The sequence below is a fragment of the Neopsephotus bourkii genome, unplaced genomic scaffold, assembly GCF_033783945.1.
Source record: "Neopsephotus bourkii isolate Nb327-2 ecotype Australia unplaced genomic scaffold, CSIRO-AGI_Nbou_v1 NB_107, whole genome shotgun sequence".
Classification (NCBI taxonomy): Eukaryota; Metazoa; Chordata; class Aves; order Psittaciformes; family Psittacidae; genus Neopsephotus; species Neopsephotus bourkii.
The window spans coordinates 6,996,061-7,068,149 of NW_026900624.1; the positions used below are offsets into that span (position 1 = coordinate 6,996,061).

The following is a 72,089-nucleotide window of genomic DNA, read 5'->3' on the forward strand; positions in this document are numbered from 1 at the left end:
TAGGCTTCGTTCCTCTCTGTACTTGCCTTTTTGTGTGTGTTCTGAAACAGTTATTTGAGGATTATTATTAGTCAGGTATTTTTCCTGTAGATTACTGGTCACATCTATCTCCCCAGATGGTGTTTAGAACCTTAAAGCAGAAATTTAGAAGAAGGGATACCGTACCAGGCAGAGCTAAAAATCACTATCTGTCCATGAGTTAGTGATGAGTGAGGTATCCAGTGGTCTCTGAACTGAACCCTGTTATGTGATTCATAGTCTATATTTTAGTTGTTTCACTTTTTGCATGGAGTTTCTAACCCCACCATTGCTGCCAGATGGCTGATATTCCAAGTTTGCCTTTACTGCTCATTTACATTGCTTTAATCAGCAGTACCTGAAAGACAAGGCCTTCCACCAGCGGAAAGATCACGTGAAAGATTCATGAGATTACTCAAAAACTGTGCTGGATCAATGTCCATGGAGCAAGTGGCACAGGCCTCGGGGCATTTTCAGATCTCTTTCTCCTCTCAGATTCGTGAAGGTGTCAACTTTGAAGGTTGAAGGTAGAAATATTTTGAAGCTGACAAAGGTCATATGACAGGAAATCAAAAACAGGATTTGTAGCTTAAACTTGCTAATGAGGGTTACTTTCTTCTGCTGGGCAATTTTTTCTGGAGAATTTTTATGTCTACCACTTTGGTCTGAGATTGTTTCTTTAGAAATTGAAGGCCTTTTCATGATTTTTTTTTTCACTTGGTTACTGGGGAGCTGTAAACCAACGCAGGCAAGCATGAAGTCCTGAATAATATCAGCAATCAGCAGAAATCTGAGAGTTCAATATTTTCTCAGTGCAGATGGATATATCTACCTTTGCCAAATGCATAGATATGAACTAGTTTTAAATCAGTTCCTTTATTTACCTTGAAAGGTCGTGAATTAGGATCTGTGCTCAGGTCCCAGGCTGGTGGAAGTGCAAATTCAGATCTCAGGGCAGCACTATGAATTAACATAGTACTCAGACTAATTAGGCTTGTCTCAAAGAGCACACACATACTAGAAAAATTCCCTCATCTAGCAATGACTGCTCAAGTTCCCCATGTGGAGCATCCAGATCCTGCCATTCTTCCAGTCTTTTTAACTGAGACATGACACAGCCAAAATGTAGCCAGACTGCCTTCATCACTGCTTGTGATACTTATGTGTGGCTCTGCACTGTACCATGAGGAGGTGTTGGTACGGTATGTACCAGGGACAGGGGTGTCCCTGTGCCCTCCTGCCTCTGCATAGCTGTGCCTTCAGCAGGGCTGGTTAGCCTAAGCACAGCCCCATGCTGATTAATTGTGAATTCTCTACAGCAAATGACCTCAAAATCATACAGTAATAGGTGTTATTTTCACTAACATCTTTATATAGCTTTGGTTTTTGAGCCCAGTATACAGCAGAGACACCAGCAAAATAAGGTAATGTATGTGCATCCACAACACACATTTCTGCATTTAACTTTGCCTGCATGCTTCAAACTCAAGCGGAGAGACAGAAGAGACCATCCCTACTGAGGTTCACAACAAAAGCACCAGGGGTATCTGCTGGCATTTTCTGGTGTCAGGATGTGTTCAATGGGATCCACTGACATAATTTCATACTTTTCAGGAGGTTTGTTATTTTGTGTTTAGGCTGAAGTTGCAGAGACAGAAATGAAGTCAATGTTCCCATTTGATTGTAGTTTACTTCTTGGAACATTTGGTACTTCTTGGTACATTTCTTTCACTTATTTGCTGGAAAGGTAAAACAATCAAGGATCGTTTGGGAATTTTTTGATCTGTTTTTGTAGTTATTAGGGGCTTTCTTGATGGTAAGACATTGATTTGTGTGACATGAAGTGATAGCTTGCTGCAAAGAAACAGAACAATTCTTTCAATGAAAAAGCTAATTTAATATTGACACTCCACTTACAAAATGCAAGGATAATTCTTTTAGTAAAAACACCTTGCATTAGGGCTCCTGTGGCTTTCCCAATTCAATCTGAATTTCTAAGTACTAAAGAAGTCTCATTATTGAGAAGTAACATAGCAGCTCCCTCAGCAAAAAGGTCATGGAAGTGTGAAATAGCCTTTGTACTGTATTCAGCACCAGCTCTTGAATATACACATTACTCATCCACGAGGCTCATGTTGTTTAAATGCCATCTCCAGCAGTGCTCCTTTTCTTTTTCCCCTTTTTGCTTTTAATAAAGAAAAGATTTAATGGTTTGCAAGAGCTATTACTTTAAAAGTCACATTTTCTCCACGTGTCACTTGCAGTTCCGTAGGGGTATGTCTTCTATTAGAATACTTAGCTCAGTAGGTTTGGATGTTTAGGTTTCAGCAAGCCCAAAAATGTTTAAACACATTTCTGAACTTTGAGATTTTCTCCCTGATACCATGCCAGTCATCTTAGATTTCCGTCTATCCCCACCTCCCTTTCAGCCCAACACACTCCTTTGATTTTTCTTCTGTTCTGCCATTTCTTTCTCTCAGTTTCCCCTGATTGCATTTTGACCTGTCTCACTAGCCTCATGAGATCTTACTTTTTTTAACTCACTCCAGCAACATCCCACATTTAGTCTGATCATTAAAATCAGAGGGGTTTAAAAATGCTTCTTTGATTTCTCTTTCAGTATAATTTGGTTTAAGATTGTTTTTAAATAAGGATTTGGTAGGATGGGTATAAATGGCATTAAACAAGTTTCCTCCAAGGCCTTTAGGTGTTTCCTTTTTCCCCTTCAGAAAAAGAAAGTGAGTGTTACATAAGCAGTCTAGCATAAGGAGGATTAGAAAATAAACGTATGGGGAATTCCTGAAAACAGTAGAATGAAGATATTTAAGGGGAGGTTACTTCAAAGGAAACTGGGAAAAAGAGAAAAACCATGGGGACCTAGGGAGTCATACCTTGCACAATTTATTTTTACATGCTTGCAGTTCTAGACAAAAAGGATTCCAGATGAAGTACACACATGGGGAGACCCTCTAGCTACTTCATTCAGAGATTCCTGATTGGGAATGAGGAGCATGTTATCAAAGTGAGTCAATATTTGTGCACTGTGCAGAAACTATCTATTTTAAATATTGGAAAATACCCATTGTATTGGAGGCAGGGCTCAGTGAAAGAGATGGCATTAGTAAAACTAAAAGAAATTATGGAAATAATGATATGGGGTTCACTGATAATAAATGTGAGTGAAGCTCAGAAATTATGGTCAAAAGTTTCATCTTTAGAGATGAAGGAGCAGTGGCAAAAGCCTTCACCTTTAGAATGTGGCAGCTTTGTGTTCTTCTCTACACTACCTAAGTGTGATGGGAAAAAAAAGCACTGAGAAATAATATGTAATCAATACGTAAAATCTATACTGAACCTGTAATAGCAGAATGTGATTACACCATTGTGCAATCAATACTGCAGGCTAAAGCTCTGTAATCAGACAAGCTGAATTTATTACAGAAAGAGAGCCCAAAGTTTCTTCCTTTGGCTTCCAGCTCCCAGGAGTTTGCTCTTATTTTCTGTGTTGGTCTGAAATGCCTTTTAAGCCATGCATCCTTCACCTGTTAAAAACCACCTCTTACAGACATGTCCACACTAGTTGCTGATGCCTGTTTCAACCCAGCCATCAGAACAGGCTGGAGCAGCAGCTGCCTCTAATGGGTATACACAGGTCGTCCTTCTGTTGTATGTGTCTTGCTTTTTGATGCCATGGAAATCATTAATTTATTCTTTGCAGCTACATCCCAGATGATCATGGTTGTATTTTTAGACAAACAAAATTAAAGGGGGAGGGTATGTCTTGAAGGGTTCTGTATTTTCGCAGTTGGTAAAAGGAATTGGAAAAAGCTCTTTGTTCTGCGCAGTTACAAGCGTAAAAGCTATGGTGATATACATTTAACGGGAGCCTTACCTAGGTCCTGCATGCCAAATGCAGCTTCTGTTTCTGTCAGAGATGTCTGCATGCTCTTCCCAGCTCTCTATTCCCCCGCACCCATGTGAACATATACGCACATACTTACTCTGCCCCTCTTCCAGGCTCCCACAGATCTTTGAAGGCCTGTGTTTACCTATGGTGGACAAAGCCATCACACACAACTGAAAGTAAAACAGTTCTGCAAACATGTTCAGTATGTTGCCTCACAGTTTTTACTTCTTGCTGATTACCACTTCTTGCTGATTACCGCTATTCACTCAAGTGTGCACAAGCACTTACCCTTTAAAAAGTGTATCTGTGCTAAGGATGCAAACATATTCAGGGGAAAATGTTTAGCTGTTAGTGATCTCTTATAGGTTTCCCCATCAATTTTTTCTGTCAGGAGATGATGCAGTGACACCCCTGTCTGCATACTCCTTTCCTGAAAAGTCTGTGTGGAGATTATGTCTTTGTGCTCGGGAAAAGTGTTGGCACGCTTTGAGATCATGAATGAGGTCACAGCAGTTTTCCCTGCGGGTCAGTGAGGCTCAACTGGGAGATGACATGCAGATGTCATACTAGGAAAAGGAAAAAAGAGTGCCTTGAGAGTGACATTCGAATCCAGTGTCTCCAAACAGGATTAAGGAAACAGTTTGTTCTCTGGTTTGATAAGGACAAAAAAAAAAAAAAAAAAAAAAAAAGGGTTTTTAGCTCTGGGTAAAATTTGCCTGTTGTGCTTTGTTTGCTTTTCTGGTTTAGAGTATCAAGCAAGGTCTTGTACGATGCACCATTAGCGGAAAGATGAACTAGACAATCTTGTAAAATTTTTTTAGCTCTATTAGGTTCCTGTTGTAAATACCATATTTAGAATTTTACAGCAAAAGTCCTTATCTACATACGGGAAAAAAGCTTTGCATGTTTTCAGCTTTCTTATTTTTGTATGGTAGTGAAATCACAGCTTTTTTCCTATGGCATGAAAAGGTGATATATTAAGTAGCAAGAATGAAGTTCCTGGATTATGCTAGTCTCCCTAAAGAGGGTATATATGTCTTCTGCCCTTTATAGTAGCTGATAGGGAATATACATGTCAAAAGGAATGCAAAACCTGAGTTGTGCAGTTGCTGACATGAAGTTCAAATCCCAGTGGACAAACTCCATTTCCTCATTCATCAGCAATCTCTGACAGGTTTCACAAGCTGGATGGTAACAAAAGGGAAAAAAAAGAAGCCTGGCAATTTCTCCCACAGTTGCCACCTGCAATCCCAGAGAGAGGAGGAGGAATAAAGCCATAAACAGCAAGAAAAATTTGTCAGGCTGTGCAAGATCAGAGCGTTGATTCAGCCTTGATTGGACTTCCTACCGATGTCCTTTCGTTATTTATGTCAGGTTAATGTCTCACTTTCAGCAATGGCGTCTGTTCACCACTATTTATTTCAGGGAACTTACTGTGGTTTCCATTTTATCAGCTGGTTTTCTGTCTTCTGATTACTTTGGAGAAAAGCTACTGAGTGGTTTGTATTTAAATAATGCCTAATTCAAAATGAATGTGCTGGCTTTGAGATAGGACATGATAAAATGTGTTACCTTTCATAAAACATGCCAACAACGTTCAAGATGAAATGGTAACTATGAGGACCTAATGAAAGGGTTTACGGAAGACAAAGGCAGAGGAAAGAACAGGTGAAGCGCAATGGAAACTCCCATATCTGTGGGCAAGTGTGTTTCATATCAGGAAAATGTAATCCTCAAATACCCCGCACACAATAGGCATGAGAAGTATCACCAAAGAGATCTCTAACCTCAGGTATGTGAGCAGATGCGTACAACCATCAGTTGCTTCTATTCCATCAGTTAGTCCAATAAAGTCTGATATCTTTGTTTCTGAATTTAAACTGGTTGTTTTCAGTTTGAACAGTGTATGTTTTCAAAGGAAATCTTGGTAAAACAGTTTCAGGAATTTTCTTCTTTCCTCTCCTTTGCATGTTGTTTGTACAGCGCTTCCCCTTTGCTTGTATGCAGCAACTCCTGCACAAACCCCTCCACACTTCTTGAGCAATACTGGCAGGGAAGGAGCCTTACTGTGCTGCAAACTGTGCTCACAGGAAAGCACTGTATATCTTCTATTAGAGATATTTCTTAGCTTATCTCTATGTTTATTTACTAAATAAATTGTTCTGCTGGGACAACATAGAGGCATATCCTTGACTCAGATGCCTTCTTTTGCCTCTTTTGTCTCTGTTCCTTTCTCTGTTGCTAAATTGTAATGACTGACTAGAGCTTCATGCAGAAATTATAAGCTTGATGCAAGAGTCATTTTGTGAAAATCAGTGATTATGAATTATGCAGGAGTCTAGCTGGTATCAAATACTACATTTCTTTAAAAATGCTTGAATCTACAGTTTTAATCTTGAATTCTTACATGGGATTATCGTTTCTGAGGGAAAAAAAATTAAAAGGTAGTATTTTAAATACTTTCTGACATACAATGCTTTCAGTGCTCTAAATTTAATACTAGTGTTGATTCTGTCTAAGGTCACTTTACCTCTTTATCCTGGCATCCCCCAAGGCAGGTATTTCATTGCACTTTGTGCATAATTTATGTAGTCTACCTATTCAAATTCCTAGCTGCATAGAACGGTGTGTCTCATCTCCTGCCAAGTATATTGTTAGTACTTAAAGAACAATAATAATGATTCTACCTTGAAGGAGAAAAGAGTCATACAAGCAAGGTAAGAGACTTAATAATCAGGAAAATCTTATCTCTGAAAAAATACGAAGTTGCTTCATTGCCCAGAGAGATCCATAAAAAGAAAGAAAATCTGAAGTAGGCAACTGATATGATCGCCATACAAACTGTTTTAGCAACCTCTCTCTCCTCTGCCCTGCTCCGAGTTCCTTTGCTGGTGGTGTTTGCCTCTACATTTTATTCTAGGTTTTCTCCTGCTAGAAGTCATTGATGCTTAAGGAGATCATCATTAGGAAAGCAAAGACTAAGAAACTTTGTGGAATTTCTCTAACTTTTATCTTAAGACAGGAAGATATTAAAAACAATTGCTGCTATCCCATTTTATGTTGTTAAATCAACCAGGCAACATGACTAACTCCCAGACTGAAGGCCTTTAAAATAATCCCTACCATTTCATATGGAAGCTTGTCTACAAAGTATTCAAACTTTAATCAATCTTCACAACTTCCTTCACAGATGTGTTTTAACTCTTGTTCAAATATAGGGAGACTATGGTGCAGAGCAGCAGTTTGCTGAAAGTCAAACAGATGGAGTCAAAGCTATGCCCGTGACCAGCAGTGCTGCTCTCTGTGGCTGATCATTGGGGCACATTTGCCAGCAGTTGTTTTCAACATGAAAAAGAGATTTAGGAATGCCCCACTTCTCCCCCATTTCTGGGATGCTGTATTATTCTGACCATCTTTAATCTTCAGCTTGGTCTCATGTGCTCCCTGGTTTCACTATTGTTTTTGCACTGTTTTCCAAAATTAGAACAAGCCGGACACTCGGGGCTTGAAAAGATTTATTCCCCCTCCCCCACATTATAAAGAATTAAGAAAAAAGTCATGCTATTAGATCAATGTTAGTACTACTGTAACTCAAATTAGCTTCAACCCTGTATGGTACACCAATTAGCAAAGACAAAAAGGGAAGCAATAACTAGGTATGCCATTATTCTGCCAATCTTTCCAATCTCTTTTATGTTGAATTCTACTTCAAAGCGCCTTTCTTGTTTGTTACAAGATCAGTTACATAAGCAACTGGCAGACAGGACTAAAAATAAGCATTTTGTTATTCCTTCATGTCTGTGTCCTCATCTGCTATGAATCTCTTATTCCTATTGGCCCTGGCAGTTCTTCAGACTGATGCTATACAGCTGTCTTTATTTATGCTTTTAACTTCTTATTTTTATTCATTTATTGCTTTCATTTTTTTCTCCTCTTGTACACCTCATTTTTTTTCAGTCACCTCCATCACCATTTTAAAGGGTGAATGGGGATGGTGAGGGTAGGACTGGACAGGTAAGGGAACCAGAAAGTTAAGTTTAAACTATTTCTTTTACTCCTGGTGGTGCTGGTCTTAAATGCAAATTAGGATTACTTTAAGGTTTAGCTGCTCAGACTACAGTGTCTGTTCCAGCAGCCCGAGAACTTCATGTTGTAAAAACTATCCCTCTGGGTAAGCTGCCTCCCACATTAGCAAAGGACTGGGATTCTAGTTTCCTACTCCTGCACAGGGAACTTTTGATTTTTCTTTCATTTGCACAGGTGCATTTAAGAATCAAATCTCTGATGTAAACAATATTTTGCTGGTGTCTGCTACTGTATGCACTGATGCTAGAAGAGCAAGAAGGTAATTCTCCTAATATACAACCTTGTTTTGCTAAAGTATGAGCTGAATCTGGTATGAAACGTAGCACTAAAATAAAGGCAAAACATGTATTCTACTAAACCAGATGTTTAGACTGCTGCAAGAGAGGACTTGAGAGAAATCAAACTTTATAAATAGTATGTGTATGAAGTATACACACATATTCAAGTGTCATCTTGTCTTTAAGTGTATTACTATGATATATTTGTTTATCCTTGAATCCTGACTTCGGGATACAAACCTAATAGAAAAAGCAATTGCTAACAGAGTGAACTACTGCAAGTACCACCTGTCCTTGCTTTCGACACTCAGCCATAATCTGGAACCTTTTAGTCAGGTCATCTGGAAATACTGCACAACTTAAGTTTATTGTCTACAAGAGCCTCTTCTGTAAATGTGTGTCAGGCATGGTAAGCACTCCCAAGGGTTAGTCATGTCAGAGGTGTGAAATTCAGTATTCAATGGTGTACTTGCAGGAGGCCCCACAAGAGCAGTTGTATCTACTTACAGCAACCTGTCACTCACTGGCATCAGCAACATTTTGCAAGAGTAAGCAAGCTAGAGAAAAGGCAATTCTTCTTTGTAAGAAGAAATTGCAGAGGAATTGATGTTGTGATTGTAGTACCCTGACACAATAAATCATTCAACTTCTATGGATGAAAAAACTGAAACATGAAAGTGTTTCTGTCGGAAATTAGCACTGGTTACAATTTCCAAGTACATGGCTAGCCTCCACCTGTCAGTCACTGCATTGCATCTTTGCCCAGTGCCATGTTTAAAAGCTCTTAACTGAATGCTAATGACCATGACTTGAATTAACAGTCAGAACAAATGAGGTTAACTTCAATAGTTCTTCCTAAAGCATTTTCAAAGCTGGGCAGGGGAAGAGTGCCTACATGATAAACAAAGGCCATGATGTCAAAATTTTCATGACCAAAATCATCATTCGCTTTGTGTAGTATCCCAAAAGTAGTTCAAGGATGTTGGGTTAGGTGCTCTAGAGATAAGAATAGACTGTCTCTGACCTGAATAACAATCAAGCTAAAAAGAAAAAGAAAGAGAGGAGAGGGAAAAAAGAAAAAAAAAGATTAGATGATAATTGTGGTCTTAATTTCCAGACCAGACTTACACATTTCTGAAAAGCCTACTTTTATTGTATTACTTTTAGCAGCTCCTAAAGTAAATTAGAAACTTTTGGGGGTTGATACTCTCATTTACTTCAATTATACCCTCATAGGGTTCCAGACAAAGGCACTCAAATAAGTCTGAAATGTGTGAGATAATTTCCTAAGGGGTTGGCCAAGAGGTTAAGATGTTAATCCAGGTAATGTCTGATAGTGACTCTAAAAGGAATTCTACTTCTCACTTTGTTTGAAATATTATTTTAGCACTGTGCTTTTGCCTAAGAACCCTGAAAAGTTTGGTGACCCTTTATGAAGCTTCCAGGGACATAATTTTCACCATTGCTAATGGGTTTTGAGGCTATGCATAGATTAACAGAATGGACAAAACTGAAAGAAAATGAAAATGTCTAGTGTTGTAAAGGCTAGGAGATTTAACAGATCTACAGGAGAAAGAGGTTGGAGTTCCCCTTTAAGTTAATTCAGCACAGAGTGATTGATAATTTTCCTTTTGAACACATGATTTTAATCTCTGCTTCAAACTGGTGATGCTCTGGGACTCAGAAATCCTTTTTCTTAGCCTGACAGTGATATGTGCTGTGACCTTGGTCAAATAGTTTGAGTTTGCTTTATATATATGTTTTTAATGTTTTGACTTTGAAGGACAAAAGTACTATATGAAAGCAAGGTATAACTACTGCTAGCTAGTTCCACTTCACTAGATCAAATATAACTAAGAAGAGGAAAGTTAGAAATTCATCAGGTTTGTCTTTCACTGTATCTGCTAAAAATAATTGATTAAATTCTTCCTGTAATATGCAGTGTAACACAGGAACCAATTTAGGATGCACAGAGTAGTAGCCAAGCCACCAATTTGCAGTTGTTTATTGTGGGATAACAGATGCCCTCACAAAGAAGGAAAATCGTCGGTGTAAAAGTGTATTAGGAAATAAGACAGGAAAATTATATCCCCTCCTCAGCAAGAGGATTGGCAATTTAATTAGTATTTCTCCAAAAATGGTTTCAAATATTGGTGCAATTTCCCAGGAATATCAACTATTTACATTCCAGATCATTTCCAGCTACTCAGATTCCATCTAGATCAATTCTGTAAGCTCATAAAAATATAAATATTGGATTTTAGCCTAATGCTAGAGAAGCATATGAGTCATTAACTGTAATTCAGGCCTTGCAGGCTATTTTCTGACTCTCCTGAATAAAAGCAAAAGCATTTCTCTCAGCAAGAACTGCTCTATTTTGTTTTGCAAGTTTGGGGGGTGGGGGGCAGTCAGTCTTTTTTTAATGCTAATATGTGTACAGAAGACAGAAACCAAAGAAATTTAGCCAGGGAGATTTGGCCTTTTCTTACTCAGTACACTTTTCAAAGGAGAAATTGGCAATAGACATCAGAAACAGTAAAGTCATTATTTCTGCAGTAAACCTTAGAAGCCTGAATCAAGACCGGGTACAAAAATGCATGCTTGGGATTTGCCATGTACCCCCCTAACACTGCTGGGAAGAATATGTTCTGTTGCTTGCGTTTTCATTCCTCATATGACTTTCTTAAGGGACTATCAGTCAGGTTCCCCAAGACTCTAGAAAATTTGATAGCTGTCTGTCTCTAAAATCTCTTCTGCTAATAAACAGACCCAGAAGTGACTTTTAAGGAGGAATGGCTGTATATTTTATAATATAATTCTTTCTTTCTTTCTTTCTTTCTTTCTTTTTCTTTCTTTCTTTCTTTCTTTCTTTCTTTCTTTCTTTCTTTCTTTCTTTCTTTCTTTCTTTCTTTCTTTCTTTCTTTCTTTCTTTCTTTCTTTCTTTCTTTCTTTCTTTCTTTCTTTCTTTCTTTCTTTCTCTCTTTCTTTCTTTCTCTCTTTCTTTCTTTCTCTCTTTCTTTCTTTCTTTCTTTCTTTCTTTCTTTCTTTCTTTCTTTCTTTCTTTCTTTCTTTCTTTCTTTCTTTCTTTCTTTCTTTCTTTCTCTCTTTCTTTCTCTCTTTCTCTCTTTCTCTCCTCTTTCTCTCTTTCTCTCTTTCTCTCTTTCTCTCTTTCTCTCTCTCTTTCTTTCTTTCTCTTTCCTTTCTTTCTTTATTTCTTCCCTTTCTTTCTTTATTTCTTTCTCTCTTTCTCTCTTTTTCCCTCTTTCTCTCTTTCTCTCTCTTTCTCTCTCCCCTTTTCCCTTTCTCCCTTTCTCCCTTTTCTTTTTTCTTTTTTTTTCTTTTCTTTTCTTTTTTTTCTTTTCTTTTCTTTTCTTTTCTTTTCTTTTCTTTTCTTTTCTTTTCTTTTCTTTTCTTTTCTTTTCTTTTCTTTTCTTTTCTTTTCTTTTCTTTTCTTTTCTTTTCTTTTCTTTTCTTTTCTTTTCTTTTCTTTTCTTTTCTTTCCTTTCCTTTCCTTTCCTTTCCTTTCCTTTTCTTTTCTTTTCTTTTCTTTTCTTTTCTTTTCTTTTCTTTTCTTTTCTTTTCTTTTCTTTTCTTTTCTTTTCTTTTCTTTTCTTTTCTTTTCTTTTCTTTTCTTTTCTTTTCTTTTCTTTTCTTTTTTTTCTTTTCTTTTTTCTTTCTTAGTAATAAGAAACTTTAAGAAATAAGAGCTGTCCTGTAGCTCAGGACATTGTGTTTGTCATTTTTATTTCCTCAGCAATCTCAGTTCTTAAGCTGTCTTTTAAAATACTGGCAGCCTGTGAGCCTGAGCCACCCTTCTGGTTTTAACAGGATTATGTTCCGAAGGCATGAATAACTTCCAAAAATGACAAAAGTATTTCAAAGTTATTTAAGAGAAGAACATAATAAAACTGCCTTGCATTCTGAAAATATCTTCCCCCTGCCTCTGGGAAGGAAGCTGTCAACAGCATTTAATGCTGCCAGTGCCCATGCAGATGGAGAACCTCAAGGTGCTTTGCTGTTGACAGCTTAGCACAGTGCCCAATTTATCACAGAAGGTTTTCTGATGGTGTGCAGGGGGAGACTTACATCCTGTAAGCAGGGTGTGAGTCCGAGACTCTGCCATGCCACCACCTTACCCCTACACCTGTCAGAGCTTCAACCTTCATTTCCCTTGGAAGGTTTGGAGGAACTGATGTGCTACTGCTGAGTAGGTTGGGAAAATGTGGTAGCTACTTTTTTTCTGATTTTTCTGTCTTTGTGAGCCTCTCTAATATGCAGAATGAGAACAGACTGAATGGAAGAATGAGACCTATCAAGTCTAGGTGTGTAGGTCTTTAGCATTCCCTAAAACCTGCAGGAGAAATTTCTCCCACAAATGAGCCACTAGCTCAGAGACTGCCAGGAAACTATTTATCTGTGGCAGAGGTTTTGACGGTACGTTTACATATTGCACTGTGAAAATTCATGCCATACTCCAAATGATAACTGTGCACCACACACTGAGGGAATGAAGTGGTAAGTAGGACAACAGACAAGTATTAATTTCCTGATTATTTTTAATTACACATAAGAGGAAACCAAGCCGATCTTGGTGCAATTTTCTTTACCTTTTTTTGGTGATTTATAATCCAACAGCCAGGTAAGTCTGTACCGCAGAGTGTTACCTTCCCATCTTAATTTCTTTACTGATGTTAATATTATATATAAGGGCAATCACACATACTTGGAAAATTATTTGATTCAACTGAAAAACTAATTTTAGTCAAACTGCTTTCCAAATTACCAATAGACGCATAATAGAAGCAATCTGAAGAAGAGGCTTTGCTCACAGTTATGTCTGAAGTAATGTGGTGACACAAATACAGTTTTATACTTCATTAGCAAGCAATTAATAATGCATGGTAGATATGGTGTCTCCTGTTAAAGTTCAGCTGTGAAATGAAGTGTTTCATTCAGTTTGTCAGCTTCTGGGAAAACATAAAGGATTATGACTCCTCCAAATCTTGGTGCTCACACCTTTAGAAAGATCTCAGGTTTCATTGGTGCATGGAAACATCATCCTCTATACGTTTTTGTTTGGTGGTGGGTTTTTTTTGCTACTTTTCTTTGCTCTTTTCAAGAACAAACCCAGATTTTTCACCTCTTAACTGAAATCCTTGATTCAGCCGTTTTAAATCAAAGGGCAGAAATATCTGCCAGTGTGTGTCCCAGGGAACAGTGTTACTTTCTAGGATTCTAGACCCCATAAAGAATAGCCTTGCAGCTGAGCATTAAGCAAAACAAAACATACCAGAAAAAGAATTCTTCATCTATTCATGCAGCAGGAGAAAACATGCAAGGAAACAAGTAGTTACTCATTCCTTTCTGCACCAGGATAAGGTACAGATTAAATCAGATAAACATTTGTGTTTACATTTGAAATGCCTAAGTTTTCCAGACACTGTGGTTGTAGGTGCGCCGTTAATGTCAAGTGAGAAAATTAAACAATGTTTGATACAGTGACCAGGTTATATAAACAGAAGTATGGGGTTCTAGGGAAAAGAATGATTGTATCTCTCTTTGCTAGTGGTATAAAAAACTACAAAGTCCCACAACTGTTTAATTCTTCCATGTCAGAGAGCGAGAATGAAATGATTACAGCAGAACCAGGGAGTGCTCTTTTCATTAACCCACTGCACATCTAATTTCAGTGAGAATAAAGCTGTCCATGTCACCAGAAGGGTACAAAATGAGAAGTCAAGGGAAATTAATGTAGTAGCTCACTCTTTCTTTTCTTCTCCTTTAAATTCTGAAACTGCATAGCAGTGGTACACTTAAGGAAAATATAGATAGGTGAATATTTTGCATATTTATGAAAAGAAGCTGAAACAGAAAAAACACTGTGTGAGAGGGCTCATTCTGATATCAGAGCACAAATAAAATGGTTTTGATACAGCTGGCGCTAACAGTCTCATAGATATCAAGGTGACTCTTTCCATTAATGTTATTTCCGGTTGCTTAAAAATTGGGAATATTTTAACTATATGTGCCAAAATTGTCAGCCTGGACTAAATTTAATGCAGAGGAAGGAAAGGGTGAGGACCAGCAGCATTTCAGCTAAAAGTATTGACTCTTTCTGAGGAAAATGTTCTTTCAGTCAAGAAATGGAGAGATTCTTTCCAGTCCCTTTAGGTTTTGGATTAAGCACACACAATTTTTCTGACACCTGGTTAGAAGTAATGATACAGATGTGACTTTTTTATTTGTGGAAGCACTGTCCTAGTCAGTCAAATAATAAATCCCTAAGCAAATATACCTTGTGCGTGCTTGGTAAGGGACTTTGTTCATTTTAGGAGCTTCCCTTCTGAAACTCAAAACTTTCTGGCTTCTGCAAGTATTTTCAGAACCTAGGTGAGCTCTGCTCACAGACTGACATCAAGGTGCCAGTGGCAGGTATCCCGATAGGTGACTCCAAGCCAAGGAGAAGTTTAACACAAAAGCAGAAACCCTGGCACCTGCTATGCTCCTGAGGTACGGTCACCATGTACAAAAAATCTTAGTTACCGCTTGGGAAAGTGCTAATTTTTTGAAGTACCACATAAATTTGGGTCACTACTCACACTTCTGCACTCCTCACCTCTCTGTTAGCAAAGAGCTGACTGAGTGGAGACAGTCGTTGATCATGCAGCTGACAGAGGTGAGAGAGGTCTCACACTGCCACTCATGCACAAAGCCCTACTTTTTTCTTTAACCTGCCCTCAACAAACTACCTGTAACCCTCTGAGCAGAGCAGTGCTCACCTGGTGAATTAAACCTCTTGAGCAAGAAAGTGATTCACTGTCCAGGCAGTGAGAGGGGTCTCGGGTGCAGGGTCCTACAGCAAATCTTCAGCTGGGCTTGGTAAAGACCCCCAGACTGCAGAGTACACCCAGCTGTCCCACTGTTCTCTGTGACCACTCCAGCACATGCATGGCCCATGGCTGCCCATCTTATTAAAATACATATGAAACATCCTGGCTGCCTGACATGAGTAGTCCTGTGCAGCCATACCTGTGCATCTTTTCTCCTGACTACTTGCAGGTATTTTACGTGTATATTTGTTGAGCACTGCAGCAGAACTGCCCAGGAGGCTGACACTGGGATACGCTAAACCCTCCAGCCAGCACAGGAACCAGTGCACAGAGGAATGCAAACGGCGCTGATGACTGCACTATATGCCACAGAGATCACCTGGGGGAGCCTGAAGAACTGCCTCAAGTGCTCACCTGGTTAGCTAAAAACAGATTTCAGTGCATTTTGCGGTCTTAATGGCCTTAGTAGCCCTGACCAACTTCACCTGGGACCTCCACAGACACCCATGGGCACAGAAACACTAACCTCCACCCAAGCTTTGTTGGAGGTGTGCTTGTCTCCAGTATTATCCTCTTGGATGGATCTTGTGTCTTTGCTGTGTTTCCTGGATGAACCTTTTGTGCACTTGTCTCAAGTCTTGTTTCTGGGCTAATCTTTTCTGTTCCTGATTGCACTTCCTGGGCCTGATTTATCCCCTTGTAGTGCCTGAAACTGTTGGCAAATCCTGTTACCAGCACCCAGCTGTGCTGTCTCCAGCCTCTGTAGGACTGTGCCTTCAGTGAGGGCCCTGCTTGTGCTGGATCTAGCCTTGGCTGCTGGCTTGCCCTCCTTTCCCTTGGGGAGCATCTCCCAGTAGTTCAGTGTCCAGATGCTGGCAAAGGTAAGCCTAAACATGTGACTGCTAGTCTTGAGCTGTGTTAGTAGAGTGAAGCCTTACAGACACTTTGTGGGTTTAGAGTTTCAGTAGTTATTTGATAACTTAAAGTTGGCTGATAAGTCTTTGTGAGGCTTACGTATGACACAGAGAGATGCATGTCATGGAATTTGTTGTCAAATTTCAGCCTATCAGCACAATTGCTTGTGACTGTAATGTGAAAATGAGGCTATGTGGAGTACATTGCCTTTAGACAAACCTATTAATTAGAAAGGAACAAATTTCTCCTGCCCTGTTTTCATACTGTTGACTCCAGGAAGCAGAACAGATTGCAAGTCTAGGTGAGGGTTTTGATCTGGGCTAAGTCACATGTCAGTATACCTGAGTGACTTTCTTCACCCTGAACCTTGTCTGTCAATGCAGAGGAAACAGCCATGAGCTTGGTGCTGAGGAACACACCTGGCACCTGGGGCAGAAGCTGTAGTTTGAGGCAGTAAACACCCTGGAGAACCAGCAAGAACTGAGATTGTTGTGGGAAGAGGCAGGCTGAAGGTCGAGGCCAGGGAATAGGCTAATGGGACTTGCTGAGCATGGATCCTGCAACAGGAACTACTGTGCAGGCAGGAAGGAGTCCAAGCCAGTCTGAGAGGCAGTGGGGAAGATCAGGGGCTGCTCAGTAAAGGATGCAAGGTCAAAACTAGGACTAGGCAAGAAAGAAGCCTCAAGAAGAGGTAAGAGCAGAAAAGCAAGTGTGTGTATGGGAGAAGAGAGAGGAGTTTAATTGGCAAGATGAATAGGATGTGAAGTCAGTAGGGCCAGGATTTCATTTCTTGTAGGAGCCTATGTAACCTCTATTTTTTTGAAGTGACTAGTACTATGAAAATACTGTCTATCTCGGGTTGGACTTCTAATTTAGCTGTTCCTTAGCTCTCCTTATGATGCATGTAGTTAAAATTACTTTTGGAGGGGTTTTGTAAAGACAAATTAGTATCTGCTCAGTCCTAGGAAGAGCTTGTCAGGAAATCATTCAATCATCCATCCAATCCTGTGCAACAAATAAATCCTGGCCTGTTAATTCATTGAGGAGAAAAATCGTGGATTGCTGTTAACCTGTTAAGCACCAGCCATCCACTGTTCTGAGTCTTGAGGATCCCCTGGAAGAAATGGTACCTGCTATGGTCACAAATAACTGGGCACAAAGCAACAGCATTAAACTTATGTACATATATAACTCTTGTTCGGGAGCTTTCCTTAACCTGAGTGATTCTACAAAGTATCTGGTTCAAAAGGATACAAGCCTGAACAAAGTTCCTAGATTCTGAATGTCTCAAAATTTTGACCAAGTATAACTCCTCCTTCAGCTGTTCCTTCTGATATGCATTCTCCCAACTGCTGTTTCCTGAAATCTAGGCCTGAAGTATTCAGGTGCACACTAATCCAATCAACACCTGGCCCAATTTTTCTAGTACACTTCACCTAGAGCAGATTTGTGGGAAATGAAGACTTGAACATTCAGCTGTTCAGAATATCCATGTGTTACTACACCCAGGTCTTCCATGCTGCTTCCTAGTGGAATTACCTGTGACAGGTAATTCAGGATTCTCCGTGGGATCTTTGTCCCATAGCAACAGGGGCAGCTGCTTAATTGAACTGGGAAATAAATGCTAAGGGAGATGAGTTTTGTCCCAGTGGTGAGCAGTAGACCCTTTCATCTCTTAGTACTGTGATTATTTTCTGGAGCAATTCCTTGGCTGAAGATTGGCTATGTATTACCAGTCTGTTGCTAACCTGTCAGCTGCATGGAGGGATAGAGGCTTAAGGCACCAAGCAGCTATGGTTTAGTAAATCTGGGGTGGGTGTCAAGGGCTGTTTCTGGGCTTGCCCTCCCTCCATCTTCAGGTAGTAAACACTACCAGAAGCAAGATCTGTCCCTTTCAGAATTATAGGAAGTAGGGTTTGAGAAACATTACAGGCTAGCCCCTCAATTTGTCCATGTAGATTCCCAGGGACACATGGGGTGGGTTCTTTTGGCTATTGGGCAAGCCAAGAGGACATGCAGCTTGATTGATATGATCTTCAGTTAATACATTTAGTAAACTTACCATATAATTAGACACTGTAAAAGGCTTACTAAGATGTTTTTCATCTGAGAGAGTACTTAGAGTTGAGTGGATTTCATAGCTGGAACCATACACATTGCATTTACACAAGCGGAACAACAAAATGTCAGTTGCAGAAGTCTTGTCACTGTCTAACATAATGTAAACAAACATTTAGCTGGAAATTTTAAGAGCAGTGCTGACTTTTCTGGCTCCTATTCTTTTCTGCTTCCTGTTATATTTAGTGTCCTTTATATGCAGCAGCTGTGTACATGTGAATGGCTGATCAGGCATCTTAGTTATTTTCAACTCCATGCAGTTCAGCTTCCGCGAAAGCAAACATATTTGGAGTGCCTGGCAAATTGTTATTTGGATCTGCCTTTCAATTTCAGTTCTTTGCCCTTCATATAGTAATTAACCATTGTGTTAGGAGATACAATTTAGAGTCAGTTTTTCTAAGCATCAAGCTTAGTATTCCAGAGAACTCATTCAAAACAGTGAGTTGACAACTGCCTGTATAGTATCTTCTCAGATGTACCTGCTTATGTGGCTTTGTGTTTTTGGAAGTGGGAGCTCTTTACAGGATTGCTCATGGTGAATAGAGAGACCCACAGTAAGAGGCACTGTGAGTATTGATTTAACTAAGGTAATACACAAAAATACAAAAACTGATTATCTTACCCTTTGAGGACAAGCATTTGGTCCATTTAGAGAAATACAAGGACACCATTATCTGGCAGTTGCATTTTCTTTTGAATGTCTTACTTCTAGACATTGAGCAGGTGTCATAGTTTGGGGTTGTTTTGCTCTTGAAAAGGGGAGATGTAGTCTTAAAACAGTGGCTAGGTGGGTATGGTGCTCAGTAAACACGTGGAAGCTACGAACTAAGATGCAGTTGCAACCTCTGACCAAGTGAAGCTACACCTATATCTCTGAGATGACCCTCTCATCAGCACATCTGTTGGGTAGAGCTGGCCTGGGACAACTATTCTTGTTCGAATGGCTCTGCAGTGTCATGCCTTCCATGTAGGCTGGCGCAGAGGCAATAAAATGTGCAAACACCTTTTCTATGACAGAGGAGGAAGGTGAGGCATTGGCGGGTAAAGCCTTTCAGGATAAGTGCTTCAAACCCGTACATCTTCTTCCTGGCAATGTTTCGGGAAACAAATGAACTTTTGATCACCAAGGCATTTTAGAAACCTGTGCTCTAAATCTTGAATACAGGAACTTATTGTCTCCTATTAACATACAACGTATTGGGGCTGAGGATGATCAGGAGGTATCTTTGGGTCTAATCTGGATGCTCTGAAGCACCTACCTGGAGTTAAGGACAGAGGTACAGGCACCCTGGCGACTTAGCTAGAAACAGTGAATTAGCTCATTTGGTGAATTTTTGCTTCAAGTTTTCTGTTTGTCAGATTTTTTTGATTCTGCTGTTTTAGTAAGTTTATATTCCAGTGGCTCAAATTTCTGTGAAATCAACTTTTGTTGACTTCATATTAAAGCACCTTCTGCTAGAGAGTATGAATTAAACCAAAATGTGAAAAGCAGGAATGTTAAATTTTCTTGGCTAGATGGAAAGTGTTCTTCATGTCTAGGTCCATTTGTGGTAGCTGGTAGTACAGAATATGTCATAACTTTTAAAAATCCTGTGTAAACAACAGCCTTACAAAGTTTATTCAAACTGGAGAATCTCTAGAATCTCAATATTAATTTTTCATAGAAAAATATGTAATTTTGAAATTGTTCAAGCTATTGTGGTTGAAAATTAGTTAAGGTCCTTCAAAGCATGGTGGCTGAGGAAGCTTTATTATGGGAAGTGACAAGGATGGTTTTAATCAGCTACCTTCTGTAGTAATCTGAATATTTTTTCCTGAAGTTATTGTCTTCTGATTAGAGTTCAAAGAACTTTCTTGTAAACTATTTTTGTTCTGCCTAAATTGAAGCTTTGTGTGATTGTGACATTTGTGTCCAAATGGCCTTTTGGGAAGGCAAGAACCTAAACCAAACTATATCAATGCACTTAGGAAGTTTCTATGACTCATTAACTAAATGACTTCAAAATGTTGAAGTAAACTTTCAGAGCTTCTCGTTTTGTTTTATTCCCCTCTGTGTTTCTGGATGCTTCTGAGTTTCCTCCAAAGGAAAAAAGGGAATCCGTGTGGATATACTTATGATGTACCACAAATGGTTCCTGTAAACGTGAGGGTGAATTCTTGACTCTGAAGTTCAGATGTCTCCCACTTAGAATTTTACTTCTAACCTTACTTCAAGTGAAAGAGGGTATTTGAGGACTATCCTTTTGTAAAATATTAGGATTTTGAGTTATCAGTTGTGTTGATAGGCTTGACTATCACAGTTAACGGCCTTGTTTTTCCAAAACTGAAGAGCATTCAGTGATTGTACTTGACAAAGTTGGTATCAGCAATAATGTTTTGACATTTATCTGCTTGTTTTTATGGATCAGTTCTTTGACCCTGTTCACATTGTGGCTGCTCAAGCTAAGGCAGGTGCCATGTTGTGCCAAGGGGTGCAAGTAAGATGCACGGAGTGGGATTAACTTCAGAAAGCATTGCTGCTGAAAGCTCTTTCTTTAATTAAAAGCAGCCTCCAGTTTCACGTGAATCTACAAAACCATCTGGGGCCTGTGTCTCCATCTCATGTGGAATAATTGCCAGCTCTCACCAGCAATGAATTTTCTCGATTTTTATCAATATAAGACTCAAAATGGCTTGCAGCATTAAATTTTTGTGCAAATTTCAGGATGTCTACAATATCCTATTATTACGGATCTCACGTATTTGAATAATAATGCTTCATAGTTGCATTGTTATATTCACATAATTTATTTTAAGTGAACAAAAGGGTATTTAGGGAATTTCTGCTTAGCCCTTTCTCTTGGCTCTTGGCCAATTAATAATATCAGGTGTACCCTCTGAAGATGAATTGCTGTTCCCCCAGCCTTTTAAATAAAGAAATAATGTTCTTGCAAGTGTGATCTTACTACATGCACCTCAAATGCTCCCTGACTCTCAGACCCTGACAACATTATCTGCACTTTGGTATTTAATAACAATGGAAATTTTTTTCTTATGTTTACCCAGCTGTCAGGAATAGTCATTCTCTGTCCACTTTAATACACAGTAATGGCTCTTTGTTTCAAATTCTGGGATGTCTTTTTTTTTTCATTGTGGTGAAGAAACTGTAGCTTGCCATTTCCTGGATTCCTTTTCTGAACAGAGCACCTCACTCTTGCTATTGATCACTGTTCCTTTCAGATGATTCTCACTGGATTATTTTAGGTCATACTTTAACACTACTTGTCTGTTTGCTGCTTCTGCTTTTACCTGGTCTCGGTAAGCTCCTTAATTTCCTGCCGCTTGTGATATTTTGTTGTTTTACAGTAGAGCACATCAAAGGAGTATCTTTGTTTACTGCAACGACAGCACAGAACTTCGTCCCCACTCACTAGTACATGTAGAAACTGCATGTACCTATTGTTATTAAATCCCTGCGCATTTTGTGGCCAAAAGTAGTGACCATGGCCTTAATCTGTTTGTACTACCAGGTTTTGTATTTACTTGTGCTTAGTCCCCATTTTATTTATATCTCTGTACCATGCTCAGCAAAGTGCCTTGCAGAAGCACATTAAGTGATAATGGCTGCCATCTGTCAGGGAGAGGTTTTTCTTTAGGCACATCTCTGTTCTGTTTCTAAAAAAAAAACTGTCTACATGTCAGTAGTCTCATAAATTGTATAAATGGTTATTTTTTTCTTTGACTGTTTCAAACTTAATCATAGGAACTCTGACTCCAGATACAGAAGAACTATAAATGTGTTGCACCTTCAATTATTTGTAATACTGTTCATGCTTTAGTATTCATATCCATGGAAATTAGCAGGTGACATCCTAAAGGATCAAATGCAGTTTTTCCTGAACCTTGACCACCTGCTCATTTCTTTTAAGAGTTGCATCTCAAGACTGTTCACAACACTTAAAACCTGTGAACTGTTTGAGAGCAGCTGCCGTATTTGTCTGGTTAAAAAAAGCAGCTTCTAAAGTAACACTCCTTCTCTCCATATGTCTCTCTGCTATGGTGCCTGAATATTGCACTCAGTTTTCCTGTACTTCCTGGGAATCCTCTAAAGCAAAAATGGAAACAGCCTATTGAGAAGGAATAGTTTACTTGGTTGTATTAAAATAGGAAAATAAATACAGACTACATGCACATACCTGTAGTCTCATCCTGAGCAGCCTTAGATACATATCTGTCCTACCCTCAGAAGCACCTTTGAAATCAAGTAAAATTACTTCTTTGCAGAAGATACATTTTTATATATTTCTTATTTTATTTTTTACAATTTTTATATATATTTTTGCAAATGTATTTGCATAACTGCTATGGGCAAAATATCTTTCCTGTTGAATTATATATTTTCATACATAAAGGATTTGTTGGTTGTCTTCTATGGATATATATCCCTCAGCTGTCATAGGTGCAGATTTCTCTTTCAGCTTTGTGTGTGTGTATATGGTATGGTAAGATCACAAGGGTTAGACGTTAAATTGTCTGCCCTTGTCACACAGAAGCTGTTCACTGAACACTGATTATTTTTCACACATGCATGCATTAACACAAGCTATCACCTGTTATCTTGTTGTATCATGCCTGAGGCTTGTCAAGGAGTGACTGCCCTTTGGGTCAGAAGTGAAAACAAACACACAAACCCCTAAGGCTTCACTTCAAATAGCTGCCCTTTCCCCTTCTACAGAAAAACTGTAACTACCTAGGAGATTGCTCTGACTAGGATGAATTGGCTGTGAACAATTCCCCTGCAATGCATGGCCTTTTTATTAAAAAACAAAGAATTCAGCACCTTGCACTCTTGACTAGTTCCAGATATGGAAGCAACTAAGGGCATTTGCATTTTGCTTTTAATCAATACTGTGCTTGAGGCCAGCCTGATTCCTTCCCTAGGGTTACATGTAGGGTTTAGACAGATATTGCAATATAAAGGTTAGGTAAACAGATCTTGTGATGCAACCTTTGTTATCTATTGATTGCCTATCTGTATTTTTCTTTTCATTAGCCTGTGTTTGGTTTTACTTATGATGTTATTGAAGGGCAGCTTTATTTGCTTTTACAGACTCTGAATTACCCTTAAAACAATGCAGTTCTTACTACTAACTCAGACAAAAGAGAAACCTGGAAAACCAGATTTAATTTTTTCCCTCTGAAGCTTACTTAACATGGTAAAATGGGAAAGGGGACAGATAAGTCTGTAACTCTGAATGCAGCAGCTAAAAGCCTTAATGCTCAGCAGCACTATGAGAAGGGAAAAGAAGAATTTTGTTTGGCTTGTGTTGTGCTTACCTTCCACTCCTTGTACTCCAAGGAGAAGCTCTAAAAAGGACACAACTAGCAAAGGGCATTGCAAGGAAGAGAAAATAAAGTATTTTAGCTTTCTGGCTTTGGCAGCCCTAGTCCAAAGAATCCTTGCTGTGTACAAGTACTGAACCATCGTACTGCAATTATTTTCTGATTGCAACCTTTCTTATAGAATCATAGAATAGTTAGGGTTGGAAAGGACCTTAAGATCATCTAGTTCCAACCCCCCTGCCATGGGCAGGGACACTTTGCACTAAACCATGCCACCCAAGGCTCTGTCTAACTTGGCCTTAAACACTGCCAGGGATGAAGATTTCACAACTTCCCTGGGCAACGCATTCCAGTGCCTCATCACCCTAACAGGAAAGAACTTCTTCCTTATATCTAATCTAAACTTCCCCTGTTTAAGTTTTAACCCATTACCCTTTGTCCTATCACTACAGTCCCTAATGAATAGTCCCTCCCCAGCATCCCTATAGGCCCCCTTCAGATACTGGAAGGCTGCTATGAGGTCTCCACGCAGCCTTCTCTTCTCCAGGTTGAACAGCCCCAACTTTCTCAGCCTGTCTTCGTATGGGTGGTGCTCCAATCTCCTGATCATCCTCGTGGCCCTCCTCTGGACTTGTTCCAACAGTTCCATGTCCTTTTTTTGTTGAGGACACAGAACTGCACACAATACTCCAAGTGAGGTCTCACGAGAGCAGAATAGAGGGGCAGGATCACCTCCTTCGACCTGCTGGTCACGCTCTTTTGATGCAGCCCAGGATACGGTTGGCTTTCTGGGCTGCAAGCACACTCTGCAGCCGGCTCATGTTCATTTTCTCATCAGCCAACACCCCCAAGTCCTTCTCCGCAGGGCTGCTCTGAATCTCTTCTCTGCCCAGCCTGTAGCTGTGTCTGGGATTGCTCCGACCCAGGTGTAGGACCTTGCACTTGGCATGGTTAAACTTCATGAGGTTGGCATCAGCCCACCTCAGAAGCGTGTCAAGATCCCTCTGGATGGCATTCCTTCCCTCCAGTGTATCAACCGAACCACACAGCTTGGTGCCATCAGCAAACTTGCTGAGGGCACACTCAATCCCACTGTCCATGTCAGCGACGAAGATGTTAAACAAGACCGGTCCCAACACTGATCCCTGAGGGACACCACTCGTTACAGGTCTCCAGCTGGACATTGAGCCATTGACCACAACTCTTTGTGTGCAGCCATCCAGCCAGTTCTTTATCCACTGAGTGGTCCATCCATCAAGTTGATGTCTCTCCAATTTAGAGACAAGGATGTCGTGTGGGACAGTGTCGAACGTTTTCCACAAGTCCAGGTAGATGACATCAACTGCTCTACCGCTGTCCATCAGTTCTGTAGCCCCATCATAGAAGGCCACCAAATTGGTGAGGCAGGATTTCCCCTTAGTGAAGCCATGCTGGCTGTCACCAAGCACCTTGTTGTTTTTCATGTGCTTTAGCATGCTTTCCAGGAGGATCTGCTCCAAGATTTTGCCAGGCACAGACGTGATACTAGAAAATCTGTAAAAACATGCAATACCTGTTCTACCACAGCACCAAATGGTCCAGTGATTTAATGCTTTATGCTTATTTTACTAATTAGTTTCCTGAGCTAGTAAAGAACTTCAAGAGCTGGGAAGAGCACATTTCTTCAATGTCCTGGGAAGGGGGAGGGAGAGAGAGAATCTCTTTTATGGTTAGTCAATCTTACTTTCACTTAGTGTTCAGAGATTGAGTACTTGTGCTTAAAGGGCCTTAAATTATAATTAGTGTCAGCACTTGAAATCAGAGGATGTCTGTATGGCTTTATGCCCTGTTAGATATTGGTATTGAAAAAACAAAACACCCATTCTTACCAATCCCTTAAATGAAAGGAAGCAGAAAACATGTCCAACTCAACTAAAGCTTCAATAAGATATCTTATACTTGGCTTGATAGTTAAGCCATAAGGTCTATTGCCACAGGAGTCTGACAGAAAGGCTAAATGTGTATATAAGACAAGGAGAGAATTATTTTTATAGCAGAAAAGTAGGGAGACAAGTGAGATAGCACAAGAGGTTGTAGCTGTTTGTAGCCTCTTAGATTTACAAATCAGTGATGAGGAAATTCTATTTGGAAATTTGTTCTTTGATTTATTATGTGAATGAGTCTAAGTAAACAATATCTTCCCCTATCAAGGTGTCTTCAGGCCAGACACATGGACATGCAGCAGCAGAAATGAAAATTAAGTGTGGGGTTAAGCTTTTCAAATTGATATCCTGCTGTAACTCATGTGGAGATTTCACACTGACTTTTTTGTAGAGAGGGTAAGGCAAAAGTGGCTGAAACTAATAGGCTATTTTGCTGCAACACTGTGGCTTGGAGGGATTTCAGCTCCATTAAAGATCAATCTAACCCTCTTTTGACATATGAAGAGTAATTTGTGTACCTCTGGTGTAAGAAGCTTTATCCCACGAGTCTTGAAACCTGAGTTTCAAAGTGAGTGATGTCTATCATGGATGCTTGAATCCTGATAGATCTTTATGTGAAAGAGTAGATATAGCTCTTTTCATTTGAAGTGGAGAATGGTTTAGAGTTTTCCAAGAGATCATATGAAAAAATACTCGGCTATGACGAGAGCTTTGGTTGGATATATAACAGTAACTTTGAAGTTTCATTATTCTGCGAGTTAAATTGGCATCTTTAGAGCCTCCTTTGCTGTGGAGAGATGCAAGGTAAATTTCAAGCCTAAATCTTTGTCATTTTTGAGAAGTTATCTTTATGGTGATTAAATGATGTTCTAAGATATCTATGCCATCTACTGTACAGCAAGTGAAGTCCGGGAAAGTTCAGTAAGCCTGAGGAGTTTTCTTTATGAAGGAGGATGTGGGACTTAAAATTTACCTATAATTATTCACAGCCTTTTAGACCAGGATAGTCAATGGACTCTGCAGGTAGCAGTGGCAGAGTCCTGGCTGTTTAAACTGCAAGAAGTAATGAATTCAGTGATGTAAAGGGAAGAGTGTTACATGGCTATTCCAGTGACTTATGTAGAACTGTTGTGGAAATTACACGAGACTGTATAAGAATTGAAATTGCAACTTTTGAAGACCAAAGAATGTAATAGACATTCTTTTTAAGTTTCTGTTTAGAAGCATTTTAAAAATTATCTGCCACTAGAGGCAAAGTTCTTCTGTGCCCTGAGGATTAGTGGATTCCAGTTCTGATAGACAAAGCAATTGACAGTGTAAACTTGAAACAGCTTCTACAACAGGTATAATTGTTCAAGGAAAAATCTGATTCACATCCAGGTGTATCTTGCATAACTGCTTCCATCCTTATTGCCTTGAGATATTGGCAACTGAATTAGTGTGATGTACAGTGTGAAAGAAAGAGGCGTCTAAAGTGGAAAAGATGGATCCAATGACTTCCTCTCTAACTCTTGAGGAATGAATTAGAAATCTTTGAGCTTTGTAGCACCCAAGAAAAACTGTTACGAGACCCCAAAATAACTAGAGATCAAACAGGGGAAAAGGCATATCACTGATAAGAAAAGGAGTAATAAGTTCCTGTTCAAAATACGGTTGCAAAATCAAATCTTATTGAAATAACAGCTCCATGGGAGAAAAGTTAGGGAAGAAAAAAAATATATTTGCGGAAAGATTTTCCCAAGGTTAGGTACATCCCAAAAAAACAACACTGTACAGAGGCTAGGCACATAATGGATGAAAGCAAACACGGTGTACCTTGATATTTGATATCGTGCTTCACCTCTGGAGTAGGCATACCCCTAAGGAACATTTAGGGAACAGCTGCTCACTCCTCCGTGGAGCTGGCTAAGTTGCATTTCTTTCCTTTCTTGTCAGTTTGGATTTTAACTACACTTGGATGGCAATCCATATTTTTTTTTTTTTGGTGAAGAAGTGTTATAGAAGACCATTAACACATCTATGGTTCAGGAAATTTGTTTGAGGGTTAGTGTGTGTTATGCTCTGAGCTCTTGGAAAAGGTATAACCAATGTCATCTTGCTACTGAAAATATCAAAAAGCCCAACAGCAAGCTTCAGCTGTCCCATGAGTTATCTAAAACCACAGAGGGAGTATTAACTTGAGGTGGTCTCTAACGCATGCCATCAGCTGTCAGTACTGGCAGTGTTGCTGCATTTAGTTGATTAATCTTTAACTCCCTCCAGAAGCCAGAAAGCACAAGCACAGCCCTACAGCAGACATAATAAAACCTTTTTTAACCTACCTTAACAGATAATGTGCCAACCAGTTAAATAGATCCTATTCTTGCAACCAACTCATGAAGCAACCTTTATAAATTAAAGCTGTATATTTTTGGTGGATAGATACCATTGATAGGTATACAATAAAAGTAGATGGCACACTGTCTTGTGGGTATAAGAATAGAAACATCTTCACCAGTCCTAAGCATTGACAGCAGGTAGTGACAATTGCAGTGTATACCACTTGCTGAATCTGGATTTTCTGAAATTCATGAAAAATATTCTACCTTACATTAAGCAGGGATATTAAAGCTATCATTGGCAAGTGGTGTTGGGTGAGGGGTGCCTCTTCTGATGCAAAATATAGCCCAGAAATGATACTGGGGTTTCACTGCTTATGTGTAATTTTAAAGCTACAAAGATAACACATTGATAGGGGAAATAAGCTCTTTCAATCTGTGCATATTAGAAACTTCTTAGCAACATATTAGGAACAGTAATCAGAAAAAAATTTTGCATATGTTTATGCCAGGCTGAGGTTAATTTTGTTTCTACACACACTTATGCCTGAAACTTGTACAAATGTCAATCAAATAGATAGTAAACATATGTTTTCTTGAATTGACTGCCTGCAAGAGTTTGAAGTGTTTGCTTCTGTCTCAATCTGAACACCTTTCCCTAATATCTATCACGATATTTGATGAGTCCTGGGTGGGACTAACTCATACCTAGGGAAATAATACTATAGATAAAACCAGTGTTTATTTGAGCTTATTTGTAAATATGTGTGTTTTCTTATCGAATAAAAAAGCTGAAAAATGCCTCTTGGGTTCAACCTTTAATTAACTTTTGGTGCTTTGGCATAAGGGAAGTGTTTTGTTTCACATTTGAGTGTCTTTAACAAAGGGAAGTAAACAGTGCTCCCATAGTAAGGAGGATGTCCCACACTGTGTAAGGATTAAGTTCAGCTCTGTTCTCTGCTTGACTGGGAGCAGGGAGCTGAACAGTAGCATCCACCGGGCTGTAACATAGGTCATAGTAAATCATCCCTTCACCTCCCCAGAGGGAGTAGTCTTCATACGTAACAATGTCTGAATACTTACTGAAACAATGAAAGAATTTACCTAGTTTCTTGCCAGCTCATGGGACATGTGGGCTTATTCATAGGACTTCCATCCCCTTTCTGAGGAGCACTGCTAATGACTGGTCACCAGACAGATGTAGACACATTCACAACAACCTTTTGAGCCCTGCCATTCAGCCAGTTCTTTACCCAGCACACATACACCTGCTCATCTCACAGCTGGATATGTCCAGAAGGACACTGTGAGGGACAGCTGTAAAAGCCTTACTAAAATTCAGAATACTGCATTCACTGCCTTCCCTTCTTCATCCACTAGGCAGTTGACCTTATCATAGGATATCAAATTAGATGAGACTTTCCTTTTGTGAACCTGTGTTGGCTGTGTCTAATAATGATTGTGTTGTCCTTTAAATGCCTCTCAGTAGCAGCCAGTACTATCTTCTCTGTAATTTTTCCAGGAACTGAGGTTAGACTAACAGGCTTGTATTTTCCTTGGTCTTCCCTTCTTGCAATTTGGAATGACATTGACCAGCTTCCATTCAGCAAGGGCCTCTCCAGATTCCCAGAATCTTTGATAGATGATTGAGAGGGGTCCTGCTGTATAACATCTGCTGGCTTCTTCAGTGCTCTAGGATGAACCCCATCGAGCTCTGTGGACTTCTGAGCGCTCAACTGATACAACGTAGGAGGATGCAAGAGGACTGGGGTGTTGTAACCAAGAAAAAGATACAGGACTGTGACCTGTACTTCAGACGTATGTGTTCATTAATGTGTTAACTGGGCAGCTGGGGAACATAAACAAAGGTTATACTAAAGGTCTTCTGTTATGAGAACACTGGAACCACTGAATGCTTAATTTCCATATTTGCTGCAAAGAATGACTTTGTAGTCAGCTTGTAGAGTTGTGAAGTTCGGTCAAACATGGCATGTTTCTCAGGCTTAACAGCAGGCTTTGTCTTTCTCATCAGGGCTGATATCCTGGCACTGTGCTACCAGCACAAGTCTTACCTGTGGCAAAGTGCAGTCCCATACAAGTGCGGACCCAGCAACTATTTGGCAGTCTTCCCTTGCATCTGTCCTCCTGCCATCAGGTACAACATACAAACTGGGGTTTTGGGGCTCTGAAATAATTCCCAGCCTGCGTATTACAAAACCGGTCAGAAATACTGAATAGGTGCACCTGGATTTGGGAGTTAAATATTCACCTGCTAACTTGATAACAGACCCTCTCTTTTGAAAAGATTTATTCTCCTAACAGCATGCTCAAGTGACCCAATACTATATGCCATTTAATGTCATGAAAATGAATGTTCTGAGCATTTTGACTTACGTAAAACCTAAAAACAACAAAATGAAAGACAAGCCTGTGAGACTTCTGTAAGAACAGGGTCTGGCATGCAGTCAGCTGGCCCCATGTTTGAGAGGAATAGGAGTGAGCTGGCAGGAAAACAGCTCAGCACTGCATTGCTCCTCAGCTCACCAACAGTAGCCAATCTGACATATGCTTCTCTTTCACAAGGTGGAGTTTTTTCAGTGCTTCCCTAAATTGATAACTAGATCTATGCATAGACTCTTCTTGCTTTACGTCTTTCTACATATTGAGATCTCCAGAGGTGTAAGGTGGCTGGGCTACCTTAATCTGCAGATCATGAATGGTGTTATTTTCTCACCTGGCTTTGACAGTCAAGGATTTAATACCATCCAGTTTAGCATGTTAGCTGTTGTTTTAGAGATTTTTGTTTATTATGTAGTAGAATATTAAAAAGAAATTACTGCAAGTGTCTAGTTTTAAACTAATCAAGTTCCCTTATTCTCTTGTCCACAATAACCACAATACTGTGAGGGTGATTTGTGAGGCAGAGAATAATTTTGATGGTCAAGAGCCAAACTGAAAAAATGCAACCTGGAATTTTGTTTTCCTTTTAGGCAAGACTTTGGGGGAGGTCAGGGGGGGAAGTAATATAATTTCAATATCTGACTTATCTAAGACTTTCCACTGCTGCAGCCAGTTGCTTTGGAATCTTCTAATTGTCTTTAAATTTTCTGTGTTGTGGGTTCAAAGTGAAAAACAAGTGCATTTTTACATCAGATGTGTTGAAGGATGGCAAACAATTGATGATGGGGCTTAGTACTTGGACCTGTAGGTCCTGGGTCTTGCTGCTGTTAATCCTCCTCCACTCTCTGTGGTGGATCTGCCTCATGGGGAAAGGGAAACCCTCCCCTCTTCTTCCAGAGGGTTTGCTCCCCCTTCCTTCTCCTGAGAAGACAGTGAGGTTTTCCAGAGTGAGTGTCCTAACTACAAGGTGACAGATGCAGGAAGGTACCCTTGTCTTTGGTGCCTCAGGCTATGTTTGAAAATGTGTTTGGCTTGTAGCTAGAATTGGATGGAAAGAGATAAGAGGAAAGAAAACGGAAAGCACTGGCTTATCTGCCCCTGGGCACTTTAGATATGCTGGTGATCAACCTGTAACACTTGTGTTGCTAAAGAGGGAGCAAGGTGTCTTGAAGTGGTCTTAGTAATGTACACTTCATCCATTAGCAGTCTCATTCAGATAGCACGATTGAACAATCCTTAGGAATATATATATTGCAGAAAATCTACTTGCTAAAGGGGGTGATTATAAATATAGGTTCTAATTAAACTTAATCACCTCCTGCTCTATGTTCCTAGGCAAACTTTCTAATTAAATAGCTGGAAATGACACCTGGGACAGTATTTAATTCAAAAGTGACTCCAGAAGAAATGCTGCTGTTTTACATATAGAAAATAAGACCTTCAGTTTTATAGTTTTAACTTTTGATGAAATCATCACAAATGACAACGCATGGAGAGAAACTTGTGTGTGTTTTTCCCTTCCTGTTACATTCCATAAAGAAAAACTCCAAAGCTACATTTTAAAGATTGGTTTGGTCTGAAATTTCATTCTGTGTATGGCTCTACTCTGTGCAGAAATATTTACAGGGGAATGGAAATCCTCATCTGAAGTCTGCACATAGACCCTGCCACCACTCTCAGCACAGAAAGCTAAAAAACAAAATTGAGATACACCTTTTAAATGAGTGAAAGGTTCATCTCCTGTTGCTATGCTTGCTTTAGACCAGAAAGGCCAGATCTCCCACACTTTGCCATTTGCTTTTATTATAGTACCACAAAACTTCAGAGTCCTGAGAAGTCTCAGGGCAAGAGGGCAGGGGAAATGAAGATTTTATATGCCTTCCTATAAAAGATATGTGACAAAACAATTTGCCCAAAGTTTAGCTGGGGCTCTGTAAGGAGGTAGAAAATGAATCTTAATTGCCCAAATCCCAGTATGTTTTTTTGTTTTGTTTTTTTTTTAATCGGACCGTTATCATCAGCTATCATTTAAGGACTATTTCCTTCAAGCTTATACAGTTTGCTTCCAGTAGTGGTGAAGCCCCACATTATTCTTGACAGGTATTATTCAGTTCGCACAAAATTACTAGATCCTTTGCATATGGAAGAGTGGATTTAATGGGCCCTTCACAGGTATTCAGACTGAATATGGTTTTGAAACTTGGTTTGTGTAGGAAGGAAAGTGATTATCTGGCTGGTTACCCAGCTCTGGTCATGAGTTTAAGTTGACCCCTTTGATTAAAAGGGGAAACTTAGAGTAGTTAATTTCATCTAGTTTTCCACTGAAGGAGAATAGTGCACAACTGCATTTCAAGTTTCAGCAGTGTTTCGTTATTATAAGCTGCCAAGATTCTTTATTCTGAAAGTCGATATTAATTATTTGTAATGAAACAGTCTTGAAAAGATTTTATTAGAAGGCTGTCTGCAAGTGTCCTCCATAAAAATTATATTAATCCCACTTTTTTCTTCCTGTCCATCTTCAATTATGTGATCTCGGATGGGAGAAAATTGAGCATCCAAAATGAAAGCTATCTAAACGAGTTTGCATGTTTTTCCAGAAAGTGTAAAAATTCTTGTTTATTGGTAAAGGAATTAACCCTCTGTAGATAAAAGGTAAGCTGCATTTAACAACTCTAACAGCTAATAGAAGGGGACCTGATCTATTTTAACCTTGCCAATATCTTTAATATCTTAGTTCCTTTTAGATGGTGGCACCAACAATTGGAGAGTTGATAAGCTTCTTAAAAGAAAGCAGGAATATCAGTCCTGTGTTGTGTCAGAGCAAGGCAAAGGCAAACTATGGTGTTTTAGTCTTTTTCTACCTACTACTGAAAAGCTGCAGAGAGCAAGCTCTGATCTTGCTATACAAGTAAAATGACAAATAATAGCTTTTGTTGGTAGCAATGTTAGAATTCATTCATCTGGATTTTTGTTTGGAGGACCCTTCTCCAGTCTGAATTCCTCTGTAGCACAGGTGATAGAATACTTTTCTAAGGATCCCTGATTCTATCAAGCCTAATAAAATTATGTCCATACTAGAGAATATTGCTGAGAAAATCGGATCCAACTTTAAAAGTTTTGAGTAGTAAAGTAAGGTTCCTGGTTTAGCTGTTCTCCTGGCTAGCTAGTGGTTAAACCTAGCCATGTTCTTATCAGAACAAAGGGTTGTGGTAGAAAGATATGAAGACATTTCATGTATGTAAATGCACATATTTGTGCATGCCTGGCAGTGAGATATTCTCCATGTCTCCATCCCTGGCAGTGTTCAAGGCCAGGTTGGACAGAGCCTTGGGTGACATGGTCTAGTGTGAGGTGTCCCTGCCCATGTCAAGGGGTTGGAACTAGATGATCTTAAGGGCTTTTCCAGTCTTAACCATCCTATGATTCTATATAGCAGAGAAGCTGGAATGAGACTGATAATCTTGTTGCTGTGTTGGGAAGGGTAGAAATGTAGCTTGTGGTGATAAGTGGCAGGAGGAAGTTGTGCTGCAAATAGATTTCTTGTCCTATGAAAAAGCAGTTTGAATACCTGATAGAGAAACTTAGCTAAAAGCAGTAGTGGGTTTGAGCCCGTTTATAACAAGGGAAAAGATTTTCCATATTATATGTAGGTTACATAAAGCTATACACATGCAGAAAGATGCCTATAGATCTAATATGTTTTAACAACTTGTACAGGGGAAACCCCTGGCTTGGAGGTATAACTCAGAAGTATATTTCTTCCATATAAGTTCCTCACAGTTACAAATTTTAGGGGAAGAACTCAGCGATGAAGTAGACCCTTGTTGTGTTTTTTAAAAATCATACAAAAAAATGCAACTTGCACTAACCTAGACATGAAAATGCCTTTCTGATGAGGAAGGCAATTAGTCTTTCATGATATAAATGTTCACTTCTCAAGCAGAGATTCACTCACTAGATTTGAGCTATGTAGGTATGTCTCACATCTGCACTTAGTGGTGAACATTTATTTTATCAGCTTTTCCCAATGTAGGTATTTCCCAACAGCCTTTTCTTTCCTTCTTTTGTTTATGTCATTTACTTCAAATGCCTTGGCCACATGTAAGCTGCATGTTAGGCTGAAAACAAACTATGCATTTTTTTCATCAGCCTTGTCATCATTTTCAGTTTTGCCCTTTAACAATTCTAGCACTTTGACAAAATGCGGTTACTAGTTCTGTGGTGATGCAGTCTGCAGGTGGGAGGAACCACTGGAACTAATGGGACCACTCACTGTAAGATTGAGGACCCTCCACCCCCAGGTGGGAGCAGTCTCATTCATATATTCATTTACCCTGCCCTTTGCTTATGCTTTGAGAATTACAGCTTTTCCTCTTTCATGTTTAACATCAGACAGTTTGCTAAAATCTTCTCCCTGCTTTGGTCCCTTGTTTTCCCCTACACGTATATACACATTCATATCACAGCCTAATGTATTGTCCTTACAGCATTGCCAAAAGGCTTTTGAATAATCCTTTCACAAGATTTTTAAAACAATACTTACAATCATTGTAGTGGCAGCTTAATGTCTTGGAAAGGACAAGGGAAAGGATTTTTATGCATGGTAGCATGTAGAAAATGAAAGATTATACAAAAATGACATAATTATGGAATCAACAGGAATTTCTGTTTAGGCTCTAGAGTTATGATGAAAGGAAAGAAGTAGGAGTACTTGCCTTGGTAGGCATTCTTGGAAGAATGGAGTACCTGCCATAGGTAGGGCAAGTTGTTGTGGTAGACATTGGAGACTGGCTGCACTCAAGGCCACTTACATCTTGCTGTTCTTCCCTGGTTCAGAGCTAGTCATCTCATCACAAGTTCTTCAGGTATGATTTTCCCTCACTGAATCCATGTTGGCTGTTCCATATCACTGGTTTATTTTTAAAGTGCCTGAAAATGGCTTCTAGGAAGATTTGCTTCCAGCAATTGACACCTTCCCAAGGGTAAAAATGAGACTGCCTGGCGTGTAGTATCTTGAAGTGTCCTTCTGCCCAATTTCAAAAGACATTGTATTTGTCTATCTTCAGTCACTGGGAACATCCCCCAAACCCCATGGTTTTTCAAAGATGATAGAGTGACTTTACAGTGATGTTGGCTAATTTTAGATGCACCTCTTCTGGGTACCTCCAGGTGATTAAGTGGTCCCTAATTTGGTCCTTCTCTACTGTAGGTAGCACTTTTCACAAGGAAATTCTGCCGCTAGCCATTGCCCTTTGCATTCCTCGCTGCTTTCAGCTTCAATCCACTTTGCCTTCCCTAGCTGCATCTTTGCCTGCCCAGGCAATACTTGCTTTGCCTTTCAGGTACACTATTTCAGCTTCCAACTTCATATATTATTTTGTATTTGAGTTACTCTGGAGTTTCCTACTAATTTAAGCTGGCCCCTTGGCTTGTTTGCTTCTTCTTCAGGACATTGGAAGAAAATGATTTGATGAGGTTGTCCTTGAAGACCACACAGATCTCTTGGGCCCTTCTGCCTCCCAAGGCAATGCTTCACAGGGTCCCACCCACCTGTGTAAACAAAATCCATTCTTCTGATATCCAGGGTATTTGCTCTTTGCCTGTCTCACTCCTTAGGCTCTTAAGCTGCAAGTTATGATCACTGGAATAAAAGTTGCCAGTGCCTGAACCTCCTCAATAAGTTCTTTAGCCATGAGTAGAAAGTTCAGCAGAGCACAACCTCTATCTACCTGTCCAGTATTTTCAGCACAAACTTCCCCAGACATACTTCTGCAAACCTCATGCAGTGCAAGGTCCTGCACCTGGGTCTGGTAAGCCTAAGCACAAATACAGGCTGGACAGAGAATGGATTGAGAGCAACCCTGAGGAGAAAGACTTGGGAGGTTGTAGTGGTTTAAGCCCAACTGGCAACCCAGAAACCACACAGCCATTTGCTCACTCCCCCTCTTCCTTCCCCTACTCCCGGAGGGATGGGGAGGAGAATCAAAAGAATGTAATTCCCACTGGTTGAGATAAGAACAGTCCAGTAACTAAGGTATAACACAAACCACTGCTGCTACCAACAATAATAATAATGATAAGGGAAATAACAAGGGAAGAGAATACAACTGCTCACCACTCACCAACTAATACTCAGCCTGACCCAAGCAGGGTTCTCACCCTTCTGAGTAACTCCCCCCAGTTTATACATTGGGCATGATGTGCTGTGGTGTGGAATACTTCTTTGGTCAGTTTGGGTCAGGTGTCCTGTCTCTGCTTCCTTCCGGCTTCCCCTCCTCCCTGGCAGAGCACGAGACTCAGAAAGTCCTTGGTCAGAGTAAACATTACTGAGCAACAAATAAAAACACTGGTGTTATCAGCACTGTTCCCAGACTGAAAGCCAAAACCACAGCACTGCACCAGCTACTAAGAAGGAGAAAAAAGGACTGCTACTGCTGAACCCAGGACACTGCCCCATCCCTGGCAGTGTTCAGGGCCAGGCTGGACGGGGCTTTGAGCAGCCTAGTCTAGTGGAGACTGTCCTGGCCTGTGACAGTGGGATTGGGCCTACATGGTCTTTAAGGTGCCTTCCAACCCTAACCATTTTGTGGTTCTGTATTCCATAAATCCTCTTGACTGCTTGCATCTCACTATATTGACCTGTTGCAATATGCTCAGCTCACTATGCTGAGCACAGCCACTTGTCTTCCCAGCCTGTTCTTCCTAAAGAGTCTGTATAAACCCATTATGGGGCTACATGTGCTATTCCATCTGTTTTCTGTCATTCTAGTTACATCTTAGCTCTGCAGGCTCATGCCAATTAATCCTCTGTTTCATGTGTTGCATAGTCATGTACAAGCACTTCAGATGATGCTCTGGCTGCATGACTTCTGCAGGAAGAGTGAGAGCTTCCCTTGTTATGCTCTTGGGTGGGCACCACTCCCACTTCCTCAGTTTCTTATTCCCTCTCTTTGGTTTCTGGTTTTCAATTACCAGTAAGCATAGTTTAAAGCTTTCCTCACTATGTTAGTAAACCTGTTGAATATGCTTGTGTCCCACTTCAGTAAGTAGATCTCATCTCTAACCAAACAGCCTTGCTACCCAAAGAGCACCTCTTGATTTAGAAGGCAAAATCCTGCTGATGTTCCAGGAGTGCAACACCTACCCCCTGTGCCACTCCCTCTTGTCCTCAGACCTATAGTGTTGTAAAAAAAAAACATTCTGGCCCTCAAGATGTTGGGCAGTGAAGGATGCACTGTGTTCCTTGGTAAGGTAGTTCAACATCTAATTTTCTTTACTATTAATAAAATTTAAGGAAGAACTATACCACTACTATAGTCTGAATATGTCTTGCATCAGCTTCTTCCACTGGATCTCAAGAAAACTTTATCTGCTAAATCAAAGAAGTACATGATAGATTTTGTAGTCAAACGCTCAGGTCTGACCTTCTGATGCCATGAATTCTAGGGTTCTAGTCATCTTGAAAATACCAGACTGAACTAAGAGTTAGAATGTGAAGGTAGGGTACAAATCTGTCATGCTCCAGAAACACCTGTTTAGGCTTTTAAAAATAGTAATCCTTTTAACTGTCTCTTAGATATTTATGTTCATTATGTGCAGCCAGTGATCAAGCATATTTAGGGTTTATGCTTGAAATGCTCCTTTGTTTTGTATGCACAGGAGAAGCTCTTCTGTTTTCAGAATCCCTGATTGGATAGATCATAAAAATATCCCTGAGCTGATGAGCCCTGACCCACTTCTTGTTTTCAAAAATAAGCACATCTCATAATCATCAACAATGGTATTTAAAATTGCATGTGGTTTGAGACAACCATTGGCTGTTGAATGACGTCACTGTGAGGTACACACTCTCCCTTAGAGACATCACCTTCTGCTTGCTTTGCTCCATGGTGATATGCATGTTAGAGTTCCCCTTTCTGTCTGTCTTAATATAATAAACCTGGTATTCATTTCTGCTGCCTATCTTTTCCCATTGCAAGAAGGAGAAAGAAGCCTGCAACTCCCCCACACATCCACCTCCACAAATTCACAACTGGGCTCAGAACTGTGTGAAGAAAAAAACCTGGCAGGCTGCAATTCTGAATTTTAAAATCTTTATAAATCTCTTCTGTAAATCCTGTATAGAAAGGGGTTATGTGCTAAATATAAACTTTTCCAGACATTCTAAGAGATACAGTCAGGGTGCTCGTAGTTAGGAAAAGAAAAACCCTATGAACTCATATGGTGGTGGCAGATTACCAACTTATTTCTATCAGCCTGCATTTAAGACTGAGTTAATCTGATTTTGAGTTGGAGTGCTGCTTTAGGCAACTTGGAGACAGGTGGCTTTAGAGGACATCTGACATCTCACTTTTGGCAGCGAGAGAATGGAGAAAGACTTTATTTCGGACTGTGCTACAGAACTGGCATCTAAGGGAATCTACTTTTGGATTAAGTGATGCTCGTTCAGGTCTGAAGTTCATCTGAATGTATATAGAGCTTGGAATAAATTGATCAGTAGGCAGCTACTTTGAAACCCATTATTATTTGTTTCTCAGACACATCAATGATGACAACTGACCTGCTAACAGGTAATGTTATTTATAGTCCTTCTTGTAGATATAAAAATTGCTTATCATTAATTTGGCACTTATTTAAGGCACTAATATTTTCTTATACTTCAATATTTGGCAGCATGTTTTCCCTTTCAGTTCATCGACAGTTCTTTAATGTGTGATACTCTAGCTAAAGCTTGCTGCTGAAGAGAAGCCTTTTGACAGAATTTTGGAATTTGCATTGAAACTAAATAGGGTTTGAGTTGTTATTCCAGTGGCTTTTCTTGAAAGCTTTAATACATGCCAAAAAAAAAAAATAAAGTTGTAAGAGATGTACAGAAAAGTTGCTGGTGTTGTTACAGTTTTGATTTTTTTAATCTGACTAGTAAATTAATCTAGATTTCTCTGTCAGGAAGCCATCTGCATAGTCTCAAATGACAAATAATTTTTCTGAAAAGACAGAGAAAGCAAGTGCCACTTCCCAAGGATTTCTGCTGTGGTTTTAATCAACATAATAATCATATTATGTATATTTAAGGAGCTACTGCTAATTAAAGATGTACTCTTCAGAAAACAACTCTAATTATGATATGGAATGTGAGAAATTTGTGAGCTGACAAAAAATAAGAGTGCCGGAAGGTTAGATTTTATAAAAGAATATTCAACACAGAGTTTTAACACCTGGAAGACCAGTAGTATTTAGATTGACAACAAAATGAATGCATAGGCAAATGCAAATGAGGACTTCCAGTCTTCAGACATATACCATGGTGTCAGCCAGGAAGTTGGTTTTCCTCAGCATGCTGAAAAGGAGGACGGGCAAGCTGTGGGCAAGAAAAAATTAGTACCTCTGCTATGTCATCTTACGGCGTTCCACTGAAATCAGATCAATTCTTTCCCAGTTTTTGAAGGGAGTTGTATTTGCAGGTGATATCCTGCATGAACTTTGTAAATGGTGTAATTATTCTAATAAACCTTTGTCATGGTTGATGGAAAAGATTCATTTAATGCTTTAGAAGCTTCATCTTGTGGCATATGGACATATCCAAATGTTAATTACTGTCTAAATAGATTCACTTCTTAACCTACATAAAGGATATTTAAGGAAAAAGCACTACTTTTGATCTGGATTTCCTTGTGAAAGCACAGAGTTAAAGTACTTGGATCATCCAAGATTATTTATGTGACTAGGGTGCAAATGTGTTATGCTTTTCTCTGCTAAATTTCTCCCTAAAATTATGATGGCCAGAATCAATGGCAAGTAGTTCTAACTGATGTTTGAACTACCTGGCTCTGCAAATGAATAAGAGAAAAATCATTGTTCTGGCAGCTACATTAGCAAGGAAGCTCACATTATGGATCCATTATGTTTTCTGCACTTTTCAGAGTATAAAGTTAAGGCACGGCCATTATGAAAATGGCTTTATGCTTTGGGCTCCAGACAACTCCAAAACATGGGGTACATTAATCATGTAGCCCCTGTGCAGCTGTAAAGGATCAACTAAATATGAAATCTGCATCCCATATTGCCTCCCTTGAAGCTGTGTAGTCCCCTTGTTAATATACTTATGGTAGGTCATGAGCCAAGTTTGAAGTATGTTACTAGTAAGAGGTAAGTTTCTCAGAAAGTAGAGTGTGAGAAAAGTGGAATACAGCACTGAGAATCTCTAGCTTGTCCTAAACATCTTAGAGGTCTGCAAGAATGATGTTGAACCCAGGCACTACAGTAAAATTCAACAACTCCTTACCTGAAGTCACAGCTCATCTCAACTGCGAGGTTCGTCTTCCTCTTGAAAAGGCTTTACACTGTGTCTCTGTACACCTAGTACTTGACCTGACTAGGTAAGGTGTTTAAACAATTTAAAGCATGTTGAAATACTGCAAATTCCCTTCTCCATGGCTTTCTGCCATATCAGCTGAGCAGACTGAATCGTGCCAGCTTCGAGGGTGGTGTTTCCTCCCGCTCATTCTCTGAGTCAGTGGCAGACAGGCCTGGCCAGGACTGGCATGTGCAGATGCAGTGGGGAAGGAGCTTCCCCAGGCCTCACGAGAGAGTCAAAGAAAAGCAGGTAAGTCATCTATTTAATGCTGCAATAAGTTTTTTGTTGGTGACATGTAAGTTAGCTCTGTGTAAAAAAAAATATTTATGATTTAAAAGGCATTTTCCCTTTCTGTGTGGGTGTTAGCTTCTTTTTTTGTGTGTGTGTAGATGAAATAATCTGGTAATTTGTACTGAAAAAAAATTGTCTTGCACAACTCAGCCATCTAGAAAATAATATTCTTGAATCATGATGCTATTCGGATTGAATCCTTTCCTGTGCTTAACGGTCTTTCTTCTCATTAGTGAGTGATATAATCCCCATACTCCCCTTCAGCTAGTGTAAACAAGCACCTAAACATTGAAGCTGTGACTGACCAAAAATAGTGCAGAGTGCTGGCAACTACATTTAAAAAGTGTTGACCAAAGAATGTATGGGCAAAATTGAGATGGGGAATAGAGTATCCAGTGTTTTCCAGTTGGCTTTAGGATGGGAGGTTGGATATGTCACTGCAGGTCTTGAAAATAAGCAGTTTGCCAGCGAACTGTATATGGACTCCACTAAACCAGGGGTCAGTCTGCAATAGGTGCTTTAGGATAAGAGGGTGAATCTTCCTAGCCATAGGAAAAAAGACTATTTGCCTGGTTTTAGTAAAACCCAATTGATGGCTACTGGTTATAAGGATTTTCTAAAGCAAGAATTTTGTCCATGTTCTCTAAAAAAACACTCATGATTAAGTAAATCTTTTAAAATCAGTTGTATATGTGACTGTAATATACATAAGAGATTTCACTTCCACTTATCTCCATGAATTTTTCTATAACTACATGATGTTGTGCTGAGGGAGGATGTAAGAGTTATTGCTATGCATTGCTCATAGTTTCAGAAGCCTGATTTAAGAACCATGACACCATTACATTAGTAATTGCCCAAATAATATACTAATAACCATTACAGTTACTGCAGGAGGGGATTTCTTCACTGCAGTATAATGAAATGTAAAGCTGCAGGGAAGTATTTTAAAACTAGGAGATGTGATACACTGGTGATGCAATAGATATTTCTTGGAAGGAAATTATGGTTGTTTTATATAGTGATCTTTTTTCTGCTGTCATGGTGGGTGTTGCTACCATTTTGAGTTTAAATAAAAGCTTAAGAGCAAGTTAATTTATTTCTGCTTATGTTGGTCTTCAGTGGTCTTCTAGATCATGAGCCGTTCTGAGTATTTGTTGCTTTGCTAATTTCTAGAAGTATCCATACAGCACAGGACACTAGTCTTTTCAGTCTAGTGTTGGTCTGTTGCTTTGCCTGGATTATAATATGACTGATATTTTAGGAACTGTCCTGTGAACAAGGACAGAGAGATCTGTGTAGGCTTCTGCCAAGCAATGCTGGACCCAGTGCCTTAGAAGAATTGTACGAAGCCAGCACCTGTAAAGTGTTAATATTTCATATGCATACTGTTTTTCTGAAGTCAAGCAGGACTAAAAATAATATGCTGAAAGAGTGTAGACTTCTATCAAAGGAAAATAAGTTGGTCTACTTAATAATTATTAGATGAAACCATGCAAAGTAATATCTCAGCTAGTTAAACATTGGGGTCATACTATCCTCACAGAAAACAAAGTATCTTGCTGAGTTTTAAAGAACTTCATATCTAGAAAGAAGAGTCTTCAAAAAAGATACAAGGATCCCGTAAGTCTAAAGAACAGGTTTGTTGTGATCTTACTGGTATCACAGTTCTTTGCAGACAAAGAAGTAAGGCATCTGAAGAGGAGGAGGATTTAACATATTTTGAGTATATGTTTACCCCTGTGTTCTCTGGGTGTCAGAGTGCTTTTATAGAATTTAAGTAGGTACGGAACTGGGTAGTAGGAGGCAGTTCAATGTCATTTAGTGTGTATTTCAGGTAGGAAGTACGTATTATGTGGAACTTCATCTCTGATTATCCATCAGAACAAAAGGACTTTTTCATCTTCATGGACTTGATTTTTGGCAAGGGAATCTGCCTGAGTCTCTTTGAAACTATCTTTAACATAAGCATAGCAATCTTTACTATATTTAAGTAGAAGAGGTGGCAACAAGATTGATCTTGGTAATGCAGTATGAAACACAGGGGATTTGGTGTACATCCTCCAAGCTGATTTCTGACTTTGTCCCATCTCCCCGAGTTCCTAAATTTAGACTGTGAAATACATACTTGGAAGCAGAAATTAATATTAATGGTTGTTTTTCAGAGTATTTGCATATGAAGGTCTCTTTGATTTTGGTGATATTCAGTGCCACTCTGTACCATTAGACAGAGGCCGTCTTTCAGGTATTTGAGTGCAAAATTTGAGCTATGCGTCTAATTGGTCTAAATTTTTAGTGACTAAGGGAAAAAGAGTACTTAGAAAATGTTGAATTTTTGACTACACAAAAGAAGTATTTTGAAGATCACTAATATATGTGAAAGCTTTGAGAAATCAATACAAGCAGGTGGAGAACAGAGCTCTGCTTCAGGTTTGTGTCCTATAGGCTTAGCAGAAAATAGACATCCTTCAGGAGCAAATAAACTGCAGAGTCCATTTTCAATGTATAGCTCTCTTCAACTGATTTTCTAAGAGCTACTGGAAATGAAAAGGATCCTGACTGCCTGGACCCACTGAGAATGGAAGCTCAGAGCAAATGAGGGAGCTGAAAACATTTGCAGATTTCAGGCCACACCAGTATAAGACATATTTGGATAAGAGGGGGAACTGAGTGTCATATATAAGGGAGGGAAGCAGATGGAAGATGCACATTTATGGGAAGTGACTGAGTAGCATTTGTAGCATAGGCATGGAAAATGGTTAACAGAACAAATATATGAAAGATTAAATATAGAAAGGAGATGAGATTAATGTACTGAAAACTAGCTGCAAATGACGTGATCTGCTCTGGACACTCTGTTCCCTTTTCTCTGTTCTCGTATCATCCCCATCGTATCTAGGCACTTAACTGACAGATGAGTCACTGGGTCTTTGTGCTGCAGCTTGTTCCTCCATTAAATAAAGGTAATTATTTCCACTCACAGAGTCATGCTGAAAAGGATTTACCTGTAAAATGTTTTCAAGATACCCTAACATTCACAGACTGTCTAAAACCTGGGTTTTAATTGTGGAGCTGCAGATAAATTAAACACGTTTTTACGGCAACAGAAATGCCCAACTACAGTAATTCTAATCTTTAATAAATTATTTTTTATGTTCCTGATACCCAAGATGATGAAGAACACTGCTTAAACTGGTTAGGACAGCATAATACCATTGATTTCACACTTACTTCACAGTGGTTCTCAAAAATATAGCTGTTTGGGAATCAGCTTGCTTTGTTTTCAGGGTAGCTTTCTGTATGTTTCAAAGAACCTATTTCTTAAGGTTGAATATAATATCATATATCAGCTAAACCTTGCTGTGAATTACAAACAGTGAAGTAAAACGATTCTAGGCAAAATATGAATTCTAGACAAGCAGCCACAATACAGTTCCTCTCTTAACATTTATGATAGCATAATGGGAATAAAACTTTACAATTTAATCCTGTATATTATTGCAGAGCTTACATAACAATCTCAAATGTTACGTACATAAAATGTCATGGTTGGCAGCTTTGTGACTATGTGGTCATTGCAATCTGATCAAACCTATTCTTTCCTATAAATTCTAAGCTGTTGCCTTTAAGCTCTACTTTCCTTGGAAATCGCATTCAAACCCACTTTGATTAGCTCTAAATGAAGCAGCACCTGTTCTTCTAATGATCCCATAACCATTATAACAAAAATTGTTTTCTAGGTGTGTTCAGCAAGGAAGGAAACCTACTAGCTGTAAGAAACTAAGGACTTTCAGATAATTTAAGATCATTTAAATTCCAAATTCACATGTAATCTGAAAGTTGACACTGACTACCTGCAAACGTGGTCATGCAGCATAAAATCTAAAGCTTAGAATCAGGTAAGAGTTACTTGAAGATATGCTGTGAGAAGTATTATCTGTAAAGTACTTTGCAATTCACAGCACCCAAGTGGTGGTTATACCTCTTAAGAGATGCTCTAATTAACAAAACTTTAAAGTTGATATTAAATAGTGCTGTCAGTGATTAAAAGTGCCCAGTGGAAAAGTATAACAAAATAGTTGGGGTCCTGGTGCTTAAAAGGAGATGATAAGACTTTGCTGTATTTGAACTGTATGGGACCTCATTCCTAGGCCTGATTTATATTAGCAAAAAACTGAAGAACAACTTAATGAAAGTCGTTTTATAGCATCTTTTAGATCCTTTCTATTGTGTTATGACACTGTAGATGGGCATTCATAAAACATGGTTCAGGCAAGTAATTATTCAATAGTCCAGATTATATTATGTCTTACTGGAAAGAAATTTTCACAGTTGGAGTTTCTGGCAGAAAAGATTTCTCCACAGCACTTGGCCCATGGTTGTATGAGATCTCATGGTGATTAATCTCAACTTTATTGGCATTATGATGGGGGTGGGGAGAAGATGGGGGTGGGGAGAGAGTGATAAGTTCACTAAATCTAGAGCTATTCTGATTTTTATTAATCTTGCCTGTGCTTTCTTGTAACCTGAACAAAGTGACTGTAATAAGTTTATTCTGGCAAAGCAAAGGACGGAGATGATAAAAAAAATAATGAAGTGGATATCTTTAATGTATATCTACAGCTGGCCTTGTATACCTGGTTACTATTCAAAACAAATTCAACATCAATGTAATTGAATGGGACTGCATGAAAAACTCTTCCCTTAAAAGCCAAATAAAACACAATACAATGGCTTTAAAGACTGTGTGAAAGCACAGTGACTGTAAATGAAGTTTTCTGAAGCTTATGAGCTTTATGATATAAAGACACTCCCTTCCTTCTGCTTGAAAATTGTTTAAGTTGTATGTCTACCGGTTTCTTCTTTCCCAGATAGCTTGACATGCAATTCTTATTTCTTTCAATCGGTACGGAATTAAAATTCCTTCTTGATGTTGTCCCATATTGCCATCACTTCTAAAAAAAAAAGAAAGCTACCATGGTGCTGATAGTGTCATTTCTAATCTATTGCTGCCCTTTATCAGAGACCAAGTGACAGTAATAAAAACAAATGTCAGATTTGGACACAGAGCACTTAGTTTAAATTGCTTTGCAGCCTTGTTCCTCTTGATGCTCACACAAGGAATTTCCTGGCACTGATAGGTTCTGCTCCTGATTGTTCCTCCTTCTTGGATGTGAAGAAAGCAGCCAGGGGTGATGGTCTGCAGGGGCTCCACATGCTCTAACGTGCGGTTGAAGTTTGTGCACCAAACTTGTGACCATGAACATGGAGTTAGAAATGAAATGGGGAATGAAGGAGAGGGGGAGAAAAAGGGAAAGGATAATAGAGATAGTGAATTTTTTTCCTTCCTCTTGCCTGAAAGGGAGAGATAAGGAAATATTTTTTTGTGTGTGTCTACAGGGAAGTTTTTTAAAAATAGCCATCTCAAACTTAAACAAAAAAACACCACAAAAACAAATTACAAACCAAAATAACACAGCTGTTAGGATGAGAGATTTCTGAAAGTACTTAAAGCAAGCTCAGATATGCAACACTATGGTGGATTATTAGGCAGCTGCTGTTAAATATCTTTATTTTAATGTTAATGTACAAACATCTTGTTGAGGGGAGAACTATCTTTCTAGACCTAATGCTAAGTCTTCTAAGGTTCCTTAATGTTGCTAGATACTTAGATTTTCAGTTTCCTGTACATTTTTAAAGGTGGTCTGAGTAATAATTTTAAAGAAATTTGTATTTCAAATTGCTTCTTATTTTATTATAGTGTTGCTTAGATCCTTTTTGATACTACTTTTCTTTTAAGATTTCTTGTTAATCAGATTAAGTCACAAACCCACCATAATTCCAGCATGCAAATTCCTTTTAAAGCAAAACATGAGTGGTTTACTTGAGTGTTCAGGCTTCGAGGCAGATAAAGTTCATTCCACAGATTTCAGGCGTCAGTAGTTCAGACCTGGCCTGCAGAGGTATGGTTGGTTATCCAAAGATGTTTTTATATCTTTTAACAGCATGAAAATAGAAATTATACATCCAAGTTTATCTCTTAAAATTATTAATTTAGTTCTGGTGATGTTGAAACTTTTTTTCTTATTACTTGAGTTGACTTGCTTAGCCTGTGTAATGTTCCACAAACCCATTGTGATGGGAAATGATACTATTGCTCAGATGCCTTTAAAAATGCTATTGCAATTTCTAGAATTCTCACTTTCTACAGAAAACTTAGTTTGGGGAATCTTGCAAGTCATGAGAATATACTCTTTTGTGACTATGGAGTCACTGACACCAATTCTGTTTATAACAACTTAACAAGCTCAGCTCTGAGGAGACATTCCACATCACATTCTCTCTGCTTTAAATAGGACATTTGTAAAGCAAAATCACATCTGCTTTCATGGTGAACGCTTCATGAACGTAGGATTTCCCTTCCACATCTCCTCTACAGAGATGTTTTCTACAGTGATGTCTTTATGTCTTCCAAAAGAATATGAACTTCATATCACTACATTAATCTAGCTGTGAAACTTGGTCTTCGCACTGGGTTATTTTTCCATTTATTATTTTTACTTAAGATAAACGGGGCTTGTATTTTCATTCTAATTCTAACAGGGTTGGGAGGGAAAATCCACAGGGTCTTAATGTGGTCATTAGTGTATCTTGCTCTCATTTTTGACCGTTTTCATATCCTCAACATTTTTAACTTTTGCTTCATATGTGTATGTGCATGTGCTAGCTCTAAACCATTAAATCAGATCTCAAATGTCATGTTATCAACTTAGGGAAGAAAGTATCCTGCCCATTAATATAGAAAGTGAATCCTTGTATGCTACATAATAAAAGTTGTTATAGGCATGCTGTATCTGAAGCAATGTGAAGCAAATGTAACAGTGTTTTTGCTCTTGATCTTTTAGCTGTGTCTATTAGAATGACTCTTTCATCAATCAAATGAGGCTTTTATGGGTATTAGCAGGAGATGTGTATCTGTTAAGCCATGAACAGTCACTTGATTTGTGTATACATGATTTTATTACTTAAATACTGCATCCTTTATAGACAAATATAGTAGCAGATCACTTTGGTCCTGGTATCGCAAGTTCCATATAAGTGACATCAGTAGTATAGCCTGGTTCAATTAAGCAGGACCATTCCTCAGAAATTAGTTAACTTTTAAGTATAGTGATGCTGGTTTCTCTGAATTATATTTTCTCATATTATATAACAACATAGAACAGACCTGTTGAAACAGACAGCCTAGAACAACGGTCTTAGCTTGCTAAAAGCTAACTTTTCCAATCTCATTTTGTTTTAAATGAATCATCTTTCATCTCTTTTCCATTGCTGCTTGACTCTCTTACAAGAATCATATTTAAAATGAAGGCCATTTTAGTCTATATGTTACAAAGTAGAGCAGTTTGAAATTAAATAGTCCCCAAGCCATGTAATTCCAGAGTTGAGGAACATGAATTGGTTAAAAAAAAATCCCCTCTCCTTGCTAACTACTGCAAAGTTCTTTAACATCTCAGTAAATATTGTATAGCACTCTAATTTTTACAAGTTCTTAATGTACATAGCTCCATTTTAACATAAAAAAACTCAATTTGTTTACCTCCTTTTGCTCATTCATTAGTGTGGCATCTCTTTGGGGGGGGTTGGGGGGGAAAAGTACTGTGCACAAGGAGGGTACCTACTGGGATTGCATTATAATTACCTTCTCCTTGGGCCTGGATTTCCTATCAAAACTCACGCAGGTCTTGAAGTACATGGGGGACTGTGGCACAGTGGACTTAGACAATAGATCTAGGAGAAACCACTATAATTTTTACTTAAAGTAAGAATTTACATATTGAAAGGAACACTTTCCAACCTCAGACCAAACACTGAATGGGGCAAGACTGAAACCCAACTTCTTTCTCCAAGAGGTAGTGACTAGGCATTAGTGAAAGAACATAACTTCAGAATTAGATGGGTAAACCCATTACCAGCAAGGTAATAGAGGCACCTTCAAACTGCTGCTCTCTCCAGTGAGCAGCATGTTAGAAATGCCTTTCCAGGTGAAACACCACCTGTAAGAAAATTATAGTAGCTGCTCTCTAACTGATATTTGCTAGTAATGTGCTTTCACAGAAAAACTATAGGAAAACATACCAGTGAATATTGCCCTCACTAAAATGAACTGTTGGTACATTTTAATTTGACTCATGAAAGTTGATAAATATGTTCAAATGCATCTGTGATTATTTATGGCATAATTGTTTCCTGAAAAATGTAGTTTCTTCCCATTTGAAGAACTTGATTGCTGTTTCATACATGTTTTTGAGAGCAAGTTGAATGGGATTTTTAGCTAGAAAGACACTTCTTGGCATAATGCATTTAATTTTTTTTCCTTTCATTTCCAGTGCAACAGTTCTTTTTTCTCCATTGCTTTATTGCATTTCCACAGGGTAATATTCACACTTCAGTTCTTGGGAGTTTTGCTTCTCTAGCCCTTATTTATCTGACCTAAACCCATGCTTTCAAAAAGCTGGTATTTCATATTCTCATCAAAAACAATTTTGACATAATAGCTAAACTTTAACTAGTAATATTTCACTTTGTTTAGCTGATGGGGGGGTCCAATGTGGAACAATACTGTGGTAAAACATTAAAAGTTCAGTAGTCAATTCATAAAGCTCTTGAATAATTCATTGCAGATATGCCATTTAAACTCCCAGTTAGGTTGTTAATAACGATGAGTAGTTCATTCTCAAGACCACTGTTACTTTGTGTCCAGTATAAAACACAAGTAGGAAAAACTCCATAAGGAGTCATATTTAATCTGTAAAACTTCACCTACTGTAAAATGTTTTTTTTCTTATCTTTTATTCTTTTTTCACGCTTGCTCTTTAAGAATTGCTATTGCTTTCACCATCCCACATGGCTAAGTAACTGAAAAAAGGCATTTAGCTGAAGGATATTCACAATATTTAATTGGAAAAAGCAGTAGTATGTTAAATGTCTTCCCCACGCTCTTGCTGTTTTTCCTTGAATAAGCTTTTCTAAAATAGTATGAGCATAAATGTCCTACTCTAGGAAATACAGGATATTTTCCTGGAGACATCAGAAATTAACACCTAGTGTGTTTAACTAAAGCTCTTATTCAGTTGGAGACTTCCCCTACTAAAGGTATGAGGAGTACAATATGGCTTAAAGATTTCAAGGAAATTAGAGTTTCCTCCTCCTTGGTACTGCTCCCGACTGAGTACGGAATAAATGGAATATGGTATTTGTACATCCGAGGAGTTCCTGGTGAAAGGAAATGGTCCTTCAACCTCCTCATAGAGGTAATAAGACACATGGAGCTTTAGTAATGTAGAATTGGACAGAGGGTTTAAGGAAATAATAGAATTGTTGAAGATTGAGGCATTTTTATTCATTCTGAAATATGTTACAAGATTTTAACTGTGCTTTCCAAAATATCAGGGTTCGATGTCTAGGGTAATAGTCACAGAAATGCTGGAGAAAGAAAAGTATTCCTCTATATCTCTGCCTTATAGCCTGGAGTTCATGTTTTGCTAAGCTGTATTAGACTCCTCCTGCTTAAAGAACTTGTATCATTGTACCATTTACTCTTAGAAGTACTCATGTGCATCAGTATAAAACATAGAGTCATAGAATAGTTAGGGTTGGAAAGGATCATTAGATCATCATGTTCCAACCCCCCTGTCATGGGCAGGGATGCCTCGCACTAGATAATGTTGCCCAAGGCCTGACCTTGAGCACTGCCAGGGATGGAGCATTTATCACTTCTTTGGGCAACCTGTTTCAGTGCCTCAGCACCCTCACAGTAAAGAACTACTTCCTTATGTCTAACCTGAATTTCCCCTGTTTAAGCTTGAAGCCATCATCCCATGCCCTGTTGCTTTAGTCCCTGACGAAGAGCCCATCTCCAGCATTCTTGTAAGCCCCCTTCAGATACTGGAAATAAAATGGTACATTGCATGAAAATGCTTCTCTGTTGTGCCCTGGAAGAAATAATAAAAGACTTCAGCAGTGATCTTAGACAAACGTGGACTGTATTTGTCAGGCTGTAAATAAATGATAGTAGATAGGGGAAGGAGAGTTAGGGCTCTAGTATTTTGCAGAAATTAGCTGCCTTCAGATCTCTGCTTGCTTGAGGACAGGAACAGAGGCATGTAAGTGGTAGAGGTACACAGAGCACTAGATGGACTTGTTGCCTGTGAATTGACACTATAAATTAATTCAGGATAGTGCCTAAATAGTTGTCTCATGCTTGTACTCTTCACAAAGATCATGTTTAGTGAAAAGTCAGCTACATCCATGAGCCCAACTACTGGGACCTGGTTTGAAGCTGCTGGTTACCATTCCTTAAGTCTGTGCCCTCAGGACTGTCCAATGTTTATATGTTTGCAGAGGACACTGCAGTTGTTCTTTGATACATGCTATATGATTGACTGAGGCTTTACAGCGTAAATGCAGCATGCTCACTAAAAAAAAAGGTTATGTATATAAAATTCACCATGCAGTTCTTCAGCTTTATGTTATCAGAGGAGGTTTGTTTAATTTGATTTCTGCTTTAAGTAGGCTTCCATGAGAAGCAAACATTGTCTCCAGGATCATTTAACCTTCTCGAGGGCTATATTTCATAATATTTTGCTCCTCAAACACTTCTATGACATTTAAAGGGCTAAAGATTTCTCTTTTAATAGGTAATGTCATTACAGGTTGAATTTTCTAGTGACAAAATTAAACTGCTTACTGTCAAACACCTTGGTGACAAATCACTGCTCTCAGTTTGCAACTGAAGGCTGTTGTGAACATTTGTGTTTGCATATGCCAGCCACCATTCTTCATATTCTTAAACGTGTTTCTCAAAGAAAGCAAAATATAGGAATAGTTGATCCGAGTCAGATTAATTCACCTAGTTTAATATTTCCCCCCTCTCTACTGTTGGAGAGAGTAAGGATTAATTGAATCCTGATTGCTAGTGATTTACTGGTTTGATCTGGTACAGTTGATGAAATTGCTCAGTCAGAGACTGTGAGTTTAGACCCCCAAACTGTGTTTGGTTTCTGATGCAGAATAGCTGTAACAGGGTTTGTTATTCTAGACAAACTGACAGATGCTTTCCTCCTACTTGCTATAGGTGCCCATGTGATTTTTGGAACATTTCTCTGTGTAGTGGCCTATTTGGCCCATACAGTCTTTGCACCTGAGACTGCACTGGATTGAAATATTAGCACTGTTACCCAGCCTTTCAGGCCCAGGTCTAGCTGGTTCTGTAGGAAAGCCGAGAGCCAGGGTAACTGCATGTGTGAAGGCCTAGCCTGCTACCAAATGATACCCATGCAATTATTTTGAATTCTCTCATCTGTAGTGCTCTATATGGAGATCAAGGAAGTTGTTTCTGGGAGAAGACATTGTTCTTGGCTCGGACCAGTGTGCTCCAGCAGCTGCCTTTCCCTGTCTGAGGGTACATTGCTTCTCTTACTGTTCAGCAGTGAAGCAGGAGGTCTCACAGCAAGGAAGGGGCTCTAATGTATTTTACAAAGGTAATGTGTCAAAGGTTGTGCTGGGGTCGTGTATGCAACATCTATGGCAGATGATTATATATGTACACTGTAGAGAACAGAGGGAAGGGAAGTTATAAGGGAACTGACCAGGCTTTACCAGTCTACTTAGCTTTATTAAATATTTGGATAATGTCATCAGTACATTAGAGGTGACTTAATATGTCAACTTTGCTTCTATGTTTTACCCTTGCATGATAGCTGATACAAATCATCACAAGACAATTTATGGCCACCCACCAGGAAACAAGCTCAACTGGAGTTTGCCATAAAATAGTATGGACAACGGCAGATGAAGCAGAATTAATGGCTTGGTTATTCATTAGCCAAATGACCCCTGAAAGACAGCAGTAAAAAGTAGTAAAACATATTCTAAAATAATCCAAGGCTTCAGGCAATGTGACTTACTGCAAGCGGCAGTCAGAATGTGCTGGTTTATGTGTTCCTTGGGAGCATTTTCTTGTTGGGGCTGGAACTAATTGTCCTGCAGAGACCTGTTCTGCACTGTTTGAGGGCAGAATACATTGTGATCTCATCTCAGAGGAGAAGGATTTATCCACTGTCCAGCAGGTCACCTATGTCACAAGTTAACTGTGGAGGAAAGAGGACCTAGAACCACTCATACTTTGTCTGCACCCAGCCTGTTTTCCTTATATGTCTCTCCTTGAATTTCCCTGACACACAAATTCCCTGTTGTACTCCAAGCAACTTTCAGCTGGGTGAGCCATTTTAGAGAGCTGTTTCAAAGAAATAGTTTTGTGCAGCCAAGCTTCGGCTAGTCATTTTCTACCTTTTAATCGCTGAGCTGGATGTTTGACTGCCTTCAGAACAGAAGAAAGTACAGAAAAGAACACTTCTGTAAGACTTCCTGAGAAATAGTATGCTAATTATTTGAAATAGCTTCACTTGCAACAGTTGAAAACTGGTATTTAAATGTAACGTGAGTGAAAGGAACAATATCTGGCTTGCTCTTTTCTGGGTGGCTTGTGTGTCTCCTTCTTAATGTTCAGTCTTTAACATGAGCATTTAATCGTGCACTCTGTTGCTTTAATGTTTTTCTTTGGAAGAGCTGTCTTTCACTCACTAGGCTTAAAGCAGTACTATTTTTGTAATGTTTTGCAAAGTGCTGTATAAATGCAATAGAGAAAGATGTCCCAGTTTTAAGGAACCTTTGTAACTTTGAAGAGAACTACCTAATAATTCTTATGCCAAGTCATTGTTGTAACCTTCATTTATCAGCAAGTCTTAAAAATAGATGCTATGTGTTCATACATCAAATTGAAACTACTTTGTTTTTCCATGATCTTTGCCCTTTCGTTTTTGGTTTATGTAGGTCTTTGGATGTTAAGGTTTTACAGAGACTGAAAAATACGAATCAAATATAACCAGTTCAGGTAGTTAACAGAAAATGCTAAGAATATATCTCCCACAGAATATGAACTTTGTATCTAGGGAACGTTCAACTAAAACTGACAAGACTGCCAAAATGAAACATTAATTGTTTAGGATTCATCTGCATGGATGGTATTTCACGTTTAAGATGATGAGTCAATTCCAAGGTAAATAATTATGGGTATTCTTTCCAACAAAGAGCTAATATAAATCAATGAGCTTTGTACCAATGAGGGGATCAATGAGCTCACCTTATTTTTCATTCAAAGGTAATATAGGTATTCATATCAGAATACACATATTCAAAATTTAATCTGCTGTTAAAGGAAAGTGGTCTGTAGGTCTCTAGCTGTACTTGTAGCATTATTAAAAACACCAGGCAACAAATAAGACTTAGGGAAGATGACAGTTTGGTATCTCACCTTGCTGGTATCTGTGAGAATTCCTTCTTTTTGTTCTTTTGCAAGAAACAAGTAAGGAAAACAATTTACAGGTATATCCAGGTCTCTTCTGGGAGGAAACCAAAGGACATACTTGAGCATGTTTTGAACATCTGCATGCATACTTACTGGCAGCATCCCATTATCTCAAATCCCAGAGATGGGCCTGTTTTTTGTAAGTATCAGTATCTTGAGGAATCCTTGCCTTCCTCACTGAACTCTCAGCAAAATGGCTCTAGCTTGTAAATAATTGAATAGTCATTTGTCCAGCCTTCCTGAAAGCATTTTTTCTGTGTAAGTGCTTTAGTAGTCTTTGCCAAAAGGAGAAAACACAGCACAACTTGAGAATAAGCATTTCATCCACACTTTTGAACTGAGAATGAGATTGTGGTCTCACTTATGCTGGTGTAAGTAATGAAGTTTGCTTTTCTGTGTATTAGCATGCAGCTTGCATTTTAACTCTTCCTGCTCTGTCAATAGAGATATCTACAGGGAAATCAATTTTCTTCCTTTAGAAAGAACTTGCATCAATGTTACCTATGTTTTCATGCTCCTACTCTTTATGTTACATGTAGAAAAAGCATTTTTTATTTAAAGCACTGGGGAAAAATGAGATGGCATCATAAAACTACTCAAGTAAAGAAGAAATACCCATACTTCATTATTTGTCTGTTCATAGACACTTTAACTGTAGTAACACATTCTATAAAATTCAATATTCATTTAATTCAACACGTGGATAAAATTTAAATACAGCTGTTGTCATTTTCATTTAAACTCATTGGCCATAAACTCAGTTTAATGGTAGCTAAATAAAAAAAAGAAAATTTATTCTCTGTGTTCATAAATCACCCCAACATTCAGTTTATTCAAAACACTGCATTAGCACTCATATAGGGTGCTGGAAAAGAAGAAATTACGTTGCTTTCATTAATAGCTTTTTTGAGTATGCACATTAATAGTCAATTGTAAATGGTTTTGCAAAAAACAGATTGGCTTAGAAATTTAAAAAATAACCCCCCATCATTTACATAGTGAACAACTTTATCTTCACTCCTGCCTCTCGGGCTTTTATATAAAACAAATTATTCTGGCAGCTAGTGAAGAAAATTTCAAATTGCCTAATTTAAAACTGAAAGTGTAACTACTCTTTGGTCTCAAATGATTACTTATTGAAATTAAGGGGTGTTATTAGAGCATATGAGTGTGGGAAAGAATTCCCTAGCATTTGTTATAGATCCTTCAGTCCTGCCTACTAGTGACTTTTTGCAGAATAAGCAAACAGCCTTCCTCTTTAATTAAATTGTTAAACCATTCTATGCTAGGATCCAATCCAACAGTACTAGTTAGTCTGCAAACTAGTGGAAAAGCTTGCCAGTTTCACTGAGCTTTGAACTTACTGTTGAGGCTATGTTTCTGGTGTACCGTATTGTGTACCTAAATGCACATCCCGTAGAAAGTATTGGTTCAGCAAAATTGCTCAGTTCATGCCAAAATTCATCTTTGAGCTTTAGGGCCTTTGTTGTTCACTTAAACATTTTTATCTTTTAGTGAGGCTTAAATAGGAGAGGCTATCTGGCCCGGCTGGTAGCTGAAGTCTCCAGGCTATTTGCAGGGCCACCACGTGGCAAAAGAAGACAATGGAGAAGGCCCAGTGTGTTCAGATTTTCTAGAGAGCCAAGAGATCCCCTATGTGCTCAGAAAACTCCATTGAGGGACACAAGAAACCTTTGCCTGCTGTGGCCTGTTTCAGTACCTCTGCAGGCTTTTGTATCTTAAGGTGGTAGAAATATCCAGAAATAATCAAGTCGTGGTAAACTCATTAAAATAGAGATAATGCCTGCAATACATATTTATATTGTATATAAAAACAGATAACCCTGTTCCTTCCAGGCTTGTAAATCCCACATTTTGCATGCTATTCCCTGTGTACCTGATGCAGTCCACAGAGACATACCAGAATTACTCTTAAATGCAGTGACTTGCTTGTTTCTCAAGGGCAACAAAATGCCTGAGGACAAAACTGGTTAAACTGGCTTTTATAGAAGTGTGTTCTATAGTATCAGAAGTTGTAATGCCTTAAGTGACATAAGCTTGCATAATATGAAGGGAGGGGTTTCAAAATAATAAAGCTAATAAACGGCATGGATTGCACAGTTTAGCTGTGTGCTATTCCCTAGCACCAAGAATACACTTTCACAACTTCTTCATTCCTATCTGTATTTCATGCTTGCAGTGCCTCAGCTTAAAAGCCCTGTGAAATTCCTGAAAATGCTTCTTGTTACAGTCTTGGCCAGACTCTTCGTTAATTTCAGAGTAGTTCTTTCCAGAAATCAGCAAGAGATCATGTGACAGTCCATTTCAAAAGAGCTCTCACTATGGGCAGCCCCTGACTTTGTGGCTACCGTGCCAGGAGTTTATTAGTAATTGGATTGGGCATTTACTGTATTAATTTCTAACATAAAACTTCCTGAAGTTTGCGCCAGGTTTCCTGAGTGATTGCTTTTCCTGCCTTTCTGATTTGCAAGAGAGATAATGGCAATGCGTGAAATGCATTCTTTGTATTTTGCCAGTGATTCTATGAAACCTTGCAAGGACAAGCCACCAGGTTTTGGATCAGACCCAAGTTCATGTGGAAGTTGTGTAACTGAGTTTTCTGTAACCTTGTCTGCCCTTACCTGTGCTGTGAGGGGATGTGCAATCTAGCTCTGCTTCATTCTGAACAGCTGGGAGGCACTTGAGCTGGAAATAATCCTTCATGGTAAGGACTTGAGGCAAGCTCTTTCAGGCTCCTGTGCAGGTGTGCTGGGCAGAGGGTAAGGATGTGAATGTTGTATTACCTATAGAGAAACAGAGAGACCGAACCTTTGCTTGTTGCGATCCCTTACCCCTTATGCCTGGGGTATGACCCTTGAGAAGAATGGTCAGAGGAATCTCATAGCTCAACTTCAACCCCCACCCTCTGCCATATCCTGCAGGATGCCTGCAATAGGATCTGCGGATGTGTCTGCAGGTCTGGGCAAGGCCAACTCTCATTGGTCTTAGAGCTGGTAGAGCAGCTCACCTCTGCATCTATCAGAAGTATTGTAAGAACAAAACTAATCTCGATTTTCAAACTGCACATTTTAAGTTAGACTTACCCTAGGAAGTGGTTTTGCCAGGAACTATTTGGCTTCCCTGTAATTAGGCAATCCTTACCTTGTCTGCTAGGAGAAGTGTAAGACCTACACACAATTTTGTGTGGTGTTTGTTGTCCTAGCTAGAAAAGCCTGCTTTAATATACCAGGACCTGAAAGGTCCTTTAGATTTCTTCAATATCTGTTTCAGCCTATTAAAGCCTGTTTAAAGTTTCTGTGTGTAAAACAAATGTCAAGTCAGGTCCTGTGCTGGTGACTAGATAGGCAAAGCAGCATCTCCTGGTATTGAGCCAATGTAAGCTTCAATTCTGCACCCCTTTCTAACAGTGCTGGAGGAAATGGCAAAATCAGTGCCATGGTTCCTTGAGGGTGTCTGGTCTTGCAGCCTGCCCTGCCTCATAGCTCTGCATGTGTCTCTTGTCTCTTGGCTGTCCTTCTAAACAAGCTTCACTCTGTGCAGAAGGAAACAGTGTTCCGTTCCTCCACATGTAGTGAACACTTGAGACCCAGAAGCAAAGATAAACTTAGTCTGTGGTGCAGGAACATGCTTTCCATTCAACCCCCCACCCCCCACCCCGCTCCATTCCAACCAAGAACAAAGTGACCTCAGTTCAGAGTTTCTTGCCTCTTGGGTAGTGAAGCCTGTAAAAGTAAGTAAAAAGGCAGTAATTGGGTAAATACATTCCAGTCCTGTATTCCAGTATTGATGCCAGGGTACTAGAGCAAGATAAGTGCAACTCTTTCATATCAATTTGGTATTGTACTGTACTGAACAGTAATGCTGAAAATAGTTTGTTATAGTTTGATTAATGCACTGGGTTTTATCCAGCAAATACTGCAGGGATTTGTATTACTTTAAAGCAAATTATAGGTATAAGATAACTTAGAGAAAATTCTCTGTATTTTTGCTCAAACAAAATAACACATTTAATCAGTATTATTAGAGAGTTAATAAGGAGGAGCAATCCCTTGACTAAATACTTACATTTTGAGAAATGATATTACCTCTATTGTAGAAAGCATCCTAAAGTAAACTATGATGAAAAGGCTCAGAAAATACTCTTAAAACCCAGAAACTAGTAACAGTCCTCTTGGGTTAATCAGTAAAATAAAATAAAAAATAATAGATTTCATATGCTTTTTATAATGGAGTGCATTATAAAAGTGCTTTTGTCCTAAGAAACAGGATGAATTCAAAAGATACTTTTAATGTGGATTTGTTATTGCTAACTTACGTTTCGCAAACAAATAACTGTACTGTTTTGCCCTGCAATGTTTTATGATTGCACTTCATTCTTCAGTGCCATTTTTTGGAGATCTTAACAATGTCTTTATGTTCCACACTTAGAACCACTGGTCATGCTGTATCGAAATTACAGTGCATGGACTTCAATGAGATTATACTGCCACTAAACAGAATTTTCACACAGCATAGGTCTATAACAAACAACCCTGTGATTTTAAAGCCTTGAACTTTTAAGTCTTTGCAGAAAGTGACTGCCCGCTTCATGTAAAATGCTTCTCCAGATTTATTAGGATGCAAAATCATGAACATAATCAACATTTTAGTAGTGCTGTTATATGAATATGTAAGCAGGGTTCAGGATACACTTTTGTGTGAATTTTGTGGGAGGACTATCTATATAGCAGGCATGTCTGACTGGTATCCATCCTTTCCAGAGTCAGAACTCTAGATCTAAAGGAAAAGATTGCAGTGACTTTAAATGGGCTTCACATCAAAATCCATGTGTGTGCTCAGTGCCACTTGAAACTCAGATTGAGTATGGGAAGTTTGTGAAACTTCTGGGCAGGGAATTCTGCTGAAAACTCAAAGTATTGTAATTCCTTTGAGAGTTCTGCACCTATATGCAGGCAAACAATTGCCTTTCAAATTAACATAAATAGTTCTAGAAGATTTAATTTTCTTCATCCACGTGTGGGGAAGACAGAACACTTAAAAACAATAGATGCTACACTCATATTGACGTATTTTCCAAAACAAAAGGACGTGAGTCACCATTTCAGTAAAAACAGGCTAGGTCAATATAAATTGAAAGTGCAACATCCAAATTCAACTTCTTAAAGGATGATGAGTCTATTTCAAGTAACTTACACAAACATAAATGCGTGATAGCAGCCCTTCCTTCTTTTAAAACTTGTTTGCTGTCCAAATTCTGCCGTAAAGGATAGGTAAAAGCCTGCTGAAACTAGTCTGAGAAGCATGAGCTTACACTGTCTGATTTCATCTGATCTCCCCATATATAAATCCTAGTAAGTCTCTTCACACTAAGAATTATTTTCTGGGTGAAATTGTATCCAGTCTCAATTGCATGTGCTGAGAACACTGCAAAAGGACATGCAGAAAGCTGTGCACTCCTTGTTGTCAATAGTTGTCATATGCCAGGCTGACCTTTTTCATGATAATCTTTATATTTGTGGAATGAAAAGAGATTGATTTTGTTGCTTTATTCTAATTACACTACAATGTAGCAATACTGCATGCTTTTGAAGGGTATTCAGGAACTGAAATGTCAATAACACAAGCAACTTTCCATCTGCTCCTAATTTAATCTGAATGAGTTTGTGATTTTATGGAAGGAGGTTATTTCTGCCACTGGCAGTCGAAAGGTAGTAATCAGTTAATCAAAATGCATTGATTGCTCTAATTATTGCATCTTGAATAGTTTTTTTATGAATCTTAGTCACCCACATTTAGTTTTGACATGTTTTGCTTTCTATCCAAGGCAAATCTATGGTTTGCAAAAACTTTGACTTCATCAAGAATAACTTCTGTATTGAGATTTAGGGCCAGACTCAGCAGTGTGTGCTGACAATGTTATAGCACCCCCGTTATATAAATTGGCTGGAAATTAAAATCAGTTGGATGAGCAACTTTGCATGGTTTCAATGATGCTGGGTGTACCAGACAACTGGTCTTGGGCTGTATTCACAGAATACAGCACAGAATACTAGCTATGAAACAAAAACCTCTTTTCTATATGGATGCCAAGCTTTTGATTTCTGAACAGAAGAAATCATCATTTTGTTGTTTTTAGCTAGTACTGCAGCAGTAATTCAGCTAGGGGAGAGTAAGCAGGAATCCATAAGGGAGAGTAAGCAGAAATCATCATTTTGTTGTTGTTAGCTAGTATTGCTGGAGTAATTCAGCTAAGGGAGAATAAGCAGGAATCTATTTGTATTTAATCCAGGGCTGTGGACTTTAAAACCTGAAGTTGTTCATTATGTTTTTATCTGTGAGTGAAAAACAACACCGCTTTATTTCTACATGTCCAAGTTAGATGTAATCTTGGGGAGTGTAATAGTTGGGGGTGGGGAGGAGGAGGAGAGAGAACCACCAGCAAAAATAAAAGCCCCACACCACCACAAGAACCACACTCACCAAAAAAATCCAAAACCCCTAAAACAGCCCCCCCCCCCAAAAAAAAAAAAAACCACAACAAAACACGTTACCAAAAATAGAACCCCTACCTTTCACAATGCTGGGGAAATGCACTGTAGAAATCTATTCTAAGAGGGGTAAATACAAAGTCAGTCAGGCTTTGCCTGAGGGCAAAAGTAGAGCCCACAGGAAGTTTATTCCAGGTTTAAGGTCTTGGAAATACTGAGCCTACTGAATAAGCAAATGAGTACTTGAAAACAATTAATAAATGGTTATTATTTCTGGGAATTGAAACCTTAGGTTAGGGGTTAAATAGATGAGTGGCAATCACTTTGCAGATATTAATATTAAAGAAGCATCATTTTATAGGAAAAGGGCACATTTTCATAGTAGCTTATCTATATGAACATAATTAGCCTACTTAGAAGTATGCAAAAAACAGTAGCTTTTGGATGAAACCTTTAGTGATGCTGGTATTGGAACAAGAATCCATCAGTCTGACAAATATAAACCAGATAATTGTGCCCCATCTGAAATAATTATGAAGGGTCCTAAAAGCAGATCACAATGAGTACTGAAACAACTAGCAGAATTAGAGAGTAAACTATTTTTCATGAGGAAAACCTCTACGATTTAATCATCTATCCATGGAGTAATGTCCGTACTGTCAGAACCCGGCTCATCCGTGAATTGCAGGAAGGTAATAGTGAAACTCCATCTTGGAGTATGCTCCAGAATAACTGCACTTGAAGTATGTTCTGTTGGAAATTATCAAGTAGGTCCCTGCTGGAGATAAGAAGGGACCACTGGTCTGACTTGGTATGACAGTTGATCAGAACAAGGAAGCAGAGCTGGTTGTCTGAACTTCAGTAAAGCAGTCTATATGCTGATAGGATGTTCGAAAACTAAAACAGGCATAATGCAAGTATGGAATAAATTACAAACTTACAAATCTTCATTTGTCTGAAGATTAATAATGAGGTGGGTGAAGCTAATCTTGCCAAAGGAGTTATAGCTACTGAAGATAAATCTGCCAGACGTTTGCCCACAGAAATGATAAATAACAGAGCTCAGTGGTAAGGCAGCTGTGAAGTGAAAACCGGCTTGGTAGCTGGAGAATTGCTCTATCATTGCTTTTCTCCATGATGTGGTGAATACACTTATCCTGTGAAAAGGAAGAAAATCTCTGTTTTGAAAGAGTATATTTTGAGATTGTCCTGAACTCAGCTAGACTCCTGAACACTAAGCCTGTGACAAGAACTTCTACAGAGAGCCAGAGTGACTAATTTAGGTTGACAACTTATGATTTCTGCCTCCAGACTTGATGCTTAATAGGTGCTACTTTTGTGGTGACAAGCCAGATAAAAACAAGGAGAGGGCAGAGGACTGGCTTATGTGCTGGTCTGTAAAGTTCTCCTGGAAGGTACCATACCAACAGTGCATATGCCCATTTTCAAGTGACAGGGAATACCAAGTACAAGTTTCTTTGCTGCTTCATTAGAAGGCCTTGGATAAAATCTGTGAGCCTTTTAAAAATTTGGAAAACTTCAGAGCTAAAATTACAAGTGTATTTTAAGTCCAGACAATGCATCCTTTGATACTCAACAGTTCTGCGAGATCTGTCAGGCAGATGAGGGCTTGAACCTGTGAAAAAAAGATGGAGGATCACTGAAATGAAAATCAGCTATTTAAGAGTCAAAAAAGTAAATACTTTGATAGGACTAGGAATTTCAAACAAGTTTTGCAGTGTCTGTAGGATTCAAGGAAGAGTAAAATTATCTTTAAATGTTTGGAGTTCTGCATGAAAATTTATAGAAGAAAACACCCTGGAGCGGCAAAGTGACTATTTCAGACATACTCTTGCAATAACGGCAGCAGTAATTCAAGGACCTACAAACTGAAATCCATATGAGAGCAGATAGACTGGATAGACATGATGAGCTGAAGGTCTGGAAGTGAGTTTTATCAAGGCTGCTTGAAGTGTCCAGTAGTGTAACCTAGAGGCAATTGATGAAAATAATTTGGATATTATATTGGACTCTGACAGTTCAGTTGATTTGAGCTCATTCATGAGACTGGGATTCTGTCCTCATAGAGGAGCACATCACCTTGGTTTTTCAAGTTTAGCAATCATGCTTTCAGGTGTGGCCAGACAGTCAAGTCTCCCACATTGATATTATGGCGATGTATGCTACCAAAAACTCCACAGTCTAAAGGCAATTTTCAGCTTCCCCTCCACAAGAGATAAAAGCATATATATCCTTCGAGCTGCAGCTGCTTATTCAGAGCTAGATAAAAAAAAAAAAAAAAACCACAAAAAAACCCTAAAACAACAAAGCACAGGAAATTTTGTCTGTCCTGCATCCAGGTGGAAACACAACAGTCTCCATGCGCTATGTTCTTGGGCCAGGAGGGCTAGTCCTCTCCTACTCTTGGTTTCAAAACAGTTTCTACCTTGGACCACAGAAAATCCTCAGTGAAAGGTTTCTTCTTCAGTTTGAGCCAGTTTTTCTCAGAAACACTTCTTTGTCTGTGCACATCTTCACTTTATTAAAGCAGGTGGTAGGTTATTGATATGGGTGAGCAACAGAAAACAAAAGGCTGACATTTAAAGCTGTGCATTAAAACCCATCCCCAGGCCTTTTCCATATAAAAACAATGTTGTCACAAAATGTACTGTTCACAAATCCATGTTGCTATTTATTGCATACTTTGCCAATTAAAAGGAACAAGCTCTATCCCCTCTTGCCTGCAAAGGTAAATCTTTCCATCTGCCTAATCCTATGAAACTCCACAAGATCAAATATTGTCTGGCATTAGTTTACATTTGTGAAATGACCTCCTCTCTCCAAACCTGCTGTTTGGATAGGTTATTTTAGGGTAAGCAGTGAAATCAGTAGAGGCTCTTTATTAGGCCCTTACTGAAGCCAAGGCACTGGGAGGAACTAAACATCTTTCAACATCAAATCTTAAGGTGAGAACCCCCACCTTAAGCAACTGTCAGCTGCCCTATCTTTGATTCCTCCTTTTCCTAAATGCTGAGCTATTGAGTAAGCAGTAGATTTTCATTTCTGTGCCTGTAACTTTAAAATGGCAGAGAGATTTTTAAAGAGCTGCAGTTCATCAATATTTATTGTTAACAGTTTATACAATCCTACATCTTAAGCCAGAGCAAATTAGCAGTGTTTAAAAAGTACACAGTGGCTGGTTGCTGATGCTTCACTGGCAGAGGCATTCACCCTACTTTCTTTCTTTCTTCATCAGTTTTGCCAGGAAAATGCTATTGCTTCTGGGAGACTTGGTAGAATTTAACATTTACCTGCTGGTAGGAAAGAATCACAGTGACCAGATTTTCTTGTACCATATATATGGAACATAATATCACCAGCACTGGACAGCTGCAGGTTAAACAGGCTTGCATTGCAGCAAGGAAGATTTAGTTTGATAGTCAAGACAGTGATAAGTTGAAAAGTGAGCCATGGGGGTTGTGTAGTCTGTTACTATGAGCTTTGAAAGCCCTCAACAAATTTGTCAGAAATGGCAGAAGAGAGTTGATCTTGCCTTGGGGAGAAAAAGGTGTCTTAAAAGACTCTACTAAACGTCCCTCCCAGCCTAAAAGATCTATGCGTCAAGGCTAAAGCAAAGCAAAAGTGATGTATGCCGGCCTTGCCTGCTGGCTTTATGCCACTCACTCCTGAGTAAATGCACCTTGACTTCAGTGATAAACTGCAGTATCAGATGTCCATGTGTCACAGGACGTACAAAATCAACCTCAATTGCTTTCACTATGCAGAATCAAGTCAAAATTTTGTTTTTCTTCTGATAACCCAAGGCCAGCACTGTAACCCTGCCTTCTTCTGCTCCTGCTCTAGAAGCAGGGCTGGAGCCTGGCCCTCTCTTAGGGTGGTGTTGGATACCAATCACTGTTTGTCTCTCACATTCCCTTTAAGCAGTGTAACTCAGTCTAAATTCTCTTTTGGTTTTGGGTGTATGTGATCTGTGCTAAAAACAAAGAGTTTTCCTCAATAACTTCTTCTTAGAAGGTTATAATTGTTTTCTGTAGCTGCAGATACAGTTTTGATTTTTTTAGTGTTGCTTTTTAGAGGATTGTCAGACATCTGCTCTTTCATTTTTGCAATTTATCAATGAGCCATAAAAATAAAGGAGACGGGGAAGTAATCTCAGTTACTCCTAGTGAGTAATGCACAGCTTAAGCACAGGTTTTGAAACCAAGGCTTACTGAGTTCTGGCCCTGACTTACAGTGATCTCAGAGATAGCACGTGTTTACCCGTAATCTGTTAGAGAAGTACTAAATGTAATATTTCAAAAAGGATTGATGAAAGGTGGATAGAGACTTGTGAATTTGCCCTGTTTATGTGATGTCTGTAGGCTGACGTTGAAGCAAGTGCCAATAAGGAGCAAGGCAAGTTGGCCCTCAGTTTTTCTTAAATGATTGGACAGAATTAGGAAGCAAAGAGTATCGCTTGCATATGGTTCCCATACTTTCCTAGAGCTTTTGAATCACTGTCATGATTGGGTGTATAAACTCCTCTCTAAATCCTCTATTGCTTAACAAGGCTGACCTTGAAACAAAGTGTAATTATTGTCCTTGTCTCCTCTTTAAATCTTTGCATCAACCTTGCAACCTTTTCATTTCTACATTACATTTATTAAACTTTAAAGTTAATACACTGGGCTGAATTTACTGGCATAGTCTTGTTTTGTGCAGCCTTGGTGATGCAGGAGAGCTGTAAACTTACACCAGCCAGGCTAAGGCTGGTTTTGTAGCCTCTTAAGTATTACCCGAGAAAGGCAAAACAGCTAGAACACATCACTGAATACATCCCACCATCTTACACTCTGAACTGTTGATAGTTCTCCTAAGTGCACTGACAAATATTGGTTAAAATAATTTATAATTAGTTGATCTTAGTTCACCTATAGGCCTGCTCTAGAGAATTCTCTTTCCTGAAGAAAAGTTTTGATCTGAAGGCCTAAAATTGCACTCAGGTTTTAAAAAAACTGACCTAAAAGGATTTGTGTGGGGAGACAGCAATTACAACAATTAATTATTTGGAGCAAGCAGTTCCACCTTCCTGCGTTTTCTCATCTAGCTGGTTCACAGTTCATCGTCTCTTCTTTTTATTCCTTTTTTCTTTTAGTACTGACCATAACTCATAGTTCTCTTCCTCCCTCTGCCCACAAAACAAATGAGAGAGCTTCAGCCTGTTTCTTAGCAGGTGCATAATCAAGTGCCATACAAGCAGCACTGTGCTTAATAGTAGTTTCAGCAGAATGGTCAGGCTACTGCTTGCCTAAAGGATTTGCTTCAAAGGAGAGCTGAACTCTCCTCCCATTCCCTCCAGATGCAGTTTTCAGTGGTCACTGTGGGATATCTTATTGAGATGCTCAGGCTCCAGGTAGTTATCTTACTTAAGAGAGCATCTTAAGTAAGCTAACTGTATGGATAAAGCTTCTGTATGGATATAGAGGAGCTCCATCTCTGGGATAGTAAACATAAGCACTAATTTCCTCTAAAGATGAACTTGATCCTCAGATCACACCATACTGATAGGTTTTGAGAACATCCTACACCCTCTGATTCTTTGAGGTACTACTACAATTTTTTCCTTGCTTCCCTGCAAACAAGAGAGTCTGTAGCCTGCATGAGAATATGCCCAGCCTTCCTTAGGAAAAAAGTGGCATTAAATTAATGTGCGAGCTTTGTTTAGGAGAGCTGTCTCCTACATAGTTCAACATGATGAAATTGGTGACCTCTGTAGCTTCTTATTTCAATAGAGTTCTGTAGAGATATATTTTTTTTAATTATCTGTATGAGCAGCCTGTCTCGGCAGTCCCATTTTTCCACCTTTCACCTTAATCAGCACTTAATCTTTTGTAAATTACATTGGCTTTTAACAGAACATATTATTTTCTGGCACAATCTTTGCAATGGCCCTTATATAATCAGTATTAAAAATTAAATTACCTGGAAAACAATATTTCTACTTCAGAGCTAAACCATCAGCTACACAGTAAAATGTATCTTGAAGAATGTGAAACGCCTTGCACTGACTTACTTTTTCAGATGGAGACAAAAAACTTGCCACTGGGGTGTTGAACACTGAAAAATGTCAGACTTCTTCAAATGTTTCAGTCTAAAGTCCTTGGCCAAGTCAAGCAGTTTATATGAAAGTAGGAACAACAAATTATTACCACTCTGCTTGACAAAGAGTAAAGAAAACTAAGGATTATTGATTTGTTTGTTTGTTTCAGAAAAGGGCATTATAATCCAAGCTTTAAATTGGAAAACAGGTGGTAGATTTCTTTCTTTATAAACAAGCAAATGTCAGCCAATATATTAAAGAATATTTCTGGGTTCTACGGGTTTATGATAATAAATTAAAAATTCCCAAATTGTCTGTTCTATAAAGAAGTTTATAATTGCAGAGATTTAACATAATCCAAGGTTTTACTGTGAGAATAAGTTAATTTCTTTGTCAGTCAAGTTTGATTGAGAGACTTGAAAAAGCCTAAGATGCTCAGAGTTCTGTGCTTCTTACAAATGTAAGGTTCTGCAGGAATGTAACACCTTTACTTTACTCAAAAATAAAAATCAAGAAATTTATGGCTTTATCAATGGCTTAAAACTTTTAACAGACTTTCTCAATTCACAGAAATATGAAAAAAGATAAGACTAAGAGTTTATCAAGGCTGATCTTAAATTCCGTTAGGATTTAGCTGTGCTTATCTAGTTCAGTCTTCATGCATTAGACTTATTCTGTTCAATATATCGTCAGAGTTAATAGTTTTTGAAATACACTGGAACTCAAAATAGCTTCTTTTGTTATTACACTGCAGAAGGGAAATATCCCATTCTGTTACATTTAAACTGAATTTCTACAAAACCTCAACAAATCACTCAACTCCATCTTACACATATGCTTGAGAGAACAGGCAAGCGTATACAATTTTCCCCCCAGCTGATAGTCAATAGTCCTGTTGCTGTAACATTAATAAGCTCAAAGGCTGCTAATGATTTCTGGCTTTGATCCTTTTCACCCTGTGAAAGGAATCTGAGGGAGCTGTTTGACTTCACAGGTACAAGTTCAATTTTTTCCCTGATACCATAGTTGCAAGCTATCTGAATCCAGAAGATATGAAGGAAGGTTTCTTGGTTTTAAGCTTCCCCATGTAACTACCCAAAGTTAGACCACAAACCCTGAGAGAGAGGTGGGGGAGACCTATGCTGCTCTGTTTTTTGATGTTGAAAGGTTATAAATTAATTCAGAAATGCAGGACCCATTTAGAGTGATGGTGCTACTCATTCAAACCACCTCAGCAACAAGGCAAAAGCAGAAAAGCATTCCTTCAGCTAGCTGTTGTGGCTCCCAGTTTAAAATGGTGTCTTCAGATAATGGAAACTCTAGTGATTAATGGCAAGGTTGGAGAGGAGCAATCAGACAGCAGCTACCACCTTGTCCTGTAGACAGGTCTTCCAGGTGAACATTCTAAAGTATGAGTGCTTCAAGCCAGGTGCCTGCAGCCAAAAGCTGATTTTACTACAGCACCTGATTCTAGCTATATTATTTTTAACCCAAATGAGTGGGTCTGAGTAACTGAGAAGGCTAGGCTTGATCATGTACACCAAGTAGTAAGTATCTTGCTGGAAAGGATGAGTCTCTACCTATCCAAAAAAGGTCCTGGAAACCTTACACTGATCCGGAAGATTCCATTTTGGACAGTTATCACCAGGCAAAATCTGGTGATAACTGCCAGCTGTGCTTATGGCTGTTGAGAAGCCTGTAAAGCAGCTGTGTTAAAAATTAATAGGCCCCTGCTAGTTCTGTAGCTGAGAGCAGTGTTGATGGTAATGTTGCAAGCTGCAGCAACACCCACTGCTGCTCTTGTTACTCTCGTGGTACAGGTCTCCACTTTAAGTACAACCTATGTCTTTCATAAAAGTCTGCCTGCTTTCACTGAGCTTAGCTGTAGCAACCAGGAAAAAAATACGAGATAATAAAAATCACCCCAGAGCTTTCTGTTCCTTTTTCTTCCCTCTGGACTCAACAATTTCCTCCTTGAGGATTGCTCAACCTAAAATTGAGATTACAGCTCTGTTTCCATGCAATAGTTCCCACCTCCTTCATGTACAGATGTAGTATTAGCTTAGGTCTCAGCAAAGCCACCAAACAACCTACCAAGCAACAACCTATTACTAGGGTGAAATGAGCTAGCAAACACTGGCACCTTACAGCACTTGAAAGGGCTGCTTCAGCTTTGCCATTGCTCTCTACTAAAACCAGTAAGAAGACACCAAATTTTTCATCAGAAGATTGAAGCAGAACATAAAATCTTGGCAGTTCATAAAGATGTAATTAAACATGCTTAGTTCTTTTCCAGAAAGTGAGAACTCTGTGAATTCTGAGTCCTCCTCCTCGCCTCAATGAAAGCTTTCAGGATTCCACATCTGCATCTTTCTAATGTCACTGTCTGCAGATCAGCGTAGGTCAGTAACAGTATATGACAAGCTGAATAAAAATTATATAGTCTTATCAAAAGCACTTCAACTACTGTTTGTTTTTTTTTTTTTGTTCTTGCTTCTTCTAATGATCTCTAAAGCTATTTATCAATTATATTTTTCTGATGTTCGAAAAATGATGATGATAATTTAAGAAAGGGGGAATGCTACTTGATACTTTTTATCTTCTCTATATATGTTGGTAGTCTCATTCTTTCTGAAAGCATTGCCAGAAACAATATTGCCCTTATTTCTGTCCTGTCATAAAATACTCCAACATATTTTCTAGTACTGCTGGAATGTCCAATTTGCCCAAAGATACCAATCCTTGCCAAAAAGGCTGGGCCTTCCTCAGTAAGTGGTTTTGTTGCTCATGTAGTAAGGTAAGATATTCTTTGTTCTTATTCCAGATATGTGGACCTATGAAGTCTTCCAAAAGCAAACGTTAAAGTATTTAATACTTCTAGCTGTCTGAGTTTGTCCCTAGTTGCAGATTTTTTCTCTGAAAAAACAGAGTAATACTTTCTCATATTGACCTTCCCATGTTACTATTGTATTTCCAGTAGCTTACACGGAAATAGTATTCCTAGAGCAGTATTCTGTAGTAGTGTTTCTCTGATAGTGTAATGTTGTATTTTGGGAGTATCAACTCCCACAGTCTCATCAAAAGATGATGGGCCTCATTATTCTAGGGAATGTGTGAAGTAAGGAATGGCAGAGATGAGGACACCAGCATCAGTACTGTGCCTGTACTGGCACACATATCCACCGAACTGGGGTGCAGGTCTGTATTGTTTCTTTTTTTCTGAGGGGGGGTATCTGCAGGTTATAGAGAATATTGAGTTTCAGTTGTACTGAAATAGTTTAACTATAATATCATAGTTAATACTAAAATGACGTAATAATCAACTCTAGTTGTTATTGTCACAGTTGTGCTAGGTCCAAAAAGCTGCAGCTTCTTCTGTTCCCCCAGTGCCTTATCTGTGTGGTAATTCCTGAAAGTGCCATGGGAAGCCTGGATGAAAACTTACTTGCTAATGCAGTAGAGGAAAACTGCCAGGATACCTAGAAAGATCAATTTATTTCAATGGATTAATTCCACTTTTCTAAATATAGAACAGAAGAAGGATTTAGATGCTCAACCATGGGTACCGAATACTATTTTAGGTGCTCTAGGTTAGCTGCTCGGCCTATGGCTGTGGCTCCAGAAAGACTTGCATCTCCCATAGCTCCTGTCTGGTATCTGCCAGCCCTTTACAGACTTGTCAGATAACCTGGGGCATCTAAAATTGCACAGGGCAACTCTATTTATATACCTGAATCATCCTCTAAGATTGCTAAGGAGTTAATTGTGTGAACTGGAATTGAAATCTAAAGTCCTATTTATACTGCATAGTCATTTAGCATTCAGTTGGGTTTCCTTCTGCTCTGTGTCAGGAGAGGAGAGGAAAGGTTGGCGTTCACCACCTCCTCCTATTATTCAGCATGTTACGTGCTCAGTGGTTGCCGTCCTCCAACCCAGTTTCTAAAGGATGCTGATGGGATATGTACAAATGGATTGCATTCCCCCCAACACTGGCTCTTTCTCCTGCTGTCTTTTTTCTTTCTTAAGCTAGCAGGAATGAAAAGAGTAGGCAGTCTTTATTCAAAATATGGACTTCATGAGACATTTTGCAAGCAGATAATGACTAATGAACCCATAGTAAAATCTAATAGTTAGAACTGAGCTTCTGTCTTTAAAAAGAAAGAAAACTGTAAAAAGTGCTTTAAAAATAATATTCAATTAGATCCATTAGAAGGTTTTATTTTTACTTTAGTCTTTTAAGCAAAAGCTTGGTATCCTTTGTATCAGATAGCACATCTTCACAAAACAAACCATTGTTTAATATGTGTAAAAGAATGACTTTCCCTGCTGTGGTTCTGCAGTCAGGACGGCTGTTTGTGCACAGGTAACAGGAGGAGAAATTTGTACCAGGCTCCATTTCTCTCATCCTCGGCAGCCATTTCTCTCAAATCACCAAAGTTGCCTGCTTACTTGTGGTTATCTGAAGATTTTTCAAATGTACATCCTTTGAAAGGCATATTCATTATTTCACGTTTGTAATCCATGTACCAGTCACACATGCTAAAATGTGAACCAAATTTTTTTAAAGTTTAATTTAGAAAAACATTAAGGCATTTTTACAGTTTGGGTAAAAATTGTATTTTACAGATGTTTTACTTCAGATCAGTTTCTTTCTAAAAAGCCTTGAATTTGAGGATTGGTTACTTTCTGCTGAAAAATGTTTCTTATAAAAGATTTCTTACCAGAGTTGTTTCTATTAAAGGAGTTAATTTGTCTTTCTATGAAATAGGTTAGTATGCAATGAAAAAAATTGCCTCATCAATACTGAATATTTCATTCAAATAGTATATATGTCTACCATTAGCCTGATACAGTAATTCACTTGGAAAATATGATAGTTTTTTACATACCCACTCATTATACATGAAATAAAAAATCAATATAACTGACTGGAAAAAAAAAAAAAAAAGCCATCAAAGCATGTTACGCATTATAGTTCCAGTTTATCTATGGGATTCTCTCCTGCTCACAAGACTGCGGTGACCACATGAATAGACTCAAGAATATAAGTGAAACATCTAAATGAAGTTAAGCTGTGTCCAGTTTCACCCCAAACTTACTGATCAAGTAAAATTGCAATGAAATTTGGATCCAGTTCTGGACAAGTAAAAAAGCTTCTATGAATTTCAGTGCCTTCACCACAGAGACTTTTTTTGAGATTTATTTATACTGTTTTGGCAGGTGTGAGTACAAAAACATGGGACAAAAGAACAAAAACCACCATCTGGGTGCAAATAACAGGAATAGCAAGCC

General features: G+C 38.8%; 1 long non-coding RNA gene across 1 annotated transcript; it reads left to right on the top strand.

Annotated features, from left to right (window-relative positions):
- Nucleotides 1-15,724: 15,724 nt before the first annotated feature.
- Nucleotides 15,725-47,160, top strand: LOC133214071 (uncharacterized). The gene is made up of 3 exons (XR_009725975.1): nucleotides 15,725-16,000; nucleotides 43,659-43,722; nucleotides 46,971-47,160. It is a non-coding gene; the product is annotated as an uncharacterized LOC133214071 (long non-coding RNA).
- The last annotated feature ends 24,929 nt before the right edge of the window (nucleotides 47,161-72,089 follow it).